Source organism: Chanodichthys erythropterus, chromosome 11 (genome assembly GCF_024489055.1).
Source record: "Chanodichthys erythropterus isolate Z2021 chromosome 11, ASM2448905v1, whole genome shotgun sequence".
NCBI classification, from domain to species: domain Eukaryota; kingdom Metazoa; phylum Chordata; class Actinopteri; order Cypriniformes; family Xenocyprididae; genus Chanodichthys; species Chanodichthys erythropterus.
This window is the reverse complement of record NC_090231.1, coordinates 35,393,634-35,465,722: the sequence shown is the minus strand read 5'-3', so window position 1 is coordinate 35,465,722 and position 72,089 is coordinate 35,393,634. Positions and strand designations below refer to the sequence as shown.

Genomic DNA, 72,089 nt, shown 5'->3' with positions numbered 1-72,089 from the left:
TACTCAAATGGCCTCCATAGTCACCAAATCTCAATCCAATAGACCAACAGAGGATGTGGTGGAATGTGAAATTCGTATCATGGTTTTGCAGCCGACAAATCTGCAGCAACTGCAGGTATACTGTAAACATGTTTTTATGCTATGGTAAAAACCTGCTAATTGGTTAATGGTGGTCAACTCGGTGGTTCAATCTCTGAAAAAAAATTTCTTTGTCCAAACATGTCAGCAATGCACTGTATAAAAATTACAGCCCAATGTGGCTATAACAGAGCAGCCTATTGAGTACAGAAAGTGCCCAGTTCCTCTGTGCAATGTTTGAGAAGGGTGCGTCTATGCCTCCGCCCTTTCTGGCCCACTCTCCCTCTGCCATTGTTCCAGCTATGTGGACTTCACAGCAATCAAAGAATGTCCCTTTTCTCTCCAAGCACCACTGAAAGGAAGCCGGGGCAGTCCATTTATACAGGGAGCATGTTGCCAGTTTTAAACTGTGCAAATAAAGGAATTTTTGCTCAAATGCATACAAAAATTCTCTCCCCTTTACTATGTTATTTCCCACTCAACAGCCACTAAAAATAATCCACTCAACATCATATAACACTTCCTCTTTTGGTTATAATGACTCTGTGGAAATTTTAATAACTTCTGTGTCGTGAACTCATGAGTCTCCGTTCCTGCCACCTGAATTTCCTCGCTCTGATAAAATCTCTCGAAATGATTCAACTTGTTTTGAAGTCCTACATATGCCTCAAGACTGATAAACCACAGAAGACTTGCTTCTCTACACCATTTCCACGGCTCATGTTGTGTCTAGCAAAGCTAACGACGCGCACAGAACAAGAATGTGAACTTTGAGATGAACTAGGTCAAGCTATTGTGCTTTTCCTTTGTAACATCAGTGCCAGACAAAAAAGAGAGAGGCCTTTGAGCTCACTTCATTCTGAGCCGAACTGACAAGTAGCAGGGACTGAGGGCAAAGGTCTTTAGACCATTTAGTGGCGATTACATTGCCGCTAAGTTGCATTAAAGCAAAAAAAAAAAAAAAACCTCGCTGTTTAGTTGCGTAGATCAACCATCGTGGTTCAGACAGGAAAACCAAGATACACTACAAGACATAAAGAGTAGCTAAAATGAAAACATCTTTGATTGCAATTTAATAAGCATTCGACCAATTACTAAAGAAAATTTCTTATGAAGCTGAATTCAATTTGAATTTGTAGAAATAATGAAAGCATATGACAGTTGTAGTTACAGGCTCAATCTTCTCAGTCAGTTATAGAAGGCAGATAAAGGGAGCATTCCTTTCTATTGAGGTGGACTGACTGGTCTGGGACACTCCTATACAGGATTGTCAAGGGTTTCACTAAAGCACAGTCTCCGTGTGTCTTTGATATGTTCATAGCCCGGAGTAAATATGCGGCTGGTGCTCCTCCACCTGCGCTCCAATTTCCCTAAGGAGAGCCTTGTCTCATATATTACTGCAGTAAGCGTGAAATGTTGAAATGAACATGTAATAGAGAGAAATGCATGCAAAAAAACTGCATGTATATCTTATAGAGGATGAGGTGAGCTTAGGTCAAATCTAACCCTGTTAAAGGTTATCGCATGCTAATATGTGTTAATGTGTTAAGCTCTTTAACATGGTTTGTTGGACAGCAATTTAACAGATTTGGGCCAATTTGACAGTTTTTTTCGTTAGTGTACTAGCAAACACATGTAAAACACAAGGAAAAATACGAAAACCCAGCCCTTTTATGTGAATACAAAAGATGGGGGCTAGTTGTCACAACAAACCAGGGCTATATCTCAGCTTTTGATAACACAAATGTGTTTCCTCTAGCAGTGTATTCAGCTTTTAAGCACCTGATTATTGTGAATTCAACCCTTCATACTAAAATTTCAATATCAAAATATTTTGTTATGGCTCTAAATAAAGTGAACACAATACAACCATAATGTAGCATCAATTATGGCAATGGTCAGCTGTAATGAAGGTAGATGTTAACTTAAGGGTTGAACTGAAAATCATATTGTACATAAATATCAAGCTGTCGCATTTTTATTATCAGAACTTATTGTTCTTACTGTGACAACTTACAGATATCGTTTAATATCGTTGCGCGTCGTTTGACTGAAGTCAAAAGTGTGACAACAACTAGCTCTACATCTAGGTAAAAATCACCCCCATTTCACATGTAAAAAAAGCAAAAGCAATAGATTCGAATCAAAATGTATGAAAACATAAAATTCACACTCAAACACCTTCACAGATAGACTGATTGGAGATCATATGGTGCATCGCTTTAGCAAACATTTAGAGAAATTGTCTTACCTTTCATACACAAACGCAGAACACTTGATATCTTGCCTCTCGTAGCCTACGCAAAACACTTGGTTTTCGGAAAACGGTCAGCAAAATCGCGTAAACGGTCGTTGGTTATTTTGAAGTAACGTTCCCGGTGGGACAGTACATGTAAAAACACACGTAATGTAAAACTAGTGGAAGAGCGAAAAACGCAAGTGACTTTCACACTCACAGGAGCGCACAGTGACTCAGAGCGTGTGAATACTGAACTGAAGGAGCTCGTGTCACATTATCATGTAGTACTAGTCATGTGGAAAGCGGAGGTACTCTACTACTGAGACTGACTCAACAGTCAGTCTCATAGAAACATACAAACACTCCAGCAACAGTCAATCTCACAGAAACTCTACTATAAGCTATTGTAACATGGTTCCCTGTTTGTGCTTTATTTGCGAAATAGAAGTTAAAAACAGAAATCTTATATCATAGAAATCTGAGGCCAGGCAGTAGCCTACAGGTATATTTAGAAAGGGATGAGCAATGCCATGTAAACATTGGCTATATAGTTTGCATTGTCAGGCTTTATTTTTGCTTTACAAAAAAAAAAAAAAAAAAAAAAGCTGAGACAAACTAAGGCAAAACAAGTCTTTTCTCACTATTATCAACATGTTCTTTTCAAGGGCAACCTCTCTTATATCTTGGAATTTGTTACAGATTAAACCCTACAATAAAGCCATAATGCTGATAAGATTCCATTTCTAGGTAGTGGAAGTGGACAAGTAGGAGAAGGAGAGCTCTGTCTGTGTGTGTGTGTGTGTGTGTGTGTGTGCTGTCGGTTGATCAGTTAGAGCACCTGGCTTCCTGTGCGTCTCAGCTGCTATTTCGACAGCATTTACGAAGGCCAAAGTCTGACAAAGGCTTTTCTGTTTTAGGAGACTGATGTTGAAAGACCATAAATATGGAGTCAGACATTTACATTGAGGTCATGTTTGATTGTGTTTGATGAGTCTCTTATTGCCGCTGATTATGTGTGTGCGTGTGAATATATATATATATATATATATATATATATATATATATATATATATATATACAGTACAGTCCAAAAGTTTGGAACCACTAAGAATGTTAATGTTTTTAAAAGAAGTTTCGTCTGCTCAACAAGGCTACATTTATTTAATTAAAAATACAGTAAAAAACAGTAATATTGTGAAATATTATTACAATTTAAAATAACTGTGTACTATTTAAATATATTTGACAAAGTAATTTATTCCTGTGATGCAAAGCTGAATTTTCAGCATCGTTACTCCAGTCTTCAGTGTCACATGATCCTTCAGAAATCATTCTAATATGCTGATCTGCTGCTCAGTAAACATTTATGATTATTTTCAATGTTGAAAACAGATTCCTTGATGAATAAAAAGTTCAAAAGAACAGCATTTATCTGAAATACAAAGCTTCTGTAGCATTATACACTACCGTTCAAAAGTTTGGGGTCAGTAAGAATTTTTATTTTTATTTTTTTGAAAAGAAATTAAAGAAATGAATACTTTTATTCAGCAAGGATGCATTAAAGGTACAATATGTAAAATTTTTGCAGTAAAATATCCAAAAACCACTAGGCTAGTGTTATATATTTTGTCCAGCTGATTACAAACAGTATCTCTAATGTTTTCAACTATTTGTAAATCATGAGAAAATTCCCATTCTAAACAGTGACACGGGGCAGTGCAGTCGCCTGTCAATGACGCCAGTTACCTTTGTTACCGCCTTTACTGACGTAGAAACCACATGACAACAGTGCCGTGGACAAATGCGGAAGTAGAGTCTAGCGTCCAGCAAACCACTAGCTTGCTTCAAGCAGTTCTTTATTTACTTCTTGCACGTTTTATGGTGGATTGTGTTACTTATTTATGGAACATAATTACTGTTTACCATCTGCCGCTGGTTCTGTCGACAATGACAGCTCCCGTAAACAGTGTTGCCAGATTGGACTAAAGATTTCCAGCCCAACTACAGCTTAAAACCCGCCCATTTCAAAAAATACCAGCCCAAAATACATACTGTTATTAAAACTGTTATAGAATAAAACACACAATTTTTTTTTATTATTATTAAACAACCAGACTAACACATCGCACATTGGAGAGCACCAGGCTCGCCTCAAGTATATCCAGTCAGTGCATCTTTTTTTTTTTTTTTTTAATATAAATGATAATTTTATTAAAACACAAGGTCTACATCGGAAACCTCCAGGACAACATTTTTTATTGTTCTTGTGCTACTATTGTCAGAACTACAGTTCTTTTCTAATAGGCCTATTCTCAAATCATTTCATTATACTTTTCTTTTTGTATTAGTAGGCTACTTACAAATTTGTGCTTAATTACCAACTAATTAATTTTTTTATATTATCATTATTAAAATTATTATTATTATTTAACTTATAGACCACTGGGCGATTCAACATGAATTCTCGTTTTTTTCCCTTCTTTTAATTTTAAATAAAATAACGACTGAATGATACACTGAATCGTCACTAGTAGGGCTGCCCCCTAATAGTCGACCATTAGTCAACTTGAAGAGGCTTGGTCGACCAAGATTTTATTAATCGGTTAGTCGCAGAAAAAAAAATCTCCACAGGAAGTGGCGAGGTCACGCAGTCCTAGAGGCACAGATCATTAACTGCAGGAAATCCAAACATTCACCTATCATTTATCGACCTCAAATATGCCTTATCACTTGAAACATGTAAGTCGCAACTTTAGTCCATTCTCTTTAATGTTTGCCTATAGATAAATGTGCGCTATTATTTGGCATATCCAAGTGTTTGTGTGGAGAGCGTGTTTACTGCATTACATGGAGGCGTCGGTGTGATCACTGCACTTAACTTAAAATACTCCGTCATTTTTGGTCATAGATAAGAGTAATGCAAAATGTAAAGGGTCTACTTTTATTTCTGTAAACTCACAATAACAGCAAAACGTTGTGCTTTTGTAAAACAATGAAAGCAATCAGGATGCGTTTTCTGATCTCGGTCTCGGTGAACTTGAGCTCGTAACAAGCATGAACCGAAACTCATCGTATAAGCTGCTTTCCTCACAGACACAAGAAATATATCTATAGCTTGGAATGTCTACTTTTAAACGAGCCAATTCAAATGGAAAATAAATATTCTCAGATTATGTAATCCATATGAAACTTGTATATAGGCGCGTCCACTACTGCGGAGATGAGAGATGAGTCAGCATTGTTGACTCATCCGCTCTCCCATTCCTTTCTGTAGGACTTTTTATATTTACCCCACTTTGGCATGATGATGATGATGAATGATGATCACTGATGATGATAATGCAGTTTTGACGATATAACGAATTAGCCTACAACAACCCGCCAATCAAGCTTGAAGTCTGATTGGACAGGATTCCCCTGAACCTTATTGGCTAACCTGAACCATACCTAATTTAAATGTCATCCTAAATTATATAATTTATTTTATAGTTAGTTTTCATTAAAAAAATAATAAAGAATACTGTTTATAGTCAAAAATAAAAACCCGCCTGTTGCATCAAAAACCAGCCCAAATTTTAAAGACCCGCCCAATGCATTTTTTTCCGGTCGGACGTGACCAAAAGGAGCCCAATTGGGCGGGAACCCGCCCAATCTGGCAACACTGCCCGTAAACTCATGACCGGAAAAGCGGAAGCGGCGCCGGCGACTGTGTCATAATAAAAGTCCCGCTGCTCGTGAGGCGTGTGTTGATCAATCGCTCCAGCTCCTCGTTCAGCTTCCGCAACACTCGGTCCTGCTCTGCTTCATACTACAGTAACGTTAATAATCGCATCGAGTTCTTCCAGACTCCAATCCCTATTCTTTTGCACCGTCCGTTGAAATGGAGACCACATGTCCCAAGTTTCCGCTCTAAAACTTGGCGTCATCAAACTACGCCTTTGTTTTGAATAGGCTTCTAGCGACCTCTAGCGGAAATAAATATCACAAATTGTACCTTTAAATCAATCAAAAGTGTCAGTAAAGACATTTATAATTTTACAAAAGATTAGATTTCAGATAAACACTGTTCTTTTGAACTTTCTATTCATCAAATAATCCTGAAAAAAAAATATTGTACACAAATATTTTGTACAATTGTACACATTAAATGTTTCATGAGCAGCAAATCAGCATATTAGAATGATTTCTGAAGGATCATGTGACACTGAAGACTGGAGTAACGTTGCTGAAAATTCAGCTTTGATCACAGGAATAAATTACTTTGTGAAATATATTCAAATAGAAAAAAGTTATTTTAAATTGTAATAATATTTCACAATATTACTGTTTTTACTGTATTTTTATTAAATAAATGTAGCCTTGGTGAGCAGACAAAACTTCTTTTAAAAACATTAAAAATCTTAGTGGTTCCAAACTTTTGGACTGGACTGTATATGTGTGTGTGTGTGTAATACACAATTACAAAGAAACATAATCTGTCTGATCTAAGTCATCTTTAATCTGTCCTTTTATAGTACTTTTTTAATATAATTTTAACATTTTACTGGGTCACACTAATGATGACTCAGAGCTTTTTCCCCTGTGTTGACCCATATTAGTTTAAAGTCATAGACTACATGTTTTTAATTTGTTTTTATACAGTACTGAAAGCACTAAATTGGTCACCACATCCTGAAAAGAACTAAGAATTTCCCTTCTGCTATTTAATATTCATGGTCATGCTATAGACAATGTGTAACTTGTTCCCCAACAGTACATTAACTCCTTTCAGTGAGGTTTCAAATTGCTACTGCAGCGTTTATGTCTGAACTTGTACGTGAGATGAAAAAAGTACAGACTTTTCACACAGCTCCAGTCTTTGTGTTAAGAATCTTACTATGGATCTTGTTTGCAAAGTTGCCAGTTTTATTGGACTTTCTAACGTAACGATGCTTTACGACAGCATTAGGAAACCCTGTCCAATGTGTTCGCAGCATTTTCACTCTGTGCAGTAAAGCAGTGCATAGCTCAAAGAGGTATTCTAATGCGCATTTTGGTACACTCTATACAGTTTACCTCTATTTTGGCCCAATCTAAAGCAGCACGAAACAGATGGCAGCTAGTGCAGATGGTATATAGTGACGGCAACCAGCCAACAAAGGCAGTGGTTCCGCTCTTTTGTTGCCTCTCTAAGCTGTCGTGAAGCAGTGCTGACTCCCACTGTGTAAATCCATGGTGATCTCACAGGCCAGGGGAACTCCAAATTGATGTTTATAAAGAGAGATTAAGGGTACCAGCATGAAAGAGTTCTGCACTCATAGGCAAACACAGACACAAAAATGAAAACAGGTTCAAGCCCACATCATAAAATGCTTAACTGGATAATGGAAATAACGTTGAGGTGTTTGGACAAGACAAGCAAGTTCACTAGTACACCTCTCAGTTGTTTTATTTGTGGACTCTGAAACGTTAAAAATCTATGTTCCTGTTCTGAACAAGGCTGTTTTGCTTATGCAAACATGCTTTATTATGTTACTTTCCTCTTCAGAATGTGTTGAGTGGAGTGTTCATGTATAAATATGGGTGTGAACCAGTTTTCACTACATATTCTTCTCTCTTTTATTATTTTAAGTTTAAGATTTGTAATATGAAATATTATACATAAATATATAAAAAAATGTTTTTCTGAATTGCTAAAACACTAATCCCCATTCTCTGAACCAAATTCTCAATAGCCTAAACCAATTTGTCGAATAAATGACTCTTTCTGCAAAACCTTTAAGGATTAGTTAACTTCTGAATGAACATTTCCTGATTATTTACTCATCCCCATGTCATCCATGATGTTCATGTCTTTCTTTCTTCAATCGAAAAGAAATGAAGGATTTTGAGGAAAATATTCCAGGATTTTTCTCCATATAGTGGACTTCAGTGGAGTACATTGGGTTGAAGGTCCAAATTGCAGTTCCCAGACGAGGAAGAAGGGTTTTATTTAGAGAAAAATGATCGGTCATTTTCCAAAAAAAACCCTAAAATATACTTTTTAAACACAAATGCTTGTCTTGCACTAGCTCTGCAGTCCGCACGTTACAAATATCATGCGTGACGTAGGCGGAAGTACCGATCCAGTGTCTACAAAGCAAACGTGCAATGATTAAGCCAAATGTCCTTTACCAAAAAAAAGTAAAACAACAATATCGAAGGATTTTGAAGTTGGAGGAGAAAATTAGATTACGTTTTTCCGCCTACGTCACGCGTGACCTTTCAACATAATGCGTGGCGCATTGCAGACCAGTGCAAGATGAGCATTTGTGGTTAAAATGTATAAACATTTTTATTTTATTTTATTTTTTTTAAATGACTGATTGTTTCATTAGATACGACCCTTATTCCTTTTCTGGGATCATGTAGAGCCCTTTGAAGCTGCACTGAAAGTGAAATTTGGACCGTCAACCCGTTGAACCCCACTGACGTCCACTATATGGAGAAAACTACTGGAATGTTTTCCTTAAAATCCTTAATTTCTTTTCGACTGAAGAAAGAAAGACGTAAACATCTTGGATGACATGAGGGATGACTACACATTTGGCACTGTGATGCACTTGTGTTGCAAAACCCTAAACACAGGCAGGCAAAAGGCAAACAACACAGTTGTTTACACACAACGGCTCAAAATTATTCACACTTATTTCTAATCATGTGATCGAACCAACTGTACAAAATAAGTCACTTTAAAGTGCACATGTGACAGAGGTGCACTGAATGTTTATATGAAACAATCTGAGAAGGAGACGAGGAAGAGTATTTATAAGAGGTGGTAGACGAGGAGGAAGAGAAAGAAGATGCGGACGAAAAAGAGTAAGCTGTAATATGCTTTTTCATTTTTTTTTTACCTTTTTGGCTTTTGCAGTTGGACTACTGTATTTTTACAGTATGCAAGTGCTGAATATGCAAACATTCAGTATAGAATAGGCTATATACAGTAATATACTTGCAGTGCATACAGTACACAATTTATTCACCTTACTAGATTACTATATACGTAATTGCAAAATTAATTTACTGTTACAATATATATATTTTTTCTGTAACTGCATGTTTTGGATGCTGTATTCCCCATTTTCTGATGTAGTGTCTAATGAAAGATCTGTAGTGTTTATATTTGGATTGGCTGTGTTAATGATCTGAAAGCATTATTTGATTTTGGTCACAGATAAAATAGTTTTGTTTGATTTTGAAAGAAGAGTCAGAGGGTCTCTGAATGTAGTTTGTGGATTTGGTTTTGTGTTTAAAGAGTTAGTTGACCCAAAAATGAAAATTATGTCATTTATTACTCACCCTCATGTCGTTCAACGCCTGTAAGACCTTCGATCATCTTCGGAACACAAATTAAGATATTTTTGTTTAAATTCAATATTACTCCTCAATAGACAACAATTTAACCACGACTTTCAAGGTTCAGAAAGGTACTAAAGACACAGTTGATGTGGTTTAACCTTAATGTTAGGCCAGGTTCACACCACACGCGTCAGCAGAGCGTAAGCAGCGCGTATTTTTCTCGGCGCCCATGTTAACCAACGGATGCATTCACACAGGCAGCAGGAGCAGCGCGTAAGCAGCAGTGAAGCGGGGGTTTCTGCGCCGAGTCTATTTTTGCTGAAGCTCAATTAAAGTGAAAGCACACTTTTGATGGACAAAATAAATATAATTTCACACACAAAGTGTTCAAAATGCACAGAATACGCATGTCTAATGTATTTTAATAAGAATTTGAGTATGACAGAAAAGAAAATTAAAAATAATTATAGAAAACACCTATATAAACTTGTTTTTAATTATTCAGTTTGGGTTAAAGTATGGTGTATTATAAAAAAAACCTAAAGTAAACCAGCCAGAAAATATGATACATAAACATTATTTTAGTTATTACACAGAGAAATATATATAGGCTGCAGCATACCCAAATCAAATCCGAGTTTGCTGGCTTTTTTCGCCGAGTTTGCTGTCTTGTAAACATGTGCACGCGGCAGATGATGTAAAACATAAAGCTCCCTACAAACAAGGGACGTCCCCCGGACGTGAACGTCCGTTAAGGTCCGCTTTGTAACGTTCGCTGGCGTTTGGTTCGCTTTGTAACGTCCGCTGACGGACGTTCGGGGGACAGGACGAGCCCGATCACACGAAAATGCGTGTACGAGTTTGTAATCTCGTAGAATATATACGCCAAAATGAGTTTTGGCGTGCTTATGGTACGCAGTTTGTCGCGTGCATATGATACGCACTTTATGGCGCAGGCTATATATGTACGAAAAATTATTAATTCAAATTCACAACCGTATTTGCTATAACAATGAAAATATTTGAAAAACGGTTATAAACAAGTAATGATGCAATTCTTTACATCCTAATTCTTGAGTGTAGCAGAATTCAATGGGTGTAAAATTATTAGCATGTCACATATGACACATTTTATTTAATGTGACAGACAAAAACAGTAACGCAGTGACACAATGAATCAGTGACGTATGTGTAAGACCAAATATCCTTATTCTTCAACTAGAATTAAGTAGATGGGACTAAATTTTTACATTTGGTGTACAATCAAAGACTTATCATTGACATTAGTGGATGCAGTCAGAGGATCATAAACATTTTAAAAATATGCTGTCTGTATAGTCGCTGCTTCTCAGCTGTGCTCAATTTATCCATATACCTTTAATTTAGCCATATCTGACCAAATGAGGATTAACAATGAGAAAGAAGAGTTATAATCATGTACTGTTAGTGCTATTTTATGCAAAAGAACTAAATGAATAGCTTTGAATAAAGTTTATCTATATGGGTATGGGTAACACCAGTGACATTTTTCATGAAAAATGTATTTTACAAAATGGCTGCTGCAAGCAGGCCCGGATTAAGAACACATTGGGCCCTGGGGCTATAGCAACACTAAGGGCCCCCTTTCATATGATTGCCATGCCACAGTGTCTTGTACCACAAGAATTTTTTTTTTAATTATTATTATTTTTATATTTTTTAAAAATTCCTTTTATCAAATCATTTTATATAAGCACACTAAATATTCCATGCTATTAACATATTTTAAAAAATATTTAACATATAAAATATTTAACATATTTTAAAATTATATTGCATATATTGCTGACACAATAATTCTTTCCTCTGATTAACACAAAATAAACTATTTTGAAGAATGTGGGTAACCAAACCGTTGATGGTCCCCAGTGATTTCCACATTATATATATTTTTTTCCTACTATGGAAATGAATGGGGACCAGCAACTGTTTGGTTACCCACATTCTTTAAAATATTTTCTTTTGTGTTCAACAGAAGAAAGAAACTCATTCAGGTTTAAAACAACTTGAAAGTGAGTATGTGATGACAGGATTTTAATTTTTGGGGTGAACTATCCCTTTAAGCACAAGGGTCCGCATGCTATTAGGATGCTGTCACTTTAAGACCTGCACGCGTCCGATTTTCTCAACTCACTTCAGACATAACCAACTGTGTTTATGTAAACCTTTTGTGTATTTGACAGTATTATAGCGCAATCAGACGCGAAAGATGAAGTCCAGTAGTCAGGTGCTGTTTGACAGGCTTAAGTGTGTGTGCACGCTTCGGGTGTATGGGGTTGGGGTCAGAAAAAGCGCATCTCAGAACAGCACACGAATGACAGGTTTAACTGGCTTTTAAAGCACATGCAAATAAAGAACTTGTGATTGCGAATAAGTGCAGTGTCCCGTGAGTAACTCTACCGCTGTGTTAACGTGTGATGTGAATGTGTCGAGGTCGAGATGTACGGATGCGGCACCAGAACTGCAACTGATAAAATGTACTTCAAAGGCAGAAAGTGGAGACAAGTCACACGACATTGGTGTTCGTCAAAAAAACAGTAGGAAAGTTAATTCGGGATTTTTACACGGGTGATGATGATGAGAGAAAAACACTGACATTCTGAATTCAAACGGCAATAAAATCAACCGACTCGTCCCTGTAAATGTTGAAAACACCTTACGTTTTAATGAGAAACAATTACTATCCGAATAGGGCTTAACTCGTAATAAAAATAATAACTTGATGCAGCTGCTATCTCACCTTTTTCAACGTGTAAAGCACGCAGATCGGCGACGGTGTCGGGTGAAGATAATTGTGAGCTGCCGCTGCACGCGGGGTCTTCCACTGGCTCGGATGTTTTATGTGAACCGAAGCAGTTAGTTTTGTAATTTTTGCTGTAAGATTAGCATCCCTTTTCTCCCTTTCAAGCTTATTTTTCATTTTTTGCGCAACACTATCACTTTTTTTAATCATTTTGAACACCAGCGAGGCTGAACAAGCAATAAAGGCCAATTTTCTAGTCTACATGCGATGCGATAGCATAATGCAAAGAGGCGTTTCCCGGTGTCATGTCGCGAATTGTAAAGTGATTTTGATTGGACAGTGATTTATCAGTCAGGCACATTTTCCAATCATTTTTTCTTGTTATTTATTAGACACAAATCAACCACCTTTGACTTGTCAATCTCATTTCCTCCAGCCAATCACGGGCCCCCTCTACCCGCGGGCCCTGGGGCTTCAGCCCCACCTAGCCCTTATGTTAATCCGGCCCTGGCTGCAAGGTATCAATCCACATGTTGTCAATCATGATATATTCATTAATTAAGTAGTTTAATCCATTTGTATTCTAGTTTTAAAAAAAATCTCTAACAATAATGTAGGTCATACCAGTGACTTCACCTAAAAGCTTCATATGAAATTTTTCTAATTAAAATTTCTGATAACTGAAAAGAGACTTTCCATTGGCCTTTCTTCATGGATCTTCAGGAAATAGGAAAAAGGAAGTCAAGTGATGCCATCAGTGTGATTTTTATTTCAAAAAAAGAGATTTTTGTTAAAGGTAACACCAGTGACACAACACCAGAGGTTCATTATATATTTTATAATATTTATTCAGCATTTTTTTTTTTGTTTCATTTTTTTTTTATTATGTAGTTTACATATTATATTTGATATTTATGCATCATTATATTTGAAATGGTAGGAAAACTGTTTCTGAGCTCTAAATAAAGCACTTTCCCTCTGTAAATGACTGTGAGGATGAGCACTTCTGTGGCGCTTGGAATTTTTACAATTAAAAAATGAATATTGCCACGTCGATGGCTCAAGAAGGTTTAATTGTTCAAATAACATATTGTTTCATATTAATATATATATATATATATATATATATATATATATATAAAAATTTAATCCTGAAGTGTTTTCAGGTGTAATATTTCTGTAAAGTCTAGGGTCAGAAAAGTGGACGTTTCTGTACAATGACCATTCATTGTAAAATGAAGTAAATATTAAAAATGAACAACTTTCATGTTAGCCTAATGGAAAAAATAATGGAGTACTTCAACCTACAAACTAATAAAAGATTTCATCAGATCATGTGTGCCTTCAGCAGTTATCATTTTAAACATCAAAATCATGATAGGCCTACCCCTCAATAGTAGGCTTTATAAAAGATAGCGGAATGCAGACTGAATGGGACATTTTATCCAAGTCATCTCAATAGTAAAAAGTGTCCCAATCACCCTAATTTATTATGTATTCCTATGCTTAAAGAACATTTAATCCCGTGGAGCTCTAAAATAATGTTATTGACTTCAACTGATGAATGCAGTAAAGAAAAGATGAAGAATGGAAAAGCACTTTGCTAGCAAATAAATTGGAAAATTACACAGGTAAGACAATTCCTATACCAACAAATACCTGTCAAACATTGTTTTATTAAAGAAAAATCATTTTAGGAAAAAAATACTTTAATTTTTACACTTAAGACAGGTATAGCATGTGGCAAAAATATAAAATATAGCCACACAGCTGGGAGATACAAGCGAGTGACGATCGAGTGACGTCATTCTTTAGGGTACGCGCATGTATCCATGGCAACGCTCAGCTGCTTCGAGAGTTAACGGTCCTGCCGGTGATTTTCTCAGACGAGTTTTCTCTTTCTTCTGCCGAAAAGGTATTTTAAATTTTAGTTTAGTAGACATTAGCTACCTTAACTACTGTTTATCTTGTAAATTTTAAATTATATGACAAGATTACATTTACAAATGTTTGCTGAAGTTGTTGTCCGTCGCGGCTTACCGTTACGGCTTATCTTCAAATGTGCGCTAATCTTGGTCTAACTAAACCCAAATTGACAGTAACAAATGTTTTTAATAGGCAAACGATACCTGATACATGATTGAATGTGTTCATTTTGTCTTTTTATGTTAGAAGCCAACGAAAAAACTGCCATCAGACTACCACAGCTGACAACGAGAGACGCGCGTGCACACACAACTGCGTGTTTGCCTAACACACACACGGAAAGAGCACAACAATTATAAAACTGTTAATTTATAAATAAATACACGTATTTTGCTCCTTACAGCGTGTTTGTTTTCTTTTTTTAACCTAGAGGTAAAATAAAAAAAAAAACAAGAGGACTTAATCGAAAGTCCCCTAAACGTCCCGAATGGCCGCTGAACGTCCTGTGAACGTCCGGAGGACGTCTTTGCGGACGTCCCGGGACAGCTAGACGACCCTACACATGGACGTTCGGGGGACGTTCGCAGAGGCCATTCAGGGGACGTTCTGGGGACCTTTTTTTGTTAGCTAATACTCGCGCGTCTCTGCAGTCACTAGAATACTATTTGTGCGAAAAAACAGAAATAACAATTTTATTCAACAATCTCTTCTCTTCTGTGTCATTCTCATACGCTGTTTACGTTCAGCGCTTTCAGGTTCTACGTCAGAACGCCGAGTCATTATTGTGTCGTGAATTTGTTCATCGTGTAATAACAAGCCGAAACACAGCAACTAGAATTCACAATATTTTAATACAATATTGTATACAATTATAATGTTATGTAAATGACGGTCCCAGCAGTTATTAATGTTGTGCATTGCTGTTTGGCTGCCAGTGGTGTGGTCCCTTTTGAATGAAGCCAATAATTCCGCCGATCTAACTCCTTTGGGATCAAATAAATTTGTAGTTCTGACGACTGTTGAAACGGCTAACAGCACCAGACATATTGTAAATTGTAAAATAAAACCTTCTGAGAGTGTTTCGTTGGCCTTCCTCTGGTAGTTGTAGCTGCTTTCACCATAGACTTAAACAGAGCGTGCAGCTGTGACCGGACACAAATATGGCGGCGGGCATAGCGGAAGTGACGTCTTTGAAACCCTTGGATACTGAGCTGCTGTTCTGATGTAGAACCTAGAAGCACTGGACGTAAACAGTGTACGAGAATGACACAGAAGAGAAGATGTTGAATAAAGTAATTATTTTTGTTTTGTTTTTAAGCTCAATTAGTATTCTGGTCGCTTCATAACATTACTGTTTTTTTCAACTACTTGCCCACAAAATCCTTACTTGTCACACAATTTCTGGAACCTGACACTCACAACACCAGAACCACACACCAAATCTGCAAAAACATACACTAATTCTCAGCCTTGACTTGGTTTTCAATTTCATAAAACACTTTTGTGCAAAACACAACACACAATTGAGAGAAATAGAATATTATTGCAAAGGTGTTTGCAATGTAAGACAAATGTTTGCTTTTGAGTTATTTTGAATGCAGTGCTTCATTTTGCAAAAGGCATTTTGTGATTTGTGTGTGCAATTGCTGGATTTGTGTGTAAAGTTTTGGAAAAAAGAGGCAAAGTTTTGAAAATGTGAAAAAAAAAAACTGTAAGGCTGAACCACTGCAGTCACGTCGACTGTATTACAGTTTTTTTCAAATTACTTACACACTAAAAGTGTTAGTTGAGGCCCACTCAGTGAAATAATTCACTCATGCACCGAATCTTCAGACCAAGTCTGCAAAACTACAAGCACACGTGCTTTACACTTAGTTTGCAACTGTAAAAAAAACTTTTTGCAAAAGTTTAAACACAGTTCTCTGTATTACACACATCACTCAAAACTAACAGCTCTCTTGCTATTTAAATACCACAATCATTTCCCAATTACCTACACACAACCATCATGTGTGAAAAGTCTTTTACATAAATTGATCACTTAGAAATCAAAACTCAGTGTATCTTATAGGGTCTGTACAAGCCATAATTCATTCTGGCACTCTTACACACTTACATTCTCCTTTCACATGCATACATGTCTACTTTCATTCGCACATACAGTCTCCTTTCACATGCATACATCTACTTTCATTCGCACATACAGTCTCCTTTCACATACATATATTTTTACTCTCTCACACACTCACTCCTTTCACATACATGTGAATATTTTGGGTTGTTTTTAGCCCAAGGGCTGGGTAAACATAGGACAGAACACAGGTTGGGCTAATTTTACTAAGCAAATTGAATTGTATATTTACCCAGCATAAAGGGTTCATTTTATTAATTATTTTTTTCTGATATAGCTTATTTAGTACTTAAAGATTAAATAATCTAAACCAGTGGTTCCCAATCTTTTTAGCCTCAAGTACCCCCACAACTCCATCCATAAGGCTCAAGTACACCTTTATCGACACTAAACCAAAGTAAACGCAGCGTTTATATTTTAATGCAGTTGTCACAATTACCTAATTTAACAATGAACCAGTTTTATTGATTACAATTCAGACTTAAAGATATTAGGAACATTTGAATAAGAAACACAATGTAGTTGTAAATGTAATTGGACATTCCAGCATTTCAAATGCTATTTTGAATATGATGACAAAAAAAACAAAAGACAAAAAAAAAACATTATTTATTCATCCTTCAGAGATTGTCCCCATTTGTAAAACTGAAAGTGTTCATGATGTAGAAAATCCAACATTTGATGGAAAACAAACACTTGACATGAAAAATACCACTATAACCAGTAGATGGCAACAGATAAGCACTTGTTGGCTTCTATTAGCCATTTCCACTCTCCAAGTTCAGCACTTTATGTATAAAGTAGGAAAAGTCATAAAGTCTTTCAAATAAATCTTTAAATTACAATGTGTCTATGCTTTTTATGAGAGGAAAGAAACTTTTGCAGCGATTAATGTGAACATGGGCTGGCATATGCAAATATTGGGGGCGTACACCCCGACTGTTACGTAACAGTCGGTGTTATGTTGAGATTCGTCTGTTCTTCGGAGGTCTTTTAAACAAATGAGATTTATATAAGAAGGAGGAAACAATGGTGTATGTCATTTCCATGTACTGAACTCTTGTTATTTAACTATGCCAAGATAAATTAAATTTTTAATTCTAGGGCACCTTTAAGCGACAGCCCTGAACAAACTAAGCAAAATCTAAATCTTTTGCGTACCCCCGGATAGGAATCACTGATCTAATCATTTGTAAAATACTCTACACAACCACTGGTTTATGACAACTTTATTTTCGATACAGTTCTTAATACAGGTTATTTTATATAGTTTTTACCATGCCTAAAAATACTGCCTACATTTAAAATCGTTTAACAAACATTTTAAAAGTAAAAATTATACATATCAGTACATATCATTTGTACATATCAGTATATTTATATTTCAGTATATTTGACTCCCTGGCATTGACACACAATGACACACGCTGTTCCACTATAGGCTCATGCTGTATCTTGTACTAAGCGTTTTTTCCCCATTTCTACTTCTGTTTTTACATATTCTAGCTTTCTGTTTCTTTTCTATTTCCTCATCCTGCTGTGGTAAGTCAGGAGGTCTTTGCGTGTCATTGTGGTGTCTGCTCAGCAGCAGCGTCTGCATCACGTCTGCATTTTAACGGTCTATGGTCATCAGTTGGTTACCCTGTCAACTGACAGATGGGTTAACCAACATCTACAGATGGATACACTCACCCCTGCATTATTAAAATTCATTCAAAGGCAGAATCAGCTGCTCTCGCCTTGTGATTGCAACTGGGAATTGGTCATTCCACTGTCACCATGGTTATTTGATTGACTAGTCACATGCTGCTTAAATCTGGTCCCAAGGGGGGCTGTGGTTACTTCTGGGACTGCCAGCGTGGTGAATTATTCTGGTTTATTAATAGCTTAGAATGAAAGGTTGCCAGGGTTGCCTTAATCTGATTTTACTACAGCATGTTCACTGCATCAGACAAATAAAAACACTATATATTTGACTGCATACATATCAGCTAATTTATATTGACAACATAGAACTGAAGTAGAGCCACACTTGGAATTCTATTCTGAAACCTCTTAAGACATTGATAGCTTCAAATGTCCTACAGCTTTAAGGATTATGCTACTATCAAATTTCTAGTTCTATCCCACCCATATAAACTGTGTTTACTGGAGCAGTTTACATGCTTAACAGGAAGGAAGGAATTGCCACTGAAAAGATAGCAGATACATTAGTCAAAATGTGATTTGGATAACCCATAAATGAAAACATTCCTGTCCACCTCCCTTGAGCACACAGGGAAAGACATAATATCCTGATAGGCCAGTGCAGGTCGGATTTGTTACATGCTTCACTACCTACAGCCACTAGAGGTCACTATCACCAGCCTGTTCCAACATGCTCTCAGTAATTTTAGTTTATTCATTTAAACATTTATGTTCATGTAATTTATTTCATCCGTGCTTCTATATGTATCGAATTATAAGGTGGTACCAAAGCATAGTGAGCAGGCTAGACATTTCCATTACAATTTTTCTCGATTGCTAATACAGATTCAGTTGGCAATTTCCTAAACCATTCATTCAGATCTCAAAACAAAGATTAATTTCTCAAAACTTTTAACACATTCCATCTGTTTTCAAACACATACTATTTTCTTAATGATTTAACTCTACACAAAATGCCAGGTTTAACCATGATCTCATTCATAAAACACATAATATATAATTAACTTAAGTGTTACAATGTGAACTCAAATAGCACACATTTATCCAAGGGTAAAAAATAAGTAGCAAAACTGATGACACGTTCACAAAGATTTTTCTCCATCTCTGGTAAGATAGTAATCATGATGATAAGTGTGTACTTTAATTATTAGGTGTTAATTTAACCATCATAGAGTGAAAGGGTTAGTTCACCAAAAAATGAAAATAATGTCATTTATTAATGCCGTTCCACACCCTTAAGACCTTTGTTCATCTTCGGAACACAAATTAAGATTTTTTGTTGATGGCTCAGTGAGGCCTTCATAGCCAGCAATGACATTTCCTCTCTTAAGATCTGTAAAGGTACTAAAAACATTTAAATCAGTTCATGTGAGTACAGTGGTTCAATAATAATATTATAAAGCGACAATAATATTTTTTGTGCACCAAAAATAAACTAAATAACGACTTATATAGTGATGGCCGATTTCAAAACACTGCTTCATGAAACTTGGGAGTGTTATGAATCTTTCAGCGGTTCGGAGCGCCAAAGTCACGTGATTTCAGCAGTTTGGCGGTTTGACACGCGATCTGAATCATGATTCGGCACAAAAGATTCATAACGCTCCGAAGCTTCCTGAAGCAGTGCTTTGAAATCGGCCATCAATTTATGCAATATATATGTTGTTGTTTTTTTTGCTTTGTTTTTAGCCGCACCAAAAATATTCTCGTCGCTTTATAATATTAATATTGAACCACTGATTTAAATATGTTTTTAGTACATTAATGGATCTTAAAGGATTAGTTCACTTTTAAATAAACTTTTCCTGATAATTTACTCACCCCCGTGTCATCCAAGATGTCCATGTCTTTCTTTCTTCAGTCGAAAAGAAATTAAAGTTTTTGATGAAAACATTCCAGGATTATTCTCCTTATAGTAGGCTTCAATGGGCACCAAACAGTTGAAGGTCAAAATTAGTTTCACTGCAGCTTCAAATTGTTCAACACGATCCCAGATGAGAAATAAGGGTCTTATCTAGTGAAACCATCGCTCATTTTCTGAAAAAAAAATTGAAAATTATATAAGTTTTAACCAGAAATGCTCATCTTGAACTAGCTCTCTTCTTCTTCACCTCTATTAGAATTCCAGCAGTGTAGACACTGCTAAGTGTATTACTGCCCTCCACAGGCCAAAGTTTGAACTAATTTTTATATGCAATATGCTAGTTCAATAGTATATAACAATTAGTCCACTATAAGGAGAAAAATCCTGGAATGTTTTCATCAAAAACCTTAATTTCTTTTCGACTGAAGAAAGAAAGACATGAACATCTTGGATGACATGGGGGTGAGTAAATTATCAGGAAAAGTTTATTTAACAGTGAACTAATCTTTTAAGAGAGGAAATGTCATTGCTGGCTATGCAGGCCTTATGGAGCCATCAGATTTAAACAAAAATATCTTAATTTGTGTTCCGAAGATTAACGAAGGTCTTACGTGTGTGGAACATGAGTGTGAGTAATAAATGGCATTTTCATTTTTGGGTGAAGAACTAACCCTTTTAATTTTATCATTTAGACGTGTTTTGTCTAGCCAATTAACACATTCAAATGATTTTAAAAGCGGAAGAAGAGGCAAAAATTGGGACTCGCACAATGTTATATGTGAGCACAGAGACAAACAGACAGCGCTCGAACACCAAATTAATTCCTCTTTCGCATTTACTTGCGTTTTAACGGACACATACACACAAAATTATGTGAAAATACCTGTCTCAGCAAGTATTCTCTCAGTTGAGAAAGAAACTGGATGTGTGTCAGTTATTCTGTCTGTGCTTTCCTTCTTAAAGTGACAGCAAAAAATCATTATCATCATCTACCAGTCAGGAGGAAAGTGATGAGGACAGCTTTTAGGATAAGTGTGTCACGTAAAGTGTGAGTACCAAGCAACATCTCCAGACCAAGAAATTTATGTGCACCCTTGACAATAGTACTGTATAGTGTAGTAAAATTTGGCTGAAGATACAGAGGATGCTGAATTTATTGATTTATTTTACTCTAATGTATTTGGGAGTATACTGTATTGTGTTGCATACCAAGACAGTTGAACATTTCTTTTCTAGTGCTTTTCATCTACTGTAAGATCACTCTACAGTAGTGTAATGAAAATTAATTTTCCCTAAATTTCCCCCATTGTTGTATTTTACTGTATCTGCACTCTTTCATGTTGTATACTGTAATAGACAATGAGCTGCAAAATAATTCCTGAATCCCAATAAGAGGTTTTTGTTACAGTGTTTTGAATTGATCTCTCTACTGAGCAGAAAAGTATGCAGTGTTTCTCATACATTAACTAGACTGTTTCTCATACATTAACCTGCCACAGTCTCAAAATTAAACGGAAATAAGGCCCATCGTGATATTTAAATAACCAATTGATAATTACGCTCTTTTATATGGCAAAAATGGGAGTCATAGAGCAAAAGAAATAAGGTGCGTCCCAATTTGCGTACTTGTGCACTATTCTATGACGTTTTTAAGTATAAAAAGTGCGAGTAGTGCGTTCACACTGAAAATTACAAAAAGAAAAAGTGCACTTTAAATACCCGGATGATGCACTAAATTAACGGAAAAAACCAGTGCTGCGTTCCAATTCGCCTACTTATACTACGCCCTAAAAGTATGTACTCTTTCTGTGAACAAAAAGTACTTACTTTTGAGTGTGTAGCAAAAGAGTAGACACACACTAAAAACTCCTGGGTCAAAAATAACCCATTATGGGTTATTTTTGACCCAAATCCTGGGTTAAAAAGGGACCAACTAATTTCTGGGTTATTTCAACCCAGAAAAATGGGTTATTCTTTTTGACCCAAATTCTGGGTCAAATACCTGACCCAAATTTTGGGTTAAAATAACCCAAAATTGTAGTTAATATAACCCAACTTCTGGGTCAAAAGAACAACCCCAATATCTGGGTTGAAATAACCCAGAAATGAGTAGGTCCCTTTTTAACCAAAGGTCAAAAATAACCTAACTTGGGTTACTATGCCAGTATGCCTTATTTCAGAAAATAAAACTTCAGGCACTTACACACTTCAAGCACTTTTACATTTTTATTGCATTAAAATTAAATTAAACTCTACATAAACTCTACACACTTGGACCTATTTATCTTAGGTCACACTGTAATAACATTAGACATTAGAAAAAAATAGAAAAATAAACAACTCATTCTCTTTCAAACATTTGACAACATTCAATAACTGGATTGAACTTGAGGGACAAGAGTTTTGATAGTGTCCTCATCTAAGAGAAGAAATGCCTCCTCATCTCTGTCTTCACCTGAAGGACAGAAAACAAGACAACATGAGTATTGTTAATAAGTCGAGACAATTGTGAACCACTCACCGGACACTCTGATTATCAAGCTAACAAATAATCACTTTTATGGGAATGCTGTTTTTTTTTGTTTTTTTGTTAAAAACAACAACAACAACAAAAAAAAAAACCTGGCCCAATTTGCTAGTTAACTAATGTGGTTCTTTTGCAGCACTACCCATTTTGTGTGAATGACAGTCTATACTGTCCATCTTTTCTTTCATTAACAAGTGTAATAATGACATTAATGCGAAGGTAAATATCTGGCCTATTATTATGCATAACAGCTTAAAGACAAGGCACAAGTATCTTTTAACTATAAGGGTTATTATAGAGATGCATTCCCCACTGTCGAAGAAGTTGTGACTGTCACAAAATCTTGCACTGACACATTTAAGCCATATTAAAGAAAAATATTTAGGTATAGAGAGATGATATGAGGGCAGTTAAAGGGATAGTTCACCCAAAAATGAAAATGTGATGTTTATCTGCTTACCCCCAGGGCATCCAAGATGTAGGTGACTTTGTTTCTTCAGTCGAACACAAATGATGATTTTTAATCGCCGGCGAGAGCGTCAACAGTCACCTTGGCCGCCCTGCCAACAACGCTGTACTGTTCGTTCAAACCGATGGGAGGGTCAAAGTAAATGACAAGTTGCGTTAACCAATCGGAAGCCTGTCAAGCGAGGACATCTACATTCCGATTGGTTGCCGCCGAACCGCGTCATAGCTCATTACCATAAAGTTAACCTGATTTCAACTCTCCTCGCCGCTCTCATCGTCCAAAACGCGCCGCGCCGCACCGCTCTCGCCGGAGCTCGCCGCCGTGCTCTTATTGAAAATTAATGACTTCCTGTCACTTTGACGTTCTCGCCGCCGGCGGTGTGAACACACAGTTAGACACAAAACGATCGGTTTGTGCAAGAAACCGAAAATGATTTATATCATTTTTTACCTCTAAAACACCACTATGTCCAACTGACATAGTGGTTTCTCAGACAAACCGATCGTTTCGTGTCTTAGGACATCAATGTGTCGTCACGTGCCGCATGGTTCAGTTTGGATTTGTCTAAGTATATTTTTTGACTCTTATAAATTGTGTGACCATTCACTCGCATTATAAGACTGACAGACGGCAACGGTTGGAGTTAAAAATCATCATTTGTGTTCGACTGAAGAAACAAAGTCACCTACATCTTGGATGCCCTGGGGGTAAGCAAATAAACATCACATTTTCATTATTGGGTGAACTATCCCTTTAAAGAGTAAAACGCTCACCTCTAAAATTCTCTATCAGCTCAGACATCCGCCACTCAGTTAGCTTATCAGCGACAAAGCTGTACATTTAAAATGACCTGGAGAAAACAATAGAGGTTAGCAACAATTTGAAGACTTGACACGCTTCTTTAACTCTCACTACTTAAGCCCGTAGAGCACTGTATAATATGATAAGCACAGCGCAGCTGGTTATTCTGTAGCCTCGTCGCTCTAGCCACGGCTAAAGGGGGTCGCACACCGGAAGAGAAGCGTAACGTTATATTCAAACACATTATTCTCTATGAGTGTACACACACCGGCGGCGCCCAGCAACGGTTCAGGACCTTGTTCAAAATCCTGCAGCGCCACAGCGCGCTATGTAATGTTACATAGATTTATATTAAATTTACACTTATTTGTCTCAAATCGTCGTTAATGTATATACTGACTTCACCATGTGCTGCAATATAAAGTTAGTTTTACATTAATTTACAGAAATCAGCTGCATGAATACAAATTGCTGATGTTATTGGATTTTCAGGTGATATTCTCCATTCAGTTAACGGACGCTCTGAGGTAACTTAAAGTGTTCAGACTGCATACTCAGCAACGGTTGTATTTAATTATACAGTACACTCATAACATACTGACATTATCTTAATTCCACAATGTCCTAAAACATAACAATATTGCTGGCCATAAACTGAGAAAGTACACGATACCTCGAGTTGTTCTAGACGCGGCGCGGCGCGGCGCGGCGCTTCTCGTCCGGTGTTCAACCCCCTTAACGCGGCATGAAGTCGCCACTAGCTGCACGTACCTATCGTATTATTACCAGTATTATAACAATGAGATAAGTACAGCACAGTTGTCATTTCCTTCTAAACACATTAAATAGGTCACACGTTTCTCAACTATGTGTAAAAAGCATTTCAACCATTTTGACACCTAATTTCATGAACTTATCGTTATTTTTAATCATTCAAATTTGGCTGGGTGGTTAATAACACTTTCTTATTTAGTCTGACAAATTCAAAACACACATTTATTTTGACTTTACACGGACTTTAAACTAGTTAGATGTTGTTGCGATATCCGCAGGCGGCTACATGCTCACCACAGAATTACCACGGTAAGCCATGGTCATTTTTTTACAAATGGTGCTAAACTAGCAACGGGGACATGGACACAGAAAACTTTACGTTACATTGACACTGAAAATACTTGCTTACCTTGAATACGCGACGAAGTTGCACCGAAGAAGCCCAGACCAAAACGGATCGAGTGCGTTCAAGTTCAAGTGACGGTTATTCCAAACGACTGTTGTGAGAAAATTCCAGAACAACAGCGGGGGGCAGGGAGAGGGGCGCTAACCCAGAACATGGGTTACTCTTTGAAAAATAACCCAGAAACCTAAACAACCCAGGAATTGGGTCAAAATATTAGCCCTATAACCCAGAAAATGGTTACTCTCTGAAAAAATAATCCATAATTTTAACCCAACACAAATAACCCAGAAAATGGGTTAAAGAAATAACCCAGGAGTTTTTAGAGTGCAAGCTTTGGGACATACTAACACGTCATACAATCGCGTCAATTCTCTCTGTCGCATCCTGTCACCGTAAACTGGCCTGTCAATCATCTTACATCCTCCACATTTCATTTAGTTAATTTCCTACCGTATCGGAGAGAAATGCAGCACGTTGATCGTCGCGGGTCTTTCATGTGGAGAACTGTCCTCATATTTATGCATAATGATGCATTTAAAAGTTAATGGCCATTCGGATCTTTATAAAAGTCCACATTGGTATTTGCAGATGAAAAATAACACGGGTAACATTAAATATATATTTTCTATCAGGTTAAAATGATTATTAGTCACTCAAATCTCTTAGCGTCGATCGCGCGTATCCGCCATGTTTTGTAGTTTTTTAACACTTTTTACTCGTGTTTGTAGTTCTGAACTGAATCCTCGTCCAATGCGCAATGGGTTGTGGGCAATATTAGCCTTTATAGTGTGCACGGATCCACACTTCGAAAATCTACCGGAAATAGTAGACCATCCGGAGACTTTTGGCATACTCTTTTCAACATACTATGCTTTGGGACACACTTATTTTAATCTCACATACTATTTAGGATGGATAGTATGGACATTGGAACGCAGGGAAAGTGTGGAATGTTGGACACTTTGTGCACTCAACTGTCGCAGCTTTAATTACGTAGTGGAGGGGAAGGGAGGATCTATTTCGACCTCACTCAGACCGTCACCACGGTCTTACCTGAATGACGCCATTCTTCCGCCTATCCTCCAGACCTAATATCAACAATGTCAGGTGACTGACCTTAGGGGTTGGCTATATAACATCCGGATGAACCAACCACTTCCTCTTGCCTTTCTCGCCTCATCTGAGACCGAAGCGGTAGAGCGCATTTTGAGCTTGATTACAGGAGAGATTACAGTTCCAATCCGTCACGTTTTCGTGCAGGCGCTTCATGTCCCTGAGGATTGCGGTGGATTTCTCCTCATTTATGTATCTCGGCGCGTCGGTGGAGCGTACGTCGGTGAGTGTTTGTTTAGTTTGTTTTTTATTGGGTCGGCTGTTCGCAGCTGACAAGTATTTTTCCATCCTATTTACTGCGTGTGCGCACGTAGAATGGTGGATTTATAGTTTTCTCCGAGTTCTGTTCGCAGACTTATTTTGAAAGATAATTATGAAGTGTGAATCGTCACAATCTATATAAATAATGGTACATTGTTAATTATATTTTTTTCAACTAATACCAAGTAGATTATTTTAGAGAATTACAATTTAAAAATTGTATCAGTCCAAGAGCTCTGTTCGCAGACTTTAAGGATGATTAATGAATAGTGATTCGTCACAATCTTTATGTTAATGGAATTGTTACTTTTGTTATTTAACTAAATGCCAGATAATTTATTTTTGAAATCTTGCAGTTTAATTTCAATCGACTAAGATACTGTGATTCGTTACAGTTAAACTTGGTTATTTATTTAATTATTATTTTCCCCTTATCATAGACTGTTATTATTTGAGTGACTTGAACTCTGGCTTGTCATGAGTCACTCAAAATGTCGGTTTTGCCAAACTGGTATACACCCACGTGATGGGCATCGGGAATGCCCCTCCTGTTTGGGTATGCAGCATTTATTAGATGATATTGAAAACCCTTGTGCAGCTGCATTGGAGCTATCTTTGCAGGAAAGAGTGCAAAGAGTCAAAAATGTAACCAGTGGTAGCAAAGAAGTGATCCCTAGCACTTCCCCTCATAAACGCAAGAGGCCTGATGATTTCACTAAGTCCTCATGCCCTGACATACCTCAGGATATACGGGAAAGGGCCACAGCAGAACAAGAGCCCGAAGGTGACACTCAATTACAAATTTTGGCAGCATTACGTGACTTAGCTGGTAAGCTTGAAACGCGTAATCCTCCAGTAAACACACAACCATCGGTACTCCCTGTTGCACTTTCTCCTGGAGGTGAATTAACATCAAATCAGGAAAGGAGGGATGATTCTATGGATGCTGTATCACTACATGCAAATAATTCTCTCTATGGTAGTGAGGAGGATGCTGAAGAAAATGAGGGAGAGGAATCTAAATCTGATGTTTCAGAAGTGAATCCACATTCTGACATTCTTTCAAGCATTTTAAGTGCAGCAAGGATCCTGGGCCTTGATACCCAAGAAGAAGTTACAGCTCCTGCCCCCACACAAGGTGTATGGACGAGCATTTCACGTACACAGCCTCCTGCGTCTATTCCTGTGGCTGATGATTATTTACAGATGCTAAGGAAAGCTTGGAATAATCCAAAAGCTGCACCCCAGTTTAACGCAGGTTGTAGGCAGTTTGTTAAAATAAATTATCCCTCTGAGAGTGGCATGGGAAATATACCTTCAGTGGAGCGAGAGATTGCGGCTTTAACCACTTTGGGACCTGATAAGGTTACAGACAACCCTCGTTGTCCTGGTAAAGAGTGTCAAAAGACTGATCGGTTAATGTGCCAAGCGTATAATGCAGCTACCCGGGCAGCCCGATCAGGTAATGCTTTGGCAATAGTTTTGGCTGCTTTGAGGAAGGTTGTCAATACAGAGGAGCGTGATGTCATGAATTTGATTGACACGGCACTTATTACACACTCACAGCTTACCAGAGACATCGGAGCATCTATGTCTTCTGCAATTTTAGCTCGAAGACAGATCTGGTTAGCTCAAACATCTTTGCCTGAGACTATTAGGAAGGAGTTGACTAATATGCCGGTAGTTCCAGGACAGATATTTCACAATGAGTCCCAGTCTTTACTGGATACTGCTGAGCAGGCAAAACGCAGAAGAGAATCAGTTCAGCAAACTTTTGGTGGACCTACCAGATATGGCCATAGAGCTGCCCATTCCTTTCAGCCCCCACACTTTCCTCGTTCAGAGCCTTGGGGGTATGACAAAAAACGAACTAGGGGATACCAATCTCATGATCGTGGCACCAGACAGTTTTACCAAACTCCCCAAACTGATCAGTCTCACACTTCAGTCAGGGGAGGACCTCTTAAAAGGCGTACTACCAGGGGTTTTAAACCCCGGGGAGGTCCTGCATAGCAGTCTCGGAGTCGCCGGAGAATGCTCCCAACTATGCCTGGACAGTTGGGAAAAAGTAACATCAGATCCTTGGGTTCTAGATACCATCAAGACAGGATACAGGATACAGTTCCGGCGACGCCCTCCTACCTTTTCAGGGGTTCACGTGACCATGGTCAAAGACCCAGTCCAGGCACAAATTTTGGCCAACGAGATTACAGTCTTATTACAGAAAAAAGCGATTGTGCAGATAAATGCCAACGAACAGCTAACTGGGTTCTATTCGAAATATTTCCTAGTACCCAAGAAAGATGGCAGACTACGACCAATTCTGGATTTACGACAACTGAACAGATTCATAAAAGTGTTACCTTTCAAAATGCTGACTACAGTGAAAATTCTGGAATCCATAGAACTGGGAGAATGGTTCACTTCCATAGACTTAAAGGATGCATATTTCCACGTACCCATCTGTCAGGATCATCAACCGTTTCTTCGCTTTGGTTTTCAAGGTCAGATTTACCAGTACAGGGTCCTTCCATTTGGCCTGTCTCTGTCTCCAAGGGTCTTTACCAGGGTGGTTTCAGCAGCCCTTCGACCTCTTCAATGTGCAGGTTTGAAAATTCTGTCATACCTAGACGACTGGCTAATTTGTGCTCCTTCTCGCAATCAAATCATGAAGGACACAGAAATAGTGCTTCAACATGTCCAGTCTCTCGGTTTCAAAGTGAACTGGGAAAAGAGCAATCTAATTCCCAGACAACAGACAGTGTTTGTGGGAATTTCACTGGATTCCCAACTGATGACTGCATCTTTATCACCCCAGAGGGTGGAACATTTGCTCAACCTAGCTCAGTCATTTTGTCTGAACAAGAGGGTGAAGTTAAGTTAATTCAATTTCAGCGATTGCTCGGTATGATTGCAGCGGCAGCAGTTGTGATCCCACTCGGCCTTCTCAGAGCCCGTCCACTACAGCGATGGTTGAACAGCTTCCAGTTACATCCCAAATTACACAGACATGCAAGGATAAGGATCACACAAAGGTGTGTCCAGATGTTACGTCCTTGGAAGAACAAGACGTTGCTATCACAAAGGGTTCCATTGGGCAACATCCCAGCGAGGCGGTCTGTGATAACGACGGATGCGTCTCTAACGGGGTGGGGAGCAGTTTGGGAAGGCAGGTCCATCAGGGGTGTCTGGGAATCTCCTTGGACCTTGGAGCACATCAATGTGCTGGAACTCAGGGCAGTGTATCTCTCCCTGAGGGCTTTTTACCCATTGTTGCAGAACAAACATGTTTTGATAAGAACGGACAACATGTCTGCAGTGTACCACATCAATCACCAGGGCGGCACCAGATCAGCACGATGTCTCCAGGTGACAAAGGAGCTGCTTTCCTGGGCTTTTCCGAAACTCTCGTCACTCAGGGCAGTATACATACTGGGAGTAGTAAACAAAGCAGCAGATCTGTTGTCTCGAACTGGACCTCTCCCGGGAGAGTGGCGTCTTCATCCCGAAGTAGTGAGACTAATATGGAGTCAGTTCGGTATGGCGAGGATCGATCTGTTTGCGACTACGGAAACAACTCATTGCGATCTATGGTACTCCTTGAACAACCAGGGAGGCCCCTTGGGGATAGATGCACTATCTCAAGAATGGCCGAAAGAGTTGTTGTACGCTTTTCCTCCCCTACCGTTGATTCCCCTGGTGCTCAGGAGGATAGCATTGGGCCATTACAAAGTTTTACTTGTGGCTCCAAGGTGGCCAAAGAAACATTGGTTTCCAGCCCTTGTACGTTTGGTCCAAGGTCACCCTTGGCCATTACCGAAGAGAGTCGATCTCCTCTCCCAAGCAGAGGGACAAATCTGGCACCCGAAACCAGAGACATTGCAACTGTGGGTATGGCCCTTGATAAGTCCTTCTCTAATGACTTAGATGAAGCTGTATTGAAGACAATAAATAGTTCCAAAGCACCCTCTACATGGAGTAACTACTCTAGCAAGTGGCGAATTTTCTCAACATGGTGTCAAGACCGTCAACTAAACTCGGCCAGCTGCGACACCAATTTGGTTCTGCGTTTTCTACAGTCATTATTGGACTCAGGGAAATCAGTCAATACCATAAAAGTCTACATTGCAGCCATCTCCCACTTTCACACATTAGTAGATGGTATAAGTGTTGGTAAACACCCTTTAGTATCTCAATTTCTTAAGGGTGCACATCGTTTACACCCAGGGAGAGTTATGAGATCACCTACTTGGGACCTTACTATTGTCTTACACTCACTGGTCAAAGCACCTTTTGAACCTTTGGAACAAGCTGATCTTAAGTTCTTGACATGGAAAACAGTTTTCCTCTTGGCAATATGTTCGACCAAAAGAGTTGGTGAATTGCATTCTTTATCAGTCAGTGAAGACTGCTTGAGATGGAAGGCGGAAAAAGCAGGGGTTTTTCTTTGGCCAAACCCGTCATTCCTACCCAAGATCCTTAAGCCTAACACAATTAATCAAGTAATTGAGCTTGATGCTTTCCATCCTGATCCTCTCTGTACAAATACAGGGTTGGATAATTTCTCTCTCTGTCTTATTAGAGCATTGCACACATACATTGAGCGTACTCGCCCGTTGCGGCATTCACACACACAGCTATTTGTATGCTTTGACAAGAAGTGTACAGGTAAGCCTGTGTCTAAGCAACGTTTGTCTCATTGGATTGTGGATACAATTTCACAAGCATATTCGAACCAGAATCTACCTATTCCTGGTAATCTGGTTGCTCATTCTACCAGGAGCATGGCTACTTCCTGGGCAGCACTCAAGGGAGTAGCACTCTCAGACATCTGTGCTGCAGCTTCTTGGAGTACTCCATGTACATTTACAAAATTTTATAGGATTAATGTGACCAATCCGAATTCTTTGGGGTCTGCTGTTTTATCTGTAGCTAAATTGCCAGGAGAGGGAGAAGATATTGGTCCCTCGTGACCCTGATGTTACTAGTCATCCAGGTAAGACCGTGGTGACGGTCTGAGTGAGGTCGAAATAGATCGTAAGTTATGTCCATAACTATGGATCTATGAGACCGAACGATGACCGTCACCATCTCTTGTCACTTGGGACGAACTGGGGCGTTCCAGGCAAGAAGAAGTGGTTGGTTCATCCGGATGTTATATAGCCAACCCCTAAGGTCAGTCACCTGACATTGTTGATATTAGGTCTCGAGGATAGGCGGAAGAATGGCGTCATTCAGGTAAGACCGTGGTGACGGTCATCGTTCGGTCTCATAGATCCATAGTTATGGACATAACTTACGATCGAACTCCGTTGTTAAATGACAAAATAACCTTATACAATTCACGCACTACATGGATGAGTGCATAGTGCACAAGTACATAGTGTATAGTGTATAGTGCGTCATTTGGGACGCAACTATAGACTAGCACCAATTAAGTTTTCGTGCACTATATTCGAAGCCATTCCATAGCTTCATGTGAGGGACAGTAAAATATATAACGTTACATCTTTAAATTTAAGTTCACGGAAACCCAATCATTCTCTGTTCAACACGATAAAACTCTCCAATATGATATATTCCCATTAAAGGCATGTGGATTTGCATAAAATGGCTTTATCTTGCTGGAGTTATTGCTGTTTCTGAATAAATAAATTACTATTAGAGCACAAAATTGTTTACAAGACCCCCCTAGAGGTACCGATATCCACCTACCACAGTCTCACAAAATCCTGTGGGAAACACTGCTATGTATAGGTTTTGTGTGTCATCTGAAGAGAATATGTTTTTGACTGAAATATTTGGGTTTGTGTAGTTACGACTGTGACGAGCAGGGCGGGCGAGAGCCATGAGGGAACGGCGCGAGGCCGGTGACGCGAGTGATAACGAGCGTCACCTGCGAGGCGTGCCGGCCTCGAGTCTCTCACAGAGGAGCTCTGGAGGCATAAAAGGAGGAGCGACTACAATGAAGGACGAGAGTGTCACGGTTCGCAGATCCACTGTTTCATTCTGTTGTCTGTGTGTGGGTTGTGGGGTGTGTCACCTGATTGTTCTGTGTGGGCGTCGCCGCTGATTACTGATCAGCGGCAGCTGGTGGTTATTAGATCTTGCCTATTTAACGCCTTGTCTTTCGTCTCATGTTTGTCAGATCGTTGTTTTGGAGTCCTGGTGTTGTCTTGTGTTACCGTGTTTCTTGTTTCCTGGAGTTGGAGTTCTCGTTGCTGTTTCCTGTCTGTTCCCCTGGATACTCGTTCTGGATTTACCTTGCTCATCTCATCTCACGGATTCTCACCACGGAGCACCACTCACCACGGACACCAGCGCCCATCCAGTCCCTGTGTTACCATCTCTCCTGCTGTCTGTGTTGTGACTGTACTGTGTGTATATATCTGACTACCTGGCGTGAAGCACTATTAAAGTGAATAACTTGCTATTGCATCCAGTCTTCTTTTCACGTGACAGAACGATCTGACCATCTACTATGGATGCAGCGAGTTCAGCAGCTTTCACGGAGTTCATCAGTCATGATGTTAATCGTATGGACCAGCAGCAGGAGAGTCTTTCATCCACCGGACGCGCCGTCCAGGCGCTGGTAACACAGGTGTCCGAGCTCTCCCAGCAGCTACAACAACTTCGCGCTCCCACTGCGCCAGCCCCACCGTCCGTTCCCCCACCAACACCCGTACAAAGAGACCTGTCGGAGCCCCGCCTTCCCGTTCCTCAGAACTATGCCGGTGAGCCAGATTTTTGTCGAGCGTTTTTGAATAAATGTTCTCTCCATTTCACCCTGCAGCCACGCACCTTTGAGAGGGAGGAGTCCAAGGTGGCGTTTGTACTGACCCTGCTCACCGGGAAGGCGGCGCTATGGGGAACGGCGGTATGGGAAAATCAGGACCCGTGCTGCTCCTCATTCACGGCACTTGCCGCCGAGATGAGGAGGGTGTTCGACCGTGCGGTTGCGGGAAAAGAGGCCGCCCGCTAACTCAGCGCTCTCAAGCAGGGCAACCGCACGGTCGCTGACTATGCCATCAAGTTCCGCACCCTCGCGGCAGAGTGTCGGTGGAACGAGGAGGCGCAGTGGGACGTGTTCCTGCATGGGCTGGCTGATCGTATCCACCGGGAGATATACACGTTGTACCTTCCAGAGACATTCAACGGGCTTGTTGAGCTGGCGCTTCGAGTTGATTCTCGCCTCCGACGAGTGGAGTCACTAGTGGAATCCGGAGAGAGGCACAGCGGTCTTCCTGTCAGCCCGGTGGATGCGGTTAGCCCAGCACCCGATCCTGAGCCCATGCAGGTAGGGAGAGCTCGGCTTTCTCGGGAGGAGCGGGAGCGGCGGAGGTCCCTTGGTCTTTGCTTATACTGCGGGACATCGGGACACATCATCAAGAACTGCCCGGTAAAAGACCAAGCCCGATAGTAAACTCGAGGCCATCGACCCTCCTCCCGGTTAGACTGAGATGGGCTACACACGACATCACCTGTAGCGCACTTTTGGATTCTGGGGCGGAGGGCAGTTTCATGGACATCACGTTTGCACGACAACATGGAATTCCTACATCATCCCTTGAGCACTCCATTTCAGTCAACGCACTCAATGGACAGTCTCTTTCCAGTCTCTCCCACACTACGGATTACATCACCCTCGTCACTTCCGGTAACCATTCAGAAGAAGCACAGTTCCTCCTCATGGACACCCCTCACGCACCTGTCGTTCTTGGACACCCCTGGCTCACCAAACACAACCCTCACATCGACTGGCAACTCGGAATTATTACTGAATGGAGCACCCAGTGTCACAAGTCTTGTCTATTGTCTGCTTGTCCCACGGTGTCTGTTTCTGTTTTGCAGGATGAGGCGGTGGATCTGTCTAACGTGCCCAAGGAGTACCTTGACCTGAAGGAGGTGTTCAGTAAGTCCCGAGCTGCTTCTCTCCCTCCGCATCGTCCCTACGATTGTGCAATAGACTTAGTTCCGGGTAAGTCTCCGCCTAAAGGCAAGTTGTACTCTCTATCTGTTCCCGAGAGGGAGGCCATGGAGAAATATATTTCTGATTCCCTGGCAGCCAAGTTCATCCGCCCTTCCTCATCTCCAGCGGGGGCGGGGTTCTTTTTTGTGGGGAAGAAGGACGGGTCTTTGCGACCTTGTATTGATTACCGGGAGCTGAACAACATCACGGTAAAGAATACTTATCCTTTGCCGTTGATGTCTTCAGCCTTCGAGAGGTTGCAAGGAGCGTCCATTTTCACTAAATTGGACTTAAGAAACGCATATCATTTGGTCCGCATCAGGGAGGGGGATGAGTGGAAGACCGCTTTTAACACCCCTAGAGGGCACTTTGAATACTTGGTCATGCCCTTCGGGCTGTCCAACTCGCCCGCGGTCTTCCAGGCACTCGTCAATGACGTGTTGAGAGACATGGTTGACCAGTTCATATATGTCTACCTGGACGACATATTGATTTTTTCATCGTTTCTCCAGGAGCATGTTCAACACGTCAGACGAGTGCTTCAGCGGCTGTTAGAGAATGGGCTTTTTGTCAAGGCGGAGAAATGCGAATTTCATGCACAATCTGTTTCTTTCCTAGGGTACATCGTCTCGTCTGAGGGAATTCGCATGGATCCTGACAAGGTTAAGGCTGTGGTGGATTGGCCAAGTCCAGATTCCCGTAAGGCCCTACAGCGGTTTCTGGGGTTTGCCAATTTTTACCGGCGTTTTATTCGCAATTTCAGCCAACTAGCCGCACCTCTGACCGCTTTGACCTCCTCCAGAACGACCTTCAGGTGGTCAGATGCAGCCGAGGCTGCATTTGCCAAACTGAAGGGCCGCTTCGTTTCGGCCCCCATTCTGATAGCCCCTGATCCTTCGCGTCAGTTCGTGGTGGAGGTCGACGCGTCAGAGGTGGGGGTAGGTGCAGTTCTCTCCCAGCGTTCTCCCTCAGATAACAAGATGCACCCTTGCATGTATTATTCTCATCGTTTGTCTCCCGCTGAACGCAATTATGATATTGGTAACAGAGAGTTGTTGGCAGTCAAATTAGCGTTGGAAGAGTGACGTCACTGGTTAGAGGGTTCAGGGGTACCCTTTATCGTTTGGACTGATCATAAGAATTTAGAGTATATACGATCGGCTAAAAGACTCAATTCCAGGCAGGCTCGGTGGGCACTTTTTTTCGGTCGTTTTGATTTTACTCTATCGTACCGCCCGGGCTCCAAGAACATCAAGCCCGATTCTCTTTCTCGCATTTTTGATCCCTCCGAACACCCGTCTACTCCCGAGTGTATTCTTCCCGAGACATTAGTGGTCTCCACTCTTACATGGGAGATCGAATCGAAGGTCCTGGCGGCCTTAGAAGGGGTAACGCCTCCGCCCGCATGCCCACCGAACTGTTTGTTTGTGCCGGATGAGTTAAGGTCCTGCGTCATCAAGTGGGGTCATTGTTCTAACGTGGCTTGCCATCCAGGGGTTAATCGAACCAGATTTTTGGTCAAGCAACGATTCTGGTGGCCAGGTATGGCTCGCGACATTCGCGATTTTGTTTTGGCTTGCTCGGTCTGTGCTACTGGTAAAACTTCCAACCGCCCTCCAGATGGGTTACTCCAACCGCTGTCTGTCCCTTCGAGACCCTGGTCCCATATCGCGCTAGATTTTGTGACCGCCCTCCCACCCTCCCAAGGGTATACGGTTGTTTTGACCGTTGTGGACCGGTTCTCGAAGGTGACCCATTTTATACCCTTAGCCAAATTACCCTCTGCTAAGGAGACAGCGGTTACTGTCATTGATCATGTCTTCCGGCTACATGGCCTCCCGGTGGATGTGGTTTCTGACAGGGGTCCCCAATTTGTGTCCAAATTCTGGCAAGAGTTTTGTAAGTTACTGGGGGCAACGGTTAGTCTTTCCTCTGGGTTCCATCCCCAGACCAATGGTCAGACCGAGAGAGCCAACCAGGATTTAGAGCGAATGTTGCGATGTTTGGCGTCCAAGAATCCTTCCTCCTGGAGCCAACAACTCTCTATGATTGAGTACGCTCACAACTCGTTACCAGTGTCTTCTACGGGCCTTTCTCCGTTTGAATGTAGCCTAGGTTACCAGCCACCTGTGTTTCCCAGTCTGGAGTCCGAAGTTGCGGTCCCCTCTGCCCACGCCTTTGTCCAGAGGTGCCATCGCACTTGGAACAGAGCCCGCGAGACTCTGTTGCAAGTGAGGGCGCGCACCAAGGCTAAGACCGATCGCCACCGGTCAAAGCCACCCGTATACGTCGTTGGTCAAAAAGTGTGGCTTTCTACTAAGAACATTCCGCTCCGCTCCGTGGCTAATAAGCTTGCTCCCAAATTCATTGGCCCGTTTACTGTCACTAAGATCATTAGTCCAGTGGCAGTCCGCCTCAAATTGCCTCCGGCGTACAGGAGGATTCATCCCGCCTTCCATGTGTCCAAAATCAAACCAGTTTTTCATTCACCACTTAATCCGCCTGCTCCGGTTCCTCCACCGCCGCGTCTCGTAGACGGGGAACCAACTTATTCGGTTAATCGTATTCTGGACTCGAGGCGGAGGGGACGCGGATTCCAGTACTTGGTGGACTGGGAAGGTTACGGTCCGGAGGAGAGAAGTTGGGTACCTGCGAGGGACATTCTGGATCACTCCCTTATTGATGATTACAATCAACAGGTAAGGAGTGGTGGGAACGCCGAGAGGCGTTCCTAGGAGGAGGGGTACTGTCACGGTTCGCAGATCCACTGTGTCATTCTGTTGTCTGTGTGTGGGTTGTGGGGTGTGTCACCTGATTCTTCTGTGTGGGCGTCGCCGCTGATTACTGATCAGCGGCAGCTGGTGGTTATTAGATCTTGCCTATTTAACGCCTTGTCTTTCGTCTCATGTTTGTCAGATCGTTGTTTTGGAGTCCTGGTGTTGTCTTGTGTTACCGTGTTTCTTGTTTCCTGGAGTTGGAGTTCTCGTTGCTGTTTCCTGTCTGTTCCCCTGGATACTCGTTCTGGATTTACCTTGCTCATCTCATCTCACGGATTCTCACCACGGAGCACCACTCACCACGGACACCAGCGCCCATCCAGTCCCTGTGTTACCATCTCTCCTGCTGTCTGTGTTGTGACTGTACTGTGTGTATATATCTGACTACCTGGCTGACTATTAAAGTGAATAACTTGCTATTGCATCCAGTCTTCTTTTCACGTGACAGAGAGACTACCAGGCCTGGACTTTATGTTATGGTTTTGTTATGTTTGGGTGGCCGGCAGACGTCCGCGAGGGTCTGCCGGCATTACTTTCGTTTTGTTTGTTTATTTTGAGATTAAACTTTTGTTGAATGTTCGCCGGTTCCCGCTTCCTTCTTCCCATATTTACGAACTGTGTTACAACGACATTGTATTTAGTTGTGAGAAAATGGTGAATTGTTCCATAAACTGTGTGTTAACAATTGAGAAAAACTGTAAGAAACCTGCTCACTGATATAACTTCATTTCATAACTTTCAAGTCTTTCCTGTGTACATGATTGCAAACATGTTTTTCAAAATTATACTTCTGTTACTGTAAAATACTGTTTCTTGAGTTCTTGAGTTTAGCTAGCATAATTGCAGATGTGATATTGATTTTATACAATACTTCCATAAATAAGAAGTTGATATCGAGTACCGTACATTTTAGAGACAGTATTGCCAGTTTATTTGTCTATATTTGCTCCACCAATGGGAAGAGTTAAAAATGAGGCCAAAGCTCTTTCACATCTATTGTTTCTACTGTAAAAAAGAACATGGGTACAACTTCCGGGGGCTGCGGAAGTGGCATACCAAAGGTATTAAGTGTGCTAATTAGCGAAGAGGCTAAGTGTTTTACGGATTATTGTTACTTTGTAAAGTTGCAAATCTTTACGAGAGATGTCGTTACGACGCTCAGGGACAACATTTCAGTTTAGTACATTTATTAGTTAATAATATCACAATACAATAAACAATTTCTGTGCCCTTAACTGTCCTTTACTTTCTGACCCTCCACAAAATGCTGCTGCATGACTACAAGAGCATCCTGGCCCTGCAATACATGAACAAACCCGCTGTCTGTACTTCACCTGTCACTGATGCTATCACCAAAGCCTTATGATGTGATATTTTACTCTTGGTGTCATGTGTGCCACAGCCAGTCGCGTTTCCACTGTCTTATATATGATGCTAAAGGCTACTTATGCTAACAATTGTGGTTATAAATACACACGTTTATGGAAAATACCAGAGACTGCTTGAGGAACGTAGACAATTCATTTATGATTATAATCGTGTATTTATTTGGTTTAATGTTTTATCTGTCTCTTCGCCTTTCCCTGCGTCTCAATCAGCTCCCTAGGTCATGAATCAGTATATCATGTAAATGAATGGCCGATTCCCTGATCAGTGTCCTGACTACTGAACTAGGGAGCTGATTGAGACGCACGCATATAGTTGATACCGAACAAATGCATACACATATCTTTCTCAGTTTCACACACTTGTATAACTCATTTATCTCATATTACTCCTTTTTTCCTCTCATGAGCTCCCTCTGTTGCTCTGACTGAAAGTATAACAGTATAGCGAGACAAGAGATCGCTTTAAACGTCCTCGGATTGCAATCATTGCATAATTTAGAGGAAAATTAATAGAAATGCACAGAAAAGTGACGTAAACATAGGGTATTTTATCAATATATTCTTTATAGGTGCCATCAAATTGAAAATTGAATTTATCTTGGCATAGTTAAATAACAAGAGTTCAGTACATGGAAATGACATACAGTGAGTCTCAAACATCGTTTCCTCCTTCTTATATAAATCTCATTTGTTTAAAAGATCTCTGAAGAACAGGCGAATCTCAACATAACACTGACTGTTACGTAACAGTCGGGATCAATACTATGTACGCCCCCAATATTTGCATATGCCAGCTCATGTTCAAGGCATTACACAAGGGCAGCCAGTATTAACATCTGGATCTGTGCACAGCTGAATCATCAGACTAGGTAAGCAAGCAAGAACAACAGCGAAAAATGGCAGATGGAGCGATAATAACTGACATGATCCATGATATCATGATATTTTTAGTGATATTTGTAAATTGTCTTTCTAAATGTTTCATTAGCATGTTGCTAATGTACTGTTAAATGTGGTTAAAGTTACCATCGTTTCTTACTGTATTCACAGAGACAAGAGCCATCGCTATTTTCATTTTTAAACACTTGCAGTCTGTATAATTCATAAACACAACTTCATTCTTTATAAATCTCTCCAACAGTGTGTAATGTTAGCTTTAGCCATGGAGCACTATCAAACTCATTCAGAATCAAATGTAAACATCCAAATAAATACCATACTTACGCGATTAGACATGCTGCATGATGAACATTTTGTAAAGATCCATTTTGAGGGTTATATTAGCTGTGTGAACTTTGTTTATGCAACGATAGAGTGGAGAGCTCTGGGGGGGTGGAGAGCGCGAGCAATTAAGGGGGCCGCAGCCTGAATCGGTGCATAGTTAATGATGCCAAAAATAGGCAGTTAAAAAAATTATTTAAAAAAAATCTATGGGGTATTTTGAGCTGAAACTTCAGACACATTCAGGGGACACCTTAGACTTATATTACATCTTTTAAAAAACTTTCGATGACACCTTTAAATGTGTAAGCCTTTGGAATTGAAAGGCTTTGTGCATTCTTGTGATCATAAATAAATGGAAGCAGGTGCAACTGAATAGGTGTGTTCTCTTTTTATATGTAGTTCCAAACTTACATTAGGGAGGAGCCTAAACATTCAGTCCTGTCAATCAACATTATGTCATTCCAGCGACAATTCTTCCAGCATCCCTCCTCCTCCCCATTACCTCCTCTATTTCTCTTATCCTCCCTCCACGCAGTTCTGTTATGGGGGGTTTAACTCGGAGCTCAAGCTGTTCGAGCCTCCTTTAAGGAGAGCAAGCCAAGTTTGTTTTCACGCTGAATGGACATGCGAACTTGTGAGGTCAATATAAACATCAATTAGATTTAGCATGATGAACATTGAACATTATTGTAAAACATTGTTCAAATATTGATGTTGGATTATAAAGTCTTTAAGTAAAGTCCAAACGTTCACAAGTTTGGATCGCTAAATCTTGAATGACTGTCACGTCCCACTTGTTTACTTCGAACCGGAAGATATTCCCACTTTGACGCAAGGCCTCGGGGGCGTAGGAAACTTGTTGATAGTTCTTTTGAGACTTTTCTGGACAAACACTGCTTGTTAACGTCTCACTGGCAGTGTTTCAGTCAGCTCTGTACAATGGAGAGGTTCTTTACTTTGAACTCGAGGAGTTCAGTAAAGTTCCTGGATCAATAACTCTAAACATTTTTTAAAACTCAAATGACACCTCTTTCCAATCATAGTAACGTAAACAAAGAGCTACAACCTAATTTTCCTCAATACGAGGAAACTTTATAATAGGCTATTGATCTCTTTGAGCAGGAGGCTGAGAGACAAAGTGCAAAATCCGAAAAGCGTTAATTAAAAAAAATAGTCAATAACTTCAATGTTACACACTGTACTGTCACCAAATTCCATTTAAACATCAATGGTCTCCTACTGGTCGTACTTTAAACACATTATTTTTATTTATTTTATTATTTTTTTTTTTTTTATATTCAATAACTTCACTGGAACACACTGTACTGTCACCAAATTCAGTTCACATATTAATGCTCTCCACTACTGTTTGTACTACAACACTTCGTTCGATCAAATGTCTTTTTTCATAATCATAGCAAAATCATTTTCATTTTCACAAAATCACAACAATTTGGCTATGCAAAAGTACATTTTTTCAAACTGAGTGCTATAGTATAACCAGAAAGAGAGCATTGATGTGTGGACTGAATTTGATGGCATTACACTGCATAACAGTAAAGTTATTGAATATTTTATATATAATTATATATATATATATATATATATATATATATATATATAATAAAAATCATAAAGATTATGCAAAAGCTCATTTTACCAAACAGTTGTAGTATGAGCAGCAGAATAGCATTGATGTGTGAACTGAATTTGGTGACAGTACAGTGTTATGGCGCTTTTGCGTGGTATATACGGCACGGCTCAGTTCAACTTTTCATTTGGTTCATTTTGATGGTGTGAATTGAACAATAACTCACTCATATAACACAAAAAAGACTTGTCGGTATAGTGTAATTAACATCAATCATGTGAAACTGACAAGGAGTGTAAATGGAGACAATCAAGTGATGTCATAACGAAGTCAGTTTTTGCAAGTTAGTTTCAATAAATGTCTTTTCTTTTTTTTGACTGAACATTTAAATGAATTGTACCGGTAGTTTATTGTTTCTTTCCAGACGAAAAGCAATAAAAATCCAAGCCAGTCATATTTGCCACAAAGAGAAAGCTAACTAAAAGATCGAATTGAGTTGAATTGAATCAAAGCTCTTAAAATATAAAAATAACATTTCTATTAAAAATATTTTCAAAAGCTCAGTGAACGAATGAAAGAAATTATGTTATAGGCCTTTTACATAATGTAAAATGTATACTGCAAATATTGTCAGATTAGTATTTAACTCTGCTAAAACTCTTTCTAATAAACATGGTTAATAATGTTTTTCAAAGTCAAAGATAGAAAGTCAAAGATTACATACAGAAGATTTACACAAAAAAATAGCAGAAACACAAGACTTTTTTTGAAAAAACAAAACAAAACTTTCATACAAAGAATACGATAAAAAAAAAATACAGTATGTAAATTAAACATGTAAATTAAATTTATGTTTAAATCCTTAGACTGTGTTCCAGAGCACAATGTCATCTGAGACATTCAATATTATGACCTACAGGATGAGAGCAGTCCAAACACTCATTTCCCATGTCTGCACTGTAACATAACAGATCCTGCACTGCCCCCATCCAAACTTAATTCACAGCTCTTTTTCATCCGTTCAAGAGTATAGTATCGCAGCATGAGAAAACATCCTGTTTAGATACAAAAACATTGATTATTATTAGCAGATTATAATCAGTGATTGAGAATTATAACTCTAAATGGCTTCTTAACTTGTATGATTCCATATCTGACAGGAATGTTTCTGAAACCTTACAAAGAAAAACTTACACGAACAGAACTACGTTTCCCAGTTGATTATATTATGTCACAATAAAATTAACACAGCCAGTATTTGATCTTTTTTGAGTAGTGTTAAGTAACAATTATGTATTAATGAAAAAAAAATAAATAAAAAACTCACCTTGACAGGAGCTGATAATGCAGAAAAGGAAGAAGGTGGCCTCTGAGAGACAGACAAAGTTGAAGAGGCCCCACATTGTGCCAAACAGACAAGTGAGACCCCAGATACTGAGAAAAGCCATGCGTTTCTTCCTCCACTCAGGCCGGTTCCGTATCTTTGTAGCCACAAAGAAAAGCATGACTGCACCAGAGCTCGACACAACAGCCAGTAAGCCAAAAGTAATGATGTAATGGGCCAGTCTGCTTCTCTCAGAATCCAACATCCAGCACCTAAGATAAAAAAATAATAATAATTATAATTATTATTATTCATACTGCATGGTTACATCTTACGAAGTAAGTCTGCTTACATAATATATAGACTGGTGGCATCTTCACTTGGCATAATTTTCCTTAAGCCATAAAAATCACCTATAGAGAGCAATCTACAAACTAGTACAGCTGGGATACCTAAAGGTAAAAAGGAGTAGAGAATTATTTACCTTAATTTAAAGTTTAGGAAATATAACAGTTTATTTTATTATTATTATTATTATTATATATTTTTTTTTGTTTAAATGGCACTTAGGACATAATTAATGATTTAACTATCTCACCAAAGCCTGCCAGGTAAAAGACCCATGGAGGAAGTGTTGAGGTGAATACACAGCTCACTAACAAGAACGTGTGCAACATTTCCACAGTCATCCAGCAGAGGGAGCTGAGCAGCGAGTAGTGCAAAAGAGTTCCTGTTATCTTACAAACGGTTTCATTTCCATTGTTTGCAAGTGTACTGGTGAGGCTGAAGCACAGGCACAAAAAAAATGTTGCCACCATCAGACCACGATGAACCAGTAAAGATTGATCTTTCCCTCCTCTGGAGAACAGGAAAACCAATGGAAAGAAAACAATCGAAAGTAAACGTATACAAAATAAATAGAAATAAACAATGGAGCAGATTCAAAATAGTCATGCAAGAATAAGCATTGCATATAAGTCAATGAATTCATAGTTTACCTGAGTTTACAGAGCCAATAGAAGAGAATCGAACAGCTTACTAAAGACACGGCACAGCCCACAGCGGTAATGAACGTCAGAGCCTCTAGATGGTGAACTGTAGCCTTCTGTTCCACTTGCTAAAACAATGGAGAAAGAGACTAAACATGTCATCCATTTAAATCATTATGCACTGACTTCCTCTTGATAATATACACATTAGTGAAGTAATTCAAGTCATTTAGTTTACACATTTTGGGTCTTAATGAGAAATATTAGCAGCAATCAATCTATACACATTCTAGTAAAAAGTAAACAATTAGAATTATAAATGAATTGAGTTATATGTAAATTTATATAATTATACGCTATTTTAATATTTTTCTTTGATCATGAAATTGCTTCTCACCACAAGAACAGTGAAGTAAGCGAAGTGATTATAACGGCACTCTATCTCTGTTAAGGTTATGATATCTGTCTCACAACCCTCTGATCTCCAGTTTACTTCCCTGTCTGCAGAGAAAGAATACGCGTTAGAGAAGAATAATCAGTATGTCTATTTAATGTCTCTAATTAATAGTTGAGATTGAAGATTGGCGCGCACCTTTTCTTGTGACCCATGAAACACATTGTTTAGAGTAGCTAGACTGTGGAATGAAATAAAAACATAAAAATATTTTTAACAGTAAAGAGGCATTTATTTGTTATTTGCACAAAGGGTTAGTTCACCCAAAAATGAAAATTTTATGTTTATCTGCTTACCCCTTAGTGCATCCAAGAAGTAGGTGACTTTGTTTCTTCAGTAGATCACAAGTGATGATTTTTAACTGCAACCGTTGTGGTCCGTCAGTCAAATAATGGGAGTGAATGGGAACTCCATCAATAAGAGTCGAAAACACTTGCATAGTCAAGTCCAAATTAAACCCTGCGGCTCGTGACGACACATTGATGTCCTAAGACACGAATGGATCGGTTTGTGCGGGAAAACCGAACAGTATTTATATAATTTTTCACCTCTAATACACCACTATGTCCAACTGCGTTCAGCATTCACTTCTGATCGCGTTCTGATCGCGCTCTGACAGAGGAAGTGATGTCTCGCGCTCATTGAAGTATAGAGGGTATGCACGTGACGTCACCGTTACGACTGTGTGACAAAAGACTGAAGAGGCTCACACACCGAACCCGAAGCTCAGCGCCTCGTCACGTCTTAAAACGCATTGTTTTCTATAAGTGTACGCACACCGGCGGCGACATTCGGCGCCTGTCCGCAGCGCCCAGCTAGACCCAGAAAAAAATATATAAAACAATGCGTTCGAATTTGAAAGACATTCGGCGCCTTTCGCGGCGCTGAGCTTCGCGTCCAGTGTGAGAGCCCCTTGAGCGGCAGCATTGGTTTTCAGCGTGAATGTCACAAAAAAACATACAAAACACATCCAAAACGGGAAAGAGCTTTGTGATTGACTGTACAAATAGCTTTGACACAAACCCATTTAAAGCAACATTTAAATATTTTCCATCTTATACTCTGCATAATTGGGTGTTTTTCAATAAACAACACTGACAAAAACTACTATAAAACTATATATGTTTTAGGGCTGGACAATATGACGATATAACATTGATATAAGTGATTACGCGGATTTAAACCTACCGATATTGTAGTTATATAAAATATTCACAGGCAGATTTGCTTTATGTGTCTCCCCGGCATCAAAATCAGCCAAATATAAATGTCAGGAAACACGACTCCTGGCTGCATGTCAGTATCCATGGATTAGGTTTATTTGACAAGTTGTAAGAAACACTTTCAAGTCCAACCTTTAGTGTAATTAGTTTGTTTTACTTGCGTTTTCGCAGTTTCCCCTATTAAATCCAGTCACGCAGTAGCTTCTTTTGCCACTCAGTCCAGCTGAGGGAGCGCGTTTTCGGCGGGAAAGTGACGGCGATGCATCCCCTCTATAAGCGCGAGACATCACTGCCATTGTCAGAGCGCGATCAGACCTCACCAAACGAGTGCTGAACGCAGTTGGACATAGTGGTGTATTAGAGGTAAAAAATTATATAAATACTGTTCGGTTTCTCGCACAAACCGATCGTTTCGTGTCTTAGGACATCAATGTGTCGTCACGAGCCACAGGGTTTAATTTGGTTTTGTCTATGCAAGTGTTTTCGACTCTTACTGATCAAGTTCCCAATCACTCCCATTATTTGACTGACAGACGGCAATGGTTGCAGTTAAAAATCATCATTTGTGATCTACTGAAGAAACAAAGTCACCTACATCTTGGATGTGGGGGTAAGCAGATAAACATCAAATTTTCATTTTTGGGTGAACTATCCCTTTAAACTCAATTTTTATGAAGCGACGTGCTTTGTTTGTGAAAAAAAACAAAACATAATTTACCAAAATAATATTATCCAAAATGTTCACACAATGCCTATTCTTGCGTGAACACAAAACGGATGCGACGTGTGTTGTTGATGCGTGAAGGCCCTTTCACACAGGACGCGGTAAGCGCTGCGCTATGAAACCCATTTGTTTCAATGGCTTGCGCCGCGCGAGGACTGCGTCGACCAAAGCGCAGACGCAGCAGAGCGCAGCTTGCGCGCACGCCGCGGTCAAAGTTCAAAATAGTTCAACTTTTTCCGTTGCGCTCTGTGACGATTACCCGACCAATAGCAACGGGGCATCCAAACAATCGGAAAGCAAAATGGATGAACAGCTATTTACTGTGTTGGAATTTCCAGAGCTATACAATAAAGGTTTGCTGGTCGTACAGTCCCGGCGCCAGGACATTTTAGCAGGGCGGGCTACCCCTTCTGCCCGGGGGTGCACATAGCGTGAGTGTCAGTGGGCGTTTGGTATCGATATAATTTAATTTTGCCTATAAAACAAAGTGATTAGTATTACTAATTATGTCACTATTCGCAAAGAATAAAAATGTATTATGATTTTGCACTGGGCCGATGCCATCAGAACTGGTTCAAACTTTAAACAAACATTTTTTTTAAAAGTCAGGATTAAAATAAGATGACGTGATAAACGTTATAAACGCATTCTAATAATAAATAAAATAACACCAACCTGCTAGAACAGCTGGAGTTTGCGGCGCTTACTCTTTACTTCTCAGTAGAGTCGTAGCAAATCTCCGCCTATCATCAAGGGGCTCGCACACCGAACGCGAGTCGTAGCTGGGCGCCGCGGACAGGCGTCGAATGTCGACGATAGAAAACACTCATAGAAAACAATGCGTTCGAATTTTAAAGACGTGTCGCGGCGCTGAGCTTCGCATCCGGTGTGCGAGCCCCTTCAGTCCTATAGTCATGTCATATTTTTGCCTGATTTTTTTTTTGTGGTTATGGTATGATTAAAACTCGATTCAATTTAAAATGAGTAACGTTTTGTTTTTTGTTTTTAATTGAAATTACAAATCACATTTTATGTCACACTGTACTTATTTAATTACGTTTTTACGTTCTCTTCTGCCAGGCTTGGGAAAGGAGGGGCTTGAGATCATCGCAGGGTGGGCTAAGCCCCCCAAGCCCCCCCTTGACGCCGGCCTGTGGTCGTATAGAGACATCGGGAGAAAAGCTGTGTCATGAAGACATGACAGACGCTTCTTAGTAAGGGACATATACTTGACATGCATGACATCTACGCTTGATAAGCACATGCATGACACTAAAACAGACATGGTGACTGTAGAACATGTTCAAAGAAAAAGACTTACTGGGAGAGCGGAGTGATGGAACCGGATTCTGACAGGTTCTGGGAGGTTTTGGATGATCTCATTCTGCACAGAGAGTCCAACTACATCATCCAGAAGAGTTAAATCAGTCGGTCCCCCCTATACAACACAAGTACTGTTGTATTATACTGTATATAGCTGCATAGGTTGTAACCTAAAAGCTAAATAATAAAGCTAAATAATCAGATTATTTCTGCTTAAGAAAAATTGTCATACCTGAAATAATTTCTGGTCCTTGTAGTAAGTACACATCACTTTGGAATTTCTACTAGATATGGATCTCAGGCTGGAGGGAAGATAAACTGACGGTGTCATATTTGTGGCTACATTCCATTGGGCCTGAAATGTAGCATATATATTTATCAAAGACTTGAATGTGCCTATAGTCATTCATTTGCTAGAAAGAGATTTTCTTGTGACTAAAACATTATTTCAAATTTCTGCTTCTGAAAATGTCAATTTCATTTACTGGCACATTGAAATAGCGTCCTGTGAAGGCCTCTGCCATGTCAATGACTGTGAATTGAGCACAAGGTAGATCCACACGACCTGTTGTATTGGATTTCATCACTACATTCTCTATCCTGCGAAGATGCACAAACACATACATTTAGACTTGATCACACTACAACAGATACTCACATGTTACTTTCTGTAGGTATTAAGGTATTCTTACACATTCAGACATGAATGCAGCAAAAATAGCATGATTATAAAAGTTTTTAAGTTATCAATGCATTTAAGATCCATTGATGCACTTGGAGGTCCATGAATAAAAGTGAACATATTACTAATAAAGCCACTGCAGCCAGTGTGTCTAGCTTCCTGTTTGTGGCTCAAACTCTGTTTTTCACACTCTTCCTGACTATACAAGGACGGAAGTGGTGATATCTGCATGATAGACCACATTAGTTCATAACACTCTGAAATAATAGTGAAACTATTACTAATCTAAAATTAAATGATGATTGGCTCACATGTTTGCTCCTCTGGATGTCTGACTTACAGCCTTATCACAGAACTGCTCCTCTTTAAGTGGAAAAACAGATAAAATATACTGAAACCAAACTGATCACATGCTCAGAAATGCTAAACTCACAAGTGAGCTCACTCAGTGTCACTTTTGATTTGACAAAAATGAAAATATTACATTAAAGGTTCTTACTGCAGTTGATTGACTGTCCTTCAAATGCATATTTTTCCATGACATTGTCGGTGATGACATCACCACGGATGCTGCCTTTCACAATACCATACAGACCGGCATTATTCTGATTCCCAGGTGAGAGGTTTGTGCAGCAGTTTTTTTGAAGGGCGTTTGGTTCACACAGAGTGTGATTCTTTCCATTCACCTCCACTATCAGCAGGTCCAGCAGCGGCTCCCAGAACACACAGAAATCACTTTGACTTTGAAGAGGGTTTGAATTCAGAGGAATTGATGAAGATCGTGTGCACTTCGCTGTGATACTGCCCCGAACAGAGAGTGTGCTCTCATTGGCAGAAATCTCAATTTCCTCACAGCCTGTTCTCAAATCATAATTCAGATTTCGGGGTGCATTTCCATGGCGCCATGTTCCACACATCTTAAAGTCTCTGTCATTCTCAGTTGCTGCTAAATGAACAAGCACATTAAATGATTTGATGAAAATTAATGATTGATTGAATGAATGAATACAAAAGCTGCAAACTTTGTTGCTTTATTAATTTCTACATTTTCTTTCCTGTTAATATGCTTGAATTCTTATTGACTTCTAGTGATCACTTTCTTACCCAGACACAAACTGAACAAAAGACAGGTGATCATCCACATCCTTACAGTCTTTAGATTCTGCTTCATAAATCATGCCCCAAAAGCAACACAGAGAATAAAAAAGAGATGAAAAATGCTCAATTACACAACTCAAATCAAGCATGGGCTCCTTATATCAATATAAAATTCAAGAATTCCATAGACTTTTGTATTATCTTTTTTGTTAAATTCCATTATTATAACCAGTTAATTTCATGAGCATTTGTATCATTAGCATTTTATCCTGTCTGCATAAAGTGAAGTCTACTCACATTGTGACCTGATGAACATCTCATGATTTTTTATTTTTTATTTTTTTGTCTTGCTGGTGTCTCGTTTCACTCTTATCCAATTTGTTAAATCCTAAGGTGAGTCAATGACAAAGATAATCCAGAACAGCTGCTTGCAAATAAATGTGTTATTAGTAAAATAAAGCAAATAATTCATTACTGAACTACATATTCTTTACCCCTGTATATACAGTAGAAGACATGTAACACTTCCCTGTTCGTCGATTGTGAGAATCAGGTGGTCTTTGCAGACATCAACCCTACCCTCAGACCACAATAAATCATTCGCTACAGTTTTTTCAGTTGCTAACAACCATTGTTTAATACTGAAGCCACATTTTCAAAACTCTTCATACTGCATAACCAACATAAATCTTGGCCAAACAGTTAATCTCACCTCCAAAACTCACTCAGGCCAATAAAACACTTCATATATGTCTCAAAATAAGCTTGTTCCACCATAACACTGGCAACAATTCTCATACAGAAATCATGTATTGACACTCAACACACTGGCCTAAAAAACACTAACAACAGTGAGCATTACATAAATTATGAACTTTTAATTAATTAATTCCTTACATTTATAAAGCGCTTTACATATTGAAGGGGGAATCTCCTCAATCACCACCAATGTGCAGCATCCACTTGGATGATGCAACGACAGCCATATTGCGCCAGAACACCCACCACACACCAGCTTATTGGTGGAGAGGAGACAGAGTGATGAAGCCAATCAGAATATGGGGATGATTAGAAGCCCATGATCGTCAGAGGCCAATGGGCAAATTTGGCCAGGGTGTCGGGGTTACACTCCTATTCTTTTCGAAGGACATCCTGGGATTTTTAACGACCACAGAGAGTCAGGACCTCGGTTTAACGTCTCATCCGAAGGACACATCTGTAATTATGTTCTGTAATTACATTTATAATTACACTGTTGACCCATCCCTTAACCCTTACCCCCACCCTTAAACCTACCCATACTACCAAAGCTTTCCCTAACCTTACCCGTATCCAAATTCAATAGCAGAAAAAGTGTTTTGCAATTCAGTATGAACCCAATAAGTACATTGTACTTATTTTTTGATGTAAGTACATAGTAGTTAAGGCCACTTAATATACAGTGGGACCGTTTTATCTTTGAAGTTTGAATGATTGTTAACATAAATCAGTATTTCATTGTAAGATGTTGATGTTGGTTTCCTCTGGGTGCTCTAGTTTACCCCACAATCCAGAGACATACAGGACAGGTGAATTGGAGACTTTAAGTGTGCGTGTGAATGTGCGAATGTGTTTCATCCCTCTGACCCTGGGAAAGACTTCAGCCTCCCCATGACCCTACAAAGGACACGTGCTTTGGAAAATATTTGGAAAGGATGGATGTACAGTACTGTGAGGGTTCTAGTCCTCCCTCTCTCTGACACTCTTTTTTCCCCATCAATGTGTCTTCCTTGATCCATGTAAAAGATGACTAAAAACAATTTACTACTGTAAGGGAGACTAAAAATAGGACACCTGGGTCAGCTTTCAGCAGAAATTGTAATCAGTTGTGTTTGGAATAATTATTATTTACATATTTTTTTAATTGCTAACCTTTGTCCAATCTGTAGTCACATTTTCAAAACTCTAAACACAATTAGCACAACATCTGTCTGTTGTGACCATACCATTAACACAATTACACACCTTCCTCTACCCAGACCACCACCTTTACGCTTACACCTCTTTATTTCCTTCTTCTCTTACATATTTTCTTGCTCTATGTATACTTTCCCTTTTATATTTTCCCTGTTACATAATGCAATTGTGATATATGCGTAAACATTTGGGAAACTGAAATTCCTCTGTTGAGTGTATTACAGATTTTTTTCTGAATGCTTAAACCCTCACCATGATTCTTATAGCACAATTTCTAAAACTAAAATTGTTACTTTACAGAATTGCTAGACGTCCAGATGCTGGGGCAGAGGAAGAATGTTCACTGTTCACCCATATTGTCAATATGGTGATTGCAAATAATTCCATAAGGCTACGAGAAATTGAGCAGTGCATAACTGAGGATGACACCACCTTCCAAAACATACACAATGTGAGCATTTCTGTATTATGTTGTGTACTTGCCCACAATAGAATCCGAATGAAACAAATCTACAGAGTCCCTTTTGAAAGAAACAGTGAACGTGTAAAACAACAGCGATATGACTATGTGCAGGTAAACTATAGTATCATTGGTACTGAATCTGGAAGTGCATACTGTACTGTGCATGGGCCTGCTGTGCTGCATTTGTTTTGTCTTGTCCAGAGAGTGATGGAGCTAGAGGCAGATGCCACGATGGGTCACGAGCAGAGTTTTGTGGATGAGGCAGGTTTTAACCTCACTAAAACAAGGAGACGTGGCAGGAACATTATTGGACATCATGCCATAATCAATGTCCCAGGACAACATGGTGGTAATATATGTGTGCAGCTATATGTCAAAATGGTGGTGTTCACCATGTTGCAACCCTAGGCCTAGGGCTGGACGATTATGGCCTAAAATCAAAACCTCGATTAATTGAACATTTTACCTCGATTACGATTAATGAACGATTATTTTATTTCTGATTTATTTTTTTATTTTTTTTGCCCTCATAGTAGCTACACTGACAAGGTTTGTACTGTAAATAGCCTATGATTTACTATTAAGGTGGGGTATTTTTTTCCAATTGAAAGAGTGATCTGACATGATAGCTCACTATCAGCAGTTATTTTATCTATGGTTTGTAACATTTCTTACAGGTTTCTGCTCGTTGAAAATCAGATAAAGATAAATCGGTAACACTTTACATTAAGGTTCCCTTTGTAAAGGGTTTATAAAGGTGTTTGTTAATGAGTAATAAGTCATTTACAAATGCATTATAAATCATTAATAATGCAGTTATAACTGCATGAATAAAAAGGCGACTTTAATGCAATACCTGCCAAATAGTGAGCCGTTTTTAACTCACATGTTATAAATGCTTAATAAATGTATTTATTAACATATTTAACTCAAAACCAGATTTCTGGTTTATTTTATGATGCAGCAAAAATTGACTATCATAATTAGACTGAAGGTTGTTGTATTTGTGCTTTCTTATTAATATCTCATGACTGCCACTTGTCTTACTATGTTGCTTACCAGAAGTTTTTGTCTTACCCATGATACTCTCCAAAAAGGTCATGATGCCTCTCCACAGCAGTGTATAAAAACAAAATTATTGTTTTTTTAAAGACAAAATTCCAACTTTATTTTGAAAATAAAACAAAAGATAATAACCATAACTTGATTAGATATTAAAGTCTGCGTGAACCGGAAGTTGCAAACGACTCTTCTCCAGTGTTGTGACGTATTTCCAAGTGAAACAGAATATTGAATAGAGGGCAGAGTTTTACTTTAGTGCTCCTCCTTTCCATCTCTCGCACTCCTCCTCTCCATATCTCACTCATAGCAGACGAACGGTTGCAGAAGAGTGGTTTACACGTTTTCAACCCAAGCCGTCAAACTGACGTTATCAGAGAAGGAACGCCATTCCAGACCAGAAGTAACTTTTCAGATTTTGATTAAAGATTACTGCGGCAAACAAGTTTTTTCTGTGTTTTAACTTGCACGGATTCATTGTTCACCACAAGACCCGTAATATGACCAGTAATAATATTAATGTAAAGTGAAAACCTGTGAACCATTTATTAATGAGTTATGAACATTAACAACCTATGAAAGGGAACATTAATGTAAAGTGGAAACCCGTGAACCATTTATTAATGAGTTATGAACATTAACAACCTATGAAAAGGAACCTTAATGTAAAGTGGAAACCTGTTAACCATTTATTAATGAGTTATGAACATTAACAACCTATGAAAAGGAACCTTAATGTAAAGTGAAAACCTGTGAACCATTTATTAATGAGTTATGAACATTAACAACCTATGAAAAGGAACCTTAATGTAAAGTGAAAACCTGTGAACCATTTATTAATGAGTTACGAATATTAATAACCTATGAAAAGGAACCTTAATGTAAAGTGGAAACCCGTGAACCATTTATTAATCAGTTATGAACATTAACAACCTATGAAAAGGAACCTTAATGTAAAGTGAAAACCTGTGAACCATTTATTAATGAGTTACGAATATTAATAACCTGTGTGAACCTTAATGTAGTGTGCATCGTGTTTATTAAAGCAGACGCAGATCTCTTTTGTTTTTTTCCTGGTGACATATTTTATTGTTTAAATATTAATAAGCAATTAATAATTATTCTTGATATCATGATAAAGGATACTGTAATTTTTTGGGAGTGCCAGAGCGGTTATTTATTTAATATAAAAAGCTAACACCGCGAATAAACATATAATATACAAACTAACACAGCGATTATAATATAAACACTTGAAAAACATAGTCTGCAATGTCACTTCAGTTAGCTTACCCATCAAATCAGTAACTTTAAACACAAATTTTACTTTAGAGCATGCCCTGGTAACTGCATGACTTCTTCTCATGATAGTGGCAAGGCTTTATTGGATGCTCACTAGCGCCAACTCCTGTCACACGCCAGAACACGCATGCTTAGTGATGTAACCCTGAAAGAGTATATAAGTATACAGAGTATATAAGTATATAAAGAGTATATATAAAGAGTATATATTAGTATAGCCTAATATATTATTGTCATGTCTAGTTTTCTATAACTTTCTTCATAATAAAAAAAATGCTTCATCTGAATCCTGCTCCCTGACTGCTCTTTACACCAAATGTGACAATAATGTATAATGCATTCTTCTTCTATTTATAATTATAATTATTATTATTATTATTATTATTATTATTATTATTATTATAATACGCAGTAGTAGTAGGCTATATACTTTATTATTCTCTTTCGGGTTCTCATCACTATGCGTGTTGATTCTGGCGTGTGACAGGAGTTGGCGCTAGTGAGCATTCAATAAAGCCTTGCCACTTTTGAGAAGAAGTTACACAGTACTGTTCCAACATGCGTTGAAGGGAATTTGTGTTTACTGATTTGATGGGTAAGCTAACTGAGGTGAAATCGCAGACTTTGTTTTTCTAGTGTTTATATTATATTAGTAATCGCTGTGTTAGTTTGTAGTTATCTTAAACAAATAACCGCTCCGGCGCACCCGCGCATGTACTGTACGGATGACCAAAGCCAAATAACGTACTCAAGTTACAGTGGCCTTTATCATATCAGAAATATCTATTAAATGCATATTAATATGCTGCTAATGTTCTGTAATGGTGCATTAGGTCATTGATTTAATGGTTTACACAACTGTTAATTAAAAAAAATACATATTTAGGTGCCTTTATTCAGCTTGTATCAAATATGTTTGGCTTATAGGTGTGATGTTTATTATCTTTTCTGAATACTTGATTGTTTCTCTGAATGTTTTAATTTAAGTTTACCTGCATAAGCCACTTTTCATGAGAAGTCATGCTCTGTAACTTTGTGCTGTAAAAGATTTTTTATTTTTTTCAAGTTTAAAGTTGTGTTTACTGAGACATTCATCAAAAATAAAATATTTCATCTGAAAAAGATATTATCTTCTGTGTACATTAATAATTAATAAATACATGATTAACGTGTGTTCACACTACATTAAGGTTCACTTTAATAGGTAATTAATGTTTATAACTCATTAAATGAGTTCCACTTTACATTAAGGTTTCTTTTCATAGGTTGTTAATGTTCATAACTGATTAATAAATGGTTAACAGGTTTCCACTTTACATTAAGGTTCCTTTTCATAGGTTGTTAATGTTCATAACTGATTAATAAATGGTTCACAGGTTTCCACTTTACATTAAGGTTCCTTTTCATAGGTTGTTAATGTTCATAACTGATTAATAAATGGTTCACGGGTTTCCACTTTACATTAAGGTTCCTTTTCATAGGTTGTTAATGTTCATAACTCATTAATAAATGGTTCACGGGTTTCCACTTTACATTAAGGTTCCTTTTCATAGGTTGTTAATGTTCATAACTCATTAATAAATGGTTCACGGGTTTCCACTTTACATTAAGGTTCCTTTTCATAGGTTGTTAATGTTCATAACTCATTAATAAATGGTTCACAGGTTTTCACTTTACATTAAGGTTCCTTTTCATAGGTTGTTAATGTTCATAACTCATTAATAAATGGCTCACGGGTTTCCACTTTACATTAAGGTTCCTTTTCATAGGTTGTTAATGTTCATAACTCATTAATAAATGGTTCACGGGTTTCCACTTTACATTAAGGTTCCTTTTCATAGGTTGTTAATGTTCATAACTCATTAATAAATGGTTCACAGGTTTTCACTTTACATTAAGGTTCCTTTTCATAGGTTGTTAATGTTCATAACTCATTAATAAATGGTTCGCAGGTTTTCACTTTACATTAAGGTTCCTTTTCATAGGTTGTTAATGTTCATAACTCATTAATAAATGGTTCACGGGTTTCCACTCTACATTAAGGTTCCTTTTCATAGGTTGTTAATGTTCATAACTCATTAATAAATGGTTCACAGGTTTTCACTTTACATTAATATTATTACTGGTCATATTACGGGTCTTGTGGTGAACAATGAATCCGTGCAAGTTAAAACACAGAAAAAACTTGTTTGCCGCAGTAATCTTTAATCAAAATCTGAAAAGTTACTTCTGGTCTGGAATGGCGTTCCTTCTCTGATAACGTCAGTTTGACGGCTTGGGTTGAAAACGTGTAAACCACTCTTCTGCAACCGTTCGTCTGCTATGAGTGAGATATGGAGAGGAGGAGTGCGAGAGATGGAAAGGAGGAGCACTAAAGTAAAACTCTGCCCTCTATTCAATATTCTGTTTCACTTGGAAATACGTCACAACACTGGAGAAGAGTCGTTTGCAACTTCCGGTTCACGCAGACTTTAATATCTAATCAAGTTATGGTTATTATCTTTTGTTTTATTTTCAAAATAAAGTTGGAATTTTGTCTTTAAAAAAACAATAATTTTGTTTTTATACACTGCTGTGGAGAGGCATCATGACCTTTTTGGAGAGTATCATGGGTAAGACAAAAACTTCTGGTAAGCAACATAGTAAGACAAGTGGCAGTCATGAGATATTAATAAGAAAGCACAAATACAACAACCTTCAGTCTAATTATGATAGTCAATTTTTGCTGCATCATAAAATAAACCAGAAATCTGGTTTTGAGTTAAATATGTTAATAAATACATTTATTAAGCATTTATAACATGTGAGTTAAAAACGGCTCACTATTTGGCAGGTATTGCATTAAAGTCGCCTTTTTATTCATGCAGTTATAACTGCATTATTAATGATTTATAATGCATTTGTAAATGACTTATTACTCATTAACAAACACCTTTATAAACCCTTTACAAAGGGAACCTTAATGTAAAGTGTTACCGATAAATCATACCGTCTCTCTATTAATTGTGAAGCTGTGGGTTGTAAATAGTTCCTTCGAAAGTAGAAAAAATTGAAACTATAACTTTTGAGTTTCTAAGCTATTTTAGTGATAAATCACAGGACAGCGCTGACAACAAGTTTCTGCGTTCCTCCGTGTGCGCGCGATCTTCACGTTTTGCGCAGCTGTTTGTATGAGTGTTCGTGCCACATGCAGCTGCGCGAGCGCGGCATAGATATATGTGTATTATTATAGCGAGCACGGTAGCTCGATATAATAATACACATCCGATCGTCTAATCGCTTGAATGTCCAAACCATAAAACAAATACAACTGACAAAGTTTAGTGAAGAGGCAAGGCTCACCGCTCACGCGCCATCACTATGTATTGAACCGGCGTTCACCTCCGTGTTTTGCTTTTATGCCACTGACTGGACGGGGCGGAGTGGCTACACTCGCAGTTATGTTTTTAAGGGGGAAGTATTAACAGGATTAAAAAACCGAAATAACCGACATGGGAAAATTACGTCGGTTAGAGGTTCTGAATTTCGGTTTCGATTACTTTTCCAGTAATCGTCCAGCCCTACCTAGGCCCATATAACACTGCACACGTTATTATATTCCTGGACACCTTACATGACATGCTCACTAATGTTCAGAGACCAGAGCAGACCAGATACATCATCATATGGGACAATGGTAGTTTCCATAGGGCTGCTTTGGTCTGCAACTGGTTTACAGATCACCCACTCTTCACTGTATTCAACCTCCCCCCATACTCTCCATTCTTGAATCCAATTGAAGAGTTCTTCTCTGCCTGGTGCTGGAAGGTCTATGACCGTCATCCCCATCAACACTTAGCCCTTTTACAGGCAATGGAGGAGGCATGTGGGGATATTGACCAGGCATCATGTCAGGTCTGGATACGGCATTCCAGAAGATATTTTCCCCGGTGCCTTGGACTAGAGGACATTGCATGTAATGTAGACGAAATTTTATAGCCGGACCCAGAGAGACGACACGATGTAGACTGATTTTTTTTTCTTTCTCAGTGAAATTACTATTTTGTGTTTTGACTTGGAAAACAAGTCTTTTTTTTTTTTTTTTTTTTTTGATGTGTGTAAATAAACACCAGTACTTGAAGTTTGGATCCCTGTATGTTTATAGAACTATGACAAAAGTATTACCTCAAAATTACCTCAAACTGACATAACCTACCTTGTGCACAGAGAAAGCAAATTCATACCATTAGTGTGTAGTTGCCACATTGTGTGCTTATTAATGTGATGGCTTGTGTTAACTGTTTGATACGAAAATACCATTTTTACGAAGGTTTGAAGAGATAAGCAAGGTTTATTAGCTTTTGCAAGTGAACTACAATGTTTTGCTGATTTGGTGAAGGGTTATTTGTGTGTACAGTTTTGCAAAAATAGCCAATAGTTACAAAAAATGTGCTTAAGCCATCAGAAAAAAAATCAGGCAGATATCAGTTTGGGGCTAATTGAAAACATATCAAGTGCATTTGATAATATGACAAATTCCAGAGTTTGTGTTTGGACAAATAGTACAGAAATGTTTGTGAGTTGTGTGTCACGGTTCATGAATCCGCTGTCTCATTCTGGTGTCTGTGTGATGGTGTGGGTGTGTCACCTGATTGTTTTGTGTGGGCGTCGCCACTGATTGTTGATCAGCGGCAGCTGTGAGCAATTACCATCTGCCTATATAACGCCTTGTCTTTCGTCTCTTGTTTGTCAGATCGTTGTACGGTGTCCGCGTGTTGTTTCCTGTGTTGCTTGTTGTGTGTTTCCCTGGACTGGACTTTGATTCATTGCTTCCTGGTTTTCGTGTTCTCGTTGGATTACTCTCTGGACTTCACGCACGGATTACTTCACGGACACTGCTCTTCGGTCATCACTCTTCACGGATCTTCACCGCCCATCGACGTCCCTGTGTTACCACTCTCCTGCTGACTGTTATATGTTCTTTGTGTATGTTGAATCTGACTACCTTCGGTGTGAAGCTCTATTAAAGAGATTTAACTTGCATCTGCATCCTTCCTTCATTCCGTGACAGAACGATCTGACCAATATGGATGCAGCGAGTTCAGCAGCTTTAACGGAGTTCATCAACCACAGCATCTCCCGCATGGACCAGCAGCAGGAGAGCATCACTTCCACCGGACGCGCTGTCCAAGCGCTGGTAACACAGGTGTCCGAGCTCTCCCGGGAACTTCAACAACTTCGCGCTCCCACTGCGCCACCCACACCGCCTGTTCCCCCCGCGTCGCTGGAGCGACGCGATCTACCGGAACCCCGCCTGCCTGTGCCCCAGAGTTACGCCGGTGAGCCAGAGTTTTGCAGAGCTTTTCTGAATAAGTGTTCCCTGCATTTTTCTCTGTAGCCTCGTACATTCGAGCATGAGGAATCCAAGGTGGCGTTCGTCCTTACATTGTTGACTGGGAAGGCGGCTTTATGGGGAACGGCGGTGTGGGAGAATAAAGACCCATGTTGTTCCTCGTTCCAGGCACTCTCCGCCGAGATGAAGAGGGTGTTCGACCGTGCGGTGGCAGGAAAGGAGGCCGCTCGACAGCTTACCGAACTCAAGCAGGGCAGCCGCACGGTCGCGGATTATGCCATCCAGTTCCGCACCCTCGCGGCGGAGTGCCGTTGGAACGAGGAGGCGCAGTGGGATGTGTTCCTGCATGGGCTGGCCGGCCGTATTCACCGCGAGATTTACACCCTGGACCTTCCTCAGACTTTCAACGGGCTGGTTGATCTCGCTTTACGGGTGGATTCCCGCCTCCAGAAACTGGAGTTTTTGGAGGTCCCCAGCACCAGACTACAGGGAGCGGAGGGCCGGACGGCCAGCGCTGCTAATACGGTCGGTCCCGCCACAGATCCTGAGCCCATGCAGGTAGGGAGAGCTCGGCTTTCCCGGGAGGAGAGAGAAAGGCGGAGATCCCTGGGCTTATGCCTATACTGTGGAGCATCGGGACATCTTCTCAGGTCTTGTCCAGTAAAAGACCAAGCCCGATAGTAAACTCGAGGCTACTATCGGGCAGGATCTCCGCTGAGAAGTCCTCACCATCACCTCTTCTCCCGGTAAGACTGAGATGGGCGTCTCACAACATCACCTGCAATGCACTCATTGACTCCGGGGCTGAGGGGAACTTTATGGACACCAGTTACGCACTACAGCATGGACTACCCATCTCTTCACTTACTCACCTGGTTACAGTCAACGCACTCAACGGTCAACGTCTTCCTAACATCTCTCAGATCACGGATTACGTCACCCTCACCACCTCCGGTAACCACAACGAGAGGATTCAGTTCATGCTTTTGGACTCACCGCAAGCACCCGTAGTTCTCGGACACCCCTGGCTCACCAAGCACAATCCTCGGATCGACTGGCAACTCAACACCATCACCGAGTGGAGCACTTTGTGTCACAGGTCTTGTCTTAAGTCTGCTTGTCCCACTGTGTCTGTCTCTGTGTTACAGGAAAAGGCTGCGGATTTGTCTAACGTGCCCGCGGAGTATCTGGACCTGAAGGAAGTGTTCAGTAAGTCCCGTGCTGCTTCTCTCCCTCCGCATCGTCCCTATGACTGTGCCATAGACTTAGTTCCGGGTAAGTCTCCGCCTAAGGGCAAATTATACTCTCTGTCTGTTCCCGAGAGGGAGGCCATGGAGAAATACATTTCTGATTCTCTGGCAGCTAAGTTCATCCGCCCTTCCTCTTCTCCAGCGGGGGCGGGGTTCTTTTTTGTGGGGAAGAAGGACGGATCTCTGCGACCTTGTATTGATTACCGAGGGTTGAACAACATCACGGTAAAGAATACTTACCCTTTGCCGTTGATGTCTTCAGCCTTTGAGAGGTTGCAGGGAGCGTCCGTTTTCACTAAATTGGACTTGAGGAACGCTTATCATTTGGTCCGCATTAGGAAGGGGGATGAATGGAAGACCGCTTTTAACACCCCTAGAGGGCACTTTGAATACTTGGTTATGCCCTTCGGGCTTTCCAACTCGCCCGCGGTCTTCCAGGCACTCGTCAATGACGTGTTGAGAGACATGGTTGATCAGTTCATTTATGTCTACCTGGATGACATATTGATATTTTCGTCGTCTCTCCAGGAACATGTTCAACACGTCAGACGAGTGCTCCAGCGTCTGCTAGAGAATGGGCTTTTTGTCAAGGCGGAGAAATGCGAATTTCATGCACAGTCTGTTTCCTTTCTAGGGTACATCGTCTCGTCCGAGGGAATTCGCATGGATCCTGACAAGGTTAAGGCTGTGGTGGATTGGCCAAGTCCAGATTCCCGTAAGGCCCTACAGCGGTTTCTGGGGTTTGCCAATTTTTACCGGCGTTTTATTCGCAATTTCAGCCAGCTAGCCGCGCCTCTGACCGCCTTGACCTCACCACGAACGACCTTCAGGTGGTCAGATGCAGCTCAGGTTGCATTTGCCAAACTGAAGAGCCGCTTCGTTTCGGCTCCCATTCTTATCGCCCCTGATCCTTCGCGTCAGTTCGTGGTGGAGGTCGATGCGTCAGAGGTGGGGGTAGGAGCAGTTCTTTCCCAGCGGGCGCCCTCGGACGAGAAGATGCATCCCTGCGCGTATTTTTCTCATCGTTTGTCTCCCGCTGAACGCAATTATGACATTGGTAACAGAGAGTTGTTGGCAGTCAAATTAGCGCTGGAAGAGTGGCGTCATTGGTTGGAGGGATCGGGGGTGCCCTTCATCGTTTGGACTGATCACAAGAACCTAGAATATATTCGATCGGCCAAAAGACTCAACTCCAGGCAGGCTCGGTGGGCACTTTTTTTCGGACGTTTTGACTTTGCTCTATCGTACCGCCCGGGCTCCAAAAACATCAAGCCCGATTCTTTATCTCGTATTTTTGATCCATCCGAGCGCCCGTCCACTCCCGAGTGTATTCTTCCTGAGACATTAGTAGTCTCCACTCTTACATGGGAGGTCGAATCGAAGGTCCTGGCGGCCTTAGAAGGGGTAATGCCTCCGCCCGGGTGCCCACCGAACCGTTTGTTTGTGCCGGAGGAGTTAAGGTCCTGCGTCATCAAGTGGGGGCATTGTTCCAACGTGGCTTGTCATCCAGGGGTTAATCGAACCAGATTTTTGGTTAAGCAACGATTCTGGTGGCCTGCTATGGCTCGGGACATCCGCAGTTTTGTTTTGGCTTGCTCGGTTTGTGCCACTGGTAAGACGTCCAACCGCCCTCCAGATGGGTTACTCCAACCGCTGTCTGTCCCTTTGAGACCCTGGTCCCACATCGCTCTAGATTTTGTCACCGCCCTCCCACCCTCCCAGGGGTACACGGTCGTTTTGACCGTAGTGGACCGGTTCTCGAAGGCGACTCATTTCATTCCCTTGACCAAATTGCCCTCTGCCAAGGAGACAGCGGTTACTGTCGTAGACCACATCTTTCGGTTACATGGCCTCCCGGTAGATGTGGTGTCCGACAGGGGTCCCCAGTTTGTGTCCAAATTTTGGCAGGAGTTTTGTAGACTGCTGGGCGCGACGGCTAGTCTTTCCTCTGGGTTCCACCCCCAGACCAATGGACAGACCGAGAGAGCCAACCAAGATTTAGAGCGTATGTTGCGATGTTTGGCGTCCAAGAATCCTTCCTCCTGGAGCCAACAACTCTCTATGATTGAGTACGCACACAATTCGTTACCAGTGTCTTCTACGGGCCTCTCTCCGTTCGAATGCAGTTTAGGTTACCAGCCACCTGTGTTTCCCAGTCTGGAATCCGAAGTCGCGGTCCCCTCTGCTCACGCCTTTGTCCAGAGGTGCCACCGCACTTGGAACAGAGCCCGCGAGACTCTGTTGCAAGTGAGGGCGCGCACCAAGGCTAAGACTGATCGCCACCGGTCAAAGCCTCCCGTATACGTCGTGGGTCAAAAAGTGTGGCTTTCTACCAAGAACATTCCGCTCCGTTCCGTTGCCAATAAGTTAGCTCCCAAATTCATTGGCCCGTTTCCTGTCACTAAGATTATTAGCCCAGTGGCAGTCCGACTCAAATTGCCTCCGGCGTACAGGAGGATTCATCCCGCCTTCCATGTTTCCAAAATTAAGCCTGTTTTTCACTCGCATCTTAATCCGCCTACTCCGGTTCCCCCACCGCCGCGGCTCGTAGACGGGGAACCAACCTATTCGGTTAATCGCATTCTGGACTCGAGGCGGAGGGGACGCGGATTCCAGTACTTGGTGGACTGGGAAGGTTACGGTCCGGAGGAGAGAAGTTGGGTTCCTGCTAGAGACATTCTGGATCACTCCCTTATCGATGATTACAATCGGCAGGTAAGGAGTTCTGGGAACGCCGTGAGGCGTTCCTAGGAGAGGGGGTACTGTCACGGTTCATGAATCCGCTGTCTCATTCTGGTGTCTGTGTGATGGTGTGGGTGTGTCACCTGATTGTTTTGTGTGGGCGTCGCCGCTGATTGTTGATCAGCGGCAGCTGTGAGCAATTACCATCTGCCTATATAACGCCTTGTCTTTCGTCTCTTGTTTGTCAGATCGTTGTACGGTGTCCGCGTGTTGTTTCCTGTGTTGCTTGTTGTGTGTTTCCCTGGACTGGACTTTGATTCATTGCTTCCTGGTTTTCGTGTTCTCGTTGGATTACTCTCTGGACTTCACGCACGGATTACTTCACGGACACTGCTCTTCGGTCATCACTCTTCACGGATCTTCACCGCCCATCGACGTCCCTGTGTTACCACTCTCCTGCTGACTGTTATATGTTCTTTGTGTATGTTGAATCTGACTACCTTCGGTGTGAAGCTCTATTAAAGAGATTTAACTTGCATCTGCATCCTTCCTTCATTCCGTGACATTGTGTAAAACCAATAAAAAAGCTGTGATCATTTTTTCTTGATTTATTAAAGTTTCGGTTGGATGTATTAACTATTTTGAAAACATTTGAGAACTTTGTGTGTAGTGTTTTGAGAAAAATTATTCACATGATTTGCAATTTGTGTTAAATGAATGAAAACGTACAAACTGTTTAGGACAATTATAAAGTGTTCAGATCACTGTATTAACTGTTTTGAGAACAGTGATCTAAGTTTGGAGAAATGTGTCAAATCGATATAGTCAAATATGTTTCTAAAATGCTTAAATTTTCTTTTCCCACAAGCTTACCCAATACCAAGGGGGAAAAGCATGGAGATGTACAATCCAGCACACAATCTTCCTCTTCTCCTCTAACTCTTCTTCTACCTTGTACTGATCCAACTACCCCCCTCCTCCTTCATCTATTCCTCTCCCTTACCCAGACATTCATTTTTTTCTCTTTCTGCTCCTCTTTGTTGTTCTGCATCCACACTGAACAAATCCAATTCAAAGAGTCCTATTATACTGTGTGTCCATGTAATGAAACAAACTTCAACACCTGACTATGCCTCCAACTGAGATCAGTATCTGCTATTTCTCAATATTTCAGTAATCTGCTAATTAAAAATGCTTATCAATTGTTTCAGTATTTGTTTGATATATTTTTTTCAATACTTTTGAGCTGCTGTTGTTGCAGAAGTAGAGGTTTTATACTATATTTAAAGATTGGAATATTAGGTCTTCATTTCGGACTTGCTGTGTTTAAGCATTTGTAAATTAGATCAGAAAGATCCATGATTTTGGCATTGGGTAAGCTTGTGTGAAAAGAAAATTTAAACATTTTAGAAACAACATGAATTGTGTTAATGGTATGCTCACAACAGACGGATGTTGTGCTGATTGTGTTTAGAATTTTGAAAATGTGACTACAGAATGGACAAAAGTATGTTAGCAATTGAAATTGAAAAAAACTGTAATATAATATAACATAACATTAACCTTCTTTGGGAGGAAAGTATGTGTGTGAAATATGTGTATTTTGGGACAGAGTTGTTGGGTGGGGTACAGGTGTGGTATATGTCTTATGTGTCCCTGCTTTATAATGATTGTAGCCTGAAGAGCGTAAGGAAAAATAATTTATTTCCAGCAATGGAAGGTGGTCCATGTTGTGTAAAGGATGGGTGTATTCTGATGAACCATTTACAGGAAGAAAACATGTGGAGGAAGTTCTGGCAAATCCTGAATACTGCACACACATCATTTTACTATACATGTTTCTTTTCCTTTTGGAAATTATTATTGCTGCAGGATTTGTTGTTGTTATTGTTAATATAATAACAATAATTACAAAAAAAAATCAATTTTGAAAGTGTGGCTTCACTTCCACACTTTCAAAACTCTTCACACATTCAGCGAAACAGAAGTCTATGATATTCTAAAATTCATAAACACTTTTGTCATTCACGCTTCATCTGCAAAACGCTATATATTTGTTGAACAACTTTCAAATTCTAACACATTGCTTTCAAAACTGTTAAAAGCACATTCAAATCAGAATGATGACAAACTGCATTTCTATAGTAATTATATTGAAAAATAAAATCTTAGCTGAATATTTACAATGAAATTATATGATAATTATTCCAAACACGACTAATTGCAATTTCATTTGAAAGCTGACCCAGTTGTCCTGTTTTTAGTCTTTTTTTATATTTTGGTAAATCGGGATGGCTTCAAAATGATTTTGGAAACACAGATCAAGGAAAACACATTGGTGGGGAAAAAAGAGTGTCAGAGAGAGGGAGGACTAGAACCCTCATAGTACTGTCCATCCATTCATCCATCCATCCATCTATTACATACATTTTCCAAACTGCTTGTAGAGCCATGGGGAGGCTGGAGTCTTTCCCAGCATCTCTGTTCGTAGGCAGGAAAACACCCTGCAGATGGTCAGTCCATCACAGGGATGACACACACACTGTTATGGTTCCTCTGAGCCCAAGTGCAGTTTATTCCATGATTCAAAAATTGCACAAACAAAGCAACAATCTGGCGGTGCGCTTACAGTTCATGTACTCTTCTGATGACGAAATTCAGATGAACTGTTTAGCCAAGATCCATGTTGGTAATGCAGACTGTATGAAGAGTTTAGAAATTGTGGCTTTAGTATTGATCAATGTTTGTAGGAATTGAAAAAAAAAAAAAAACTGTCAACACAAAACCACATCTTCAAACTACATTCACATAACCCCTGACTCTGGCAAAATTAAACAATCGCCTCAAAATCATTTCATCTGTACTCAAAGTTTTCAGATCATACAAATTGCCAGTCAATATAAACACTACATGAAAAAATGGAGAACACAGCATCTAGAGCATGTAGTTACAGAAAAAATGTAAACAAATTTTGCAATTACGTAAAAAAGTATAGTAATTGCAAAGAAGAATATATTGTATGTCCTGCAAGTATTGTATTGGATACTACAGTATTGAATGTTTGTATATGCAGGACTTGCATACTGTAAAAATACAGTTCTGTCATGACAGCTCTTGGAGAGATTGGCATGTTAATGGATGGCAATGTAACGTATTTGGTCTTGGTGGAATAGATCTACTACGCTGCTGCTGCTGTTGATTATTGCTGCTGCTGCAGAACAAGTACAGAGACTTGCTACTGCCAATACATTCACAGACATTGCTGTGAGCATGTAAGACATGCTGCTGCTGCACATATAACATACATGAAATAAACCCCATTGCAGATCTATACAGCTGGATCTGGGGAAGGTGGAGGGTTTCTGAAAGCACGCTGCAGACTGCTAACAGCAAACAATGCCAAGTATTGAATGAATGAGCAGCAAGCTCAGTGGCCACTGATACCACAGCAACCAATCAGCTGCACTATGCAGATAATGACGTGATCACTACCAAATGAGGGATAGTTCACCCAAAATTATGTCATTTATTGCTCACCCTCATGGCGTTCCACACCCGTAAGACCTTCGTTAATATTTGGAACACAAATTAAGATATTTTTGTTGAAATCCGATGGCTCAGTGAGGCCTCCATGGCCAGCAATGACATTTCCTCTCTTAAGATCCATAAAGGTATGTGACGAGCAGGGCGGGCGAGAGCCGTGAGAGACTCGAGGCCGGTGACGCGAGTGATAATGAGCATCACCTGGGAGGCGCACCGGCCTCGAGTCTCTCACGGAGGAGCTCCGGAGGCATAAAAGGAGGAGCGACTACAATGAAAGACGAGAGAGGACCAGGCCTGGACTTTATTTTATGTTTTATTATGTTTGTGTGGCCGGCAGACGTCCGCGAGGGTCTGCCGGCATTACTTTCGTTTCGTTCTTTGTTTATTTTGAATTAAAGTTTTTGTTGAACGTTCGCCGGTTCCCGCCTCCTTCTTCCCACATCTACTAACCACGTTACAAGGTACTAAAAACATATTTAAATCAGTTCATGTGAGTACAGTGATTCAATATTAATATTATAAAGCGATGAGAATATTTTTGGTGCGCCAAAAAAAACAAAATAATGACTTATATAGTGGTGGCCGATTTCAAAACACTGCTTCATTAAGCTTTGGAGGGTTATGAATCTTTTGTGTCGAATCATGATTAGGATCGCGAGTAACCGCCAAACTTCTGAAATCACGAACCGCTGATTCGTTACGCTGATTCATAACGCTCCAAAGCTTCCTGAAGCAGTGTTTTGAAATCGGCCATCACTATATAAGTCGTTATTTTGTTTTTTTGGCGCACCAAAAATGTTCTCGTCGCTTTATAATATCAATATTGAACCACTGTACTCACATGAACTGATTTAAATGTGTTTTTAGTACATTAATGGCTCTTGAGAGAGGAAGTGTCATTGCTCCATATAAAGGCCTCACTGAGCCATCAGATTTCAACAAAAATATCTTAATTTGTGTTCCGAATATTAACAAAGGTCTTACGGGTGTGGAACGGCATGAGGGTGAGTAATAAATGACATAATTTTCATTTTTGGGTGAACTAACCCTTTAAAGACCTATCAGCCTTTCCTCCCCACCTCTCAGATTGTTTCCATCCATTGTTTTGATAAACATTCAGTAGCACCTGTGTCACCTGTGCACTCTGAGCTGGCTTATATTTTGTAATGGTTTGATCACATCATTAGAAGCAAGTGTGAACAATTTTGAGTCATTGTGTGTAAACCATGACAACTGTGTTGTAGTTGTGTTTACCTTTTGCCACTTGTGTTTACCATTTTGCAACACAAGAGCATCACAGTGCGAAATGCGTTTTAGTGAGTAAGAAGAATGTGTTTAGAGTTTTGCAAATAGAATGCATGATATTTGCAAAGGGTGTCTAGCTGCCTGAACTTGTTTAAAATTTGCTTTAGGCTGTTGTGAAGTACATTTAGAATTGGTAGATTTATATGGGGTTATGATTGTGGTCAGCTCATTTATTACTGAGGATATGGCTCCCCCTAGAGGACTTTTTCCCCTTCACCATGTTTCGTATAGGCCTAGATATAGCATGCATATTGCTACTTTTGTCAGTTTACAAATTGATACCCAGCAGGTGCCCATATAGCATGATCTCCCGTGTATGTGTTCTGACGATGTGAATTAATGTTTCTTTGCTTTTAAATTGCTTTAATTCGCCTCATATCCTGTTCTTTTTACAAAAATTTATGTTCCACCCATTCTCTGGTGACTTGCTCTAAATGAATCCAGTCTCACTGACAGACTTTCTCCCTCTGCTACTAATTACATTGCTCTTTACACCCCTTCTGTCTCGCACCATATCCAGTAGGGGGTGATTTTCAGAACAGAGACAGGCCCCTCTTGATGATGATATAGGATAGAGAAAGATGCAGCTGCTTTGGCAGGAGGCCGTATCTGCTGCTTGCACAGTTTGTTCATGGGTAATCTACACTGCCACTATTAATCAGTTAAAAAAACATTTAGCTTTGGAACTGGTGCTCATGTTTGTGGTGCTGAAACCATGAAACTATGGTTAAAAAAAAAGTCATATAAAAGGTACAATATGTAAAATTTCTGTCCGCTAGAGGCCTATTCAAAACAAAGGCGTAGCTTGATGACGCTAAGTTTAAATGCGGAATCTTGGGACATGTGGTCTTTACTTCACAACCGGTGGAAAATACTTGGGATAGGGCAGAAATCATGTTCATGGATGCGATTATTAACGTTACTTTAGTATGAGGCACAGCAGGACCGAGTGTTGTGGGAGCTGAACGAGGAGCTGGAGCAATTGTGCAACACACGCCTCACGAGCAGCGGAACTTTTATTATGACACAGTCGCCGGCGCCGCTTCCGCTTTTCCGGTCATGAGCATGAGGTAACGCAACTCTGTTTATCATATTAGATACATCTGAGAGTGTTGAAAATGAAGTAATAACGTTACTCTGTCCGTTCGCTCGGTGGCTGCTGTGAGACACTGTTGCACGCTGCAGTAAGACAGATCGATTTTACAATATCATATTAAATGCTGGATGGCTTGTGTTGATAAATGACATGCAGTTCATTTTAAAATGTATTGTATGATGGAGAAAATGCTGTTGGCTGTTACTAAAAATAAAGCTGTATCTGATTATGCTGTTAGCTACTTCACAAAATAGTGTTTTTCTCTGAGACATGGTAAAGCATGGTATAAGACTATGTTGAGCTATAACAACAATTAATTTTTCTGTCTATAAATATATCAAAACAGTTTTTCCCTTGCCTATTAAAACGTATAATATATTAAAGCGTCTTTGGTGTTTCCATGGTTTCTACAATATAAAACAGGAAACCGAGGGTAACGCGGGTATGACGCAATTGACAGGTGACTCCAAACATGTCCCGGAGTGGCCTAGTGGTTTTTGGATATTTTACTGCAAAATTCTTACATATTATGCCTTTAATACCATAAAGCCTCTTATTTGATAGGCTACATGAATGCCTCTAAATTACAAACATCAAAACTTTGCTGAAAAACTGGTTGTACACAATCTTCTATGTATCAATCTTCTTTGGCCCTCTCATTGGAAAGTTCATGCATTTTAGCAAGTAAACAGCCTTTTATAATATTTCTTTTTGGTGTAAAATATTGAATGCTTTTATATATAGCCGAATAACTTAATATTGTGTTAATATTTCAAGATGAACATTTACTTGATTGGTTTTCTTTTATATTTTGTCTAAAGGTTCAGTAAACTTCCATTTCAATAAGTTTTGACAATTATTTCATTTCAGGGCTTAATTATTAATTAATTGCAGTTTTTTTTTTTTTTTTTTTACAATTAACTGTAGTAACTATGGTATTTTTGGCATAAACTATGTAACATTGTTACATTTCTGTATGCTGAGTTTTCTCAAATATTTTGGAAAAATACAGGTTACGGTGTTGACAAAATGCTTCCAGGCTGGAAGTTTGGTGACGGTGAAGGCGCCGCCTCCGTTCTGTTCTGTTATCCCTCCCCTTCCATCCTCCGCTTCACATTGCTCTTTCCTTCGGTGGGAAAATTCCTGCTGGAACATCCACGGTGGATTTGAACTCGGGAATTGTAGTGGAAAAGCAGTAATCTCCAAAACACGCCGGAGGATTTTCTCGTATGTTCTTCCTCATATTGTTCAGGTATGTGCACGTTCTAATGGATCATGGCATGATCAGAGATGTATTGTTGTGAATTATCCGAACAGCAGCGGTGTCGGGTGACATTCAACACGACAGAAATGTGCACGCAGACGTCGCTGTGGACACGCTGAACTTCCCAAATATTCAGTTTACCCGTGAATTGCTACACTGTTTACCCTGAAGCCGATGTGTTGCTGTTACAAACAGTATCTCGTTACGTTGAGTCACGTCGTTGCAAATGTAGTTACTATATCCTGTGTGAAAAAGAACTGTTATGGAAAAGATGAAATAGAAAAGTTTATGGAGGTTTCATTGTCGGTACTTGTTTTATTGCTGTTTATATTGAACTTAAAAAAGCAAGTGAGTGATACATAAGCTTAAAATTGACTCTGAATATAAGTTACAGTTGCACTATTTGCTCTATTTGGAACAAAGTCCACTTCCTTTGCATGCCATAGTCATTCATTCATGTTGTGTGGCATGTCTTAAATAAAACCCAGTAACCCAAAGCCATTCAAATGTAGACTTTCAAGGGGTTGTGGATGTGGTTTTTAATATGCTTTATTGAAAGAAAACATAATTTATTTAGTTTCTTAAGACCTATGCACTTCTCTCCCTCTGTCAAACTTACAGTAGGCCTACATATCTTGGCTAATGACAGTTGAAAAACAGAGCTTTTAAGACCATGACATCTGTTTTCCTCTGGGCTGGGTTGTCCTCTTTAACACCCAGTTGTAAAACAGGTAAAGAAAAAAGGGGGCTTCCTCTACACAGAAACAGTGTTAATTGGAGGTCACACAAGTTCAATAAAACCACAGCCAGGTTCACTTTTTCCACCCTCCAAATAGCACATCTGTGACCACAGAGAAATACGTTTTGGTGATATATCCTCTAATAGCTGTCAGAGGAGTTCCTGACTAATTTATAGTTATACAAGAAAGAATATTGATTTGCTTCCTAAAAACACACACATGCACCTGAAATGATGATTTGTAAGAGTTAGAGAAATATGGCATTAATTGTATGTTTGGGACCGAAGTTTTACATTGATTTTTTTTTTTTTTTCTTCTCTTGTGTCTGTCTTCATGGTTTTTGTCTTCAACTTTTTTTTAAAGGAATGCTTTAGAATCCCACATCTGGAGCACTTTGGTCGCCCACAGATGTAGTGATTTCTTCTTCCTCCCCTGCATCACTGCATGAAAAGAGGAACAGTCAAGGCCACACTGAGCCTGGCCCTGTGGCCGCCCTAACCACGACCAACCCAACTGCAGTCGCAATGACCAGTTATGTTGTCAGGACCAGATTGAGTTTGAATATAGTTTGTCAGTTCCAAGGACATTGGGCTTGGTGCATAAAATGTCCCTCTGTCTTCCTGTGTCTTTGGATTTCCTTTAGAATAGTTCACCCAAAATTCACATTTTATCATTGTTTTTATCATTCCAAACCTGCATTGCTTTCTTCTGTAAAACAAATATTTAATATTTTAAGAATCTTCACACTGATATTTATCATAGAAGGACAGTTTGTAGTGATCATAGCTGTTAAGCTCCAAGAATTTACACTAAAAGCACCATAAAAATAGTCCATGCAGTAATTCCCAATATTTTTATATTACAGGTCTTTGATCAAGCAATCTTAGTGTGAGAAACATATATATGTCATTAATCAATGACGGTGTTCCTCTGTAG

The 72,089-nt window shown here is 39.8% G+C and overlaps 3 protein-coding genes and 1 long non-coding RNA gene across 10 annotated transcripts in view; 1 reads left to right on the top strand and 3 right to left on the bottom strand.

Moving 5' to 3' along the window:
• LOC137029867 (adhesion G-protein coupled receptor G5-like) overlaps positions 1-2,607 on the bottom strand; it is a 17,805-nt gene extending 15,198 nt beyond the window's left edge. For 2 of the 3 annotated variants that reach the window (XM_067399591.1, XM_067399590.1), the window contains exon 1: positions 2,330-2,603. The gene's annotated coding sequence lies outside the window, so the exon portion shown is untranslated. Of the gene's footprint in view, positions 1-2,329 lie in introns of all 3 variants that reach the window. The other variant, XM_067399594.1, reaches the window with a different exon arrangement.
• A 19,758-nt stretch (positions 2,608-22,365) lies between these two features.
• On the bottom strand, positions 22,366-25,144 carry LOC137029996 (uncharacterized). The gene is made up of 3 exons (XR_010896370.1): positions 25,025-25,144; positions 23,814-23,890; positions 22,366-22,499 (listed from the first exon to the last, which is right to left on the bottom strand). It is a non-coding gene; the product is annotated as an uncharacterized lncRNA (long non-coding RNA).
• A 17,139-nt stretch (positions 25,145-42,283) lies between these two features.
• On the bottom strand, positions 42,284-49,234 carry LOC137030726 (adhesion G-protein coupled receptor G5-like). Its single transcript, XM_067401163.1, has 13 exons — positions 49,168-49,234; positions 48,563-49,006; positions 48,375-48,426; positions 47,867-47,981; positions 47,614-47,736; positions 47,380-47,496; positions 44,250-44,292; positions 44,055-44,158; positions 43,667-43,785; positions 43,267-43,526; positions 43,021-43,120; positions 42,672-42,940; positions 42,284-42,399 (listed from the first exon to the last, which is right to left on the bottom strand). The coding sequence occupies exons 1-13, from the start codon at positions 49,232-49,234 to the stop codon at positions 42,284-42,286; spliced, it is 1,929 nt and encodes a 642-aa protein (XP_067257264.1).
• Positions 49,235-70,275: 21,041 nt separating this feature from the next.
• Positions 70,276-72,089, top strand: part of ccdc102a (coiled-coil domain containing 102A) — a 96,424-nt gene continuing 94,610 nt past the window's right edge. For 4 of the 5 annotated variants that reach the window (XR_010896418.1, XM_067400848.1, XM_067400846.1 and 1 more), the window contains exon 1: positions 70,276-70,401. The gene's annotated coding sequence lies outside the window, so the exon portion shown is untranslated. The remainder of the gene's footprint in view (positions 70,402-72,089) is intronic. The other variant, XM_067400847.1, reaches the window with a different exon arrangement.

Coding starts and splice junctions, on each gene's coding strand:
- LOC137030726 (XM_067401163.1), bottom strand. CDS start 49,234: ATGAAGCAGAATCTAAAGACTGTAAGGATGTGGATGATCACCTGTCTT. Junction 44,293..47,379: donor TCCATCACTCCGCTCTCCCA/GTAAGTCTTTTT, acceptor TTCATTCCACAG/TCTAGCTACTCTAAACAATG. Junction 42,400..42,671: donor CATTATCAGCTCCTGTCAAG/GTGAGTTTTTTA, acceptor GTATCTAAACAG/GATGTTTTCTCATGCTGCGA.